The following is a 67,707-nucleotide window of genomic DNA, read 5'->3' as shown; positions in this document are numbered from 1 at the left end:
AGGAGGTACTTCTTACTGCTTGGTGATCACTGATGACCACTCGCGATATTCGTGGGTATATTTTCTGAAATCGAAAGATGAGACGGCTCAAATGGTGAAGAATCTAATTACAAAAGTTGAGAACGTCATGAGTAAATCAGTTAAATACATCAGAAGTGATAATGGAACAGAGTTCAAGAACTTTGAAATGGAAATCTTCTGTCTTCAGAAAGGAATTGAACATCAATACAGCGCTCCGTATACTCCGCAACAGAATGGAGTGGCTGAAAGGAAGAACCGAACTTTAATTGAAGGAGCCAGAACTATGCTGGCAGATTCAAAACTTCCTGTGATATTTTGGGCTGAAGCAGTTGCTACAGCCTGCTATGTTCTGAATAGGGTGTTAACCGTTAAGAGACTTGGTAAAACTTGCTACGAGCTTATGCATGGAAGGAAGCCCAACTTGAGTGGTCTTGAACCATTCGGGTCTCCTTGTTCGATCTTGAAGACAAACTCGAAATTTGGTGAAGTAGCCGATGAAGGAATCTTAGTCGGTTATGTTGTTGGGACTCCCAACAGACGGGTCTTCAATACGTCGACTTGCAAGGTGGAGGTGGTGTGTAACACCGACATTACTAGTTACCAATCGCCAAAACCAAGCAATGGACCTGCTGAGCTTTTCGACTATGTTAAGCTGTTTAAGTCATTTAACATCCCTAATTTGGAAATTTCTGAAGAAGAAGAAAGAATTGCGTCGAAGATGATACTTGATGAGGAAGAGAATCTATTGCAACGACAGCTTATTGAGAAAAGTCAACCTTCCACATCAAACACTATTGATACCCCTGCTGCCTTACCTGAAGATGAGTTTATCAATCCATTTCACTCTCAGCCAGAAACAACCATTGATGAGATCTCTTCAAATTTGGAAGATAATTTGCATGTCGGTGCTGTTCCGACCACGAGAATTCACAAAGATCACCCATTGGAGAATATTATAGGTGATGTGTCCTCCAGTGTACAAACCAGAAGTAGCTTGAATGAGCACACCTGTGTTTATACAAGCATTAAAGAAACGGGTATAATGAACGAATGTTTGTACTCCTGCTTTATTAGCCAGATTGAACCGAAAAATTATCAAATGGCTCTTAAGGACAGCTCGTGGGTCGAGGCCATGCAAGAAGAGTTGGCTCAATTCGAGAAGATGGAAGTCTGGACTTTGGTTGAAAAACCAAGGAATGTGCATGCTATAGGCACAAAATGGGTGTTTAAGTGCAAGAGGGATGAAAAGGGGATTATCATTAGAAACAAGGCAAGGCTGGTTGTTAAAGGTTTTAATCAGCAAGAGGGTATTGATTACAATGAGGTGTTCGCTCCTGTCGCCCGGTTGGAAGCGATAAGATTGTTTTTGGCGTTTGCTGCATGTAAGAGAATGAAGGTGTTTCAGCTAGATGTGAAGAGTGCGTTTTTAAATGGGAAAGTTGATGAGGTTGTGTATGTTGAGCAACCTCCGGGTTTTCCTGACCCAGACTTCCCAGATCACGTATACAAGTTGAGCAAGGCGCTGTATGGATTACATCAGGCACCTCGTGCCTGGTATTCAACGTTATCGGACTACTTGCTCGAGAATGGTTTTGAAAGGGGTTTAATTGACAGCACACTGTTCGTGAAGAGAGAAGGAAGCGACTTCCTACTAGTTCAAGTCTACGTGGATGACATCATATTTGCTGCATCAAGAGTCTCCATGTGTCAAGATTTTGAGGATGTCATGAAGAAAAGGTTCGAAATGAGTGCTATGGGTGAACTAACTTTCTTTCTAGGATTGCAGGTTGATCAGAAGAAGGACGGGATGTTCATTCATCAGACGAAGTAGGTTCATGATGTGCTCAAGCGATTCAAGATGGAGGACAGTTCTCCATATGACACTCCAATCTGCGTCAATCACAAATTGGGCGCTGAATCAGATGGTGACGCAGATGTGGACCCAACTCTGTATCGGGCGATAATAGGTTCATTAATGTATTTAACTGCTTCTAGGCCTGATATAATGTTTGCTGTTTGTCTTTGTGCACGTTTTCAGGCAAATCCGAAAGAATCTCATTTGAAAGGTGCAAAGAGGATACTACGGTATCTCAAGGGCAAGCCGAAGCTAGGGTTGTGGTACCCGAAGGGAGGAGACGTGGAACTGGTTGCTTATACTGATTCTGATTATGGAGGGTGCAATCAGAGTCGGAAGTCGACAACAGGAGGATGTCAGTTTCTCGGTGGAAGATTAGTTTCCTGGCAGTGCAAGAAACAGACGTCAGTTGCAATCTCAACATGTGAAGCTGAATATATGGCAGCATCCAACTGCTGTTCACATGTTTTGTGGATTCAGCAACAATTGCGCGACTATGGTCTGAATTTCTTACTCACTCCTATTTTAATTGATAACACTGCAGCCATCTCAGTAATTAACAATCCCGTGAAACATAGTAAAACCAAACATATTGACATTCGTCATCATTTCATACGGGATTGTGCTGAGAAGAAACTGATTAAGATCGAAAAAGTCGATACGCTCGAGAATTTCGCTGATTTATTTACAAAAGCGTTTGATAAATCCAGATTTCAAAACCTAATTGAGCTAAACGGGATGATCAATCCCGAGTAACCATGCCTTTCTTTTGTGTCCTAAAAAAAAAAAAAAAAAAAAAAAAAAAAACGTCACTAATCGCTTAAAATTATGTCGGTTATCTCAGTTGGAAGGACATGTCTTAGGATATGTTTTGGTCCTCATCTTCTACTTGTAGATTTTGAGGATAGCCATTAACCAGATGACTGAAAGTGACCGGGGCGATTTATGATGTGTTTTCTTTCTATCGCTGAAAATTAGTCGTTCATACTTAGTTAGAAGAACACATACCTGTATGTGGTCGGTCCAGTTGATCCATTGGATCTTCAGGATTGCCGTTTACCTGAAAACTTTGACGTGAACGGGGCGATTGAAGTCAAAATTTTTTCGGGAAATGAAATTACTTTTCAAGTCTATTACTTCGTATGAAGTAAATGTGCTATGTTTAACAGAAAGTTGATCCAACCTTGGAAAATGATATATATACTGATTGTGTGTGCTTAACTAGTGAAGTTATTAGGCTTAAAAGACTTTAGGACAGTCATTGTATGTCATGGTAATTTTTTATGGTGCGTAAAAGCGTATGTGATATTAACTTAAATTACTCGATTTTACGTGGAAACTCCTTAAGAGTTTTGAATGTCTTCATGCATTTCTTTCCGAATGATAGGCAGAAAAGCGACTACCAAGTCATACACGAGCCCGTAAGTGTTCTGATTCCCGTGAAGAAAGCATTTCAAGACACTGCAGTGATCCAGATTCGGGACTTGCAGTGGTTTAGTACTCCGAAGTCTATAAGTATGTGTGGATAAAAAAAAAAAAAAAAAATTTAAGTACTTATGAGTTATTGTAACAATCAAGACTTCTCAATTCTGGAGTAAGAAGAGAACGGGAAGCAGACAACGAGTATCTACAAGTTAATCAGACACTATGGGTCGAAGTCAATTCGGGGTGACTTGGGTATAGCCAAATACGCTTTGAGAATAGATAGAAGGCTTCATTATCTCTGAGTTGTTGCCCACTTAAATTTTGAGCTAAATTGAACCTTAATCCGTATCACAGAAACGATGAAAACCATTTAAGTTATTTACATGCTTACAACCTGTTTCTCTATGTCATAATACGGCTAAACACGGATCTATATGACAGTCACGTAGTGAGTATGATTCCTGTTAGGATCTTTTCTAAAAACATAGTGGTCCCTGACTAGACTGAAATTTGATCCCTTATTTCGTTAAATTTTTATAAGTTTTTTCTATTTTTGTAGTTGTATTATTTTATATCTGGTTACTTAGACTTGATCATTTTTGTTTAACTCTTTATGAAACTTTCAAATGTTAATTGCAAAATGTTCAAACTTAAAGGGTTGATTCTGAAAATATAGGCGAAGTTGTTGAATCAGGCGAACTTGTGCTTAACTTCGCCTAGGCGAAGTTATCCTTAACTTCGCCTGAACTACACTGACCCTATATAAGGCTTTTCAAACAGTAAATATCATTATTTTCAAAATTCTCAGCGAACTTGAGCTCCGATTTTCCGGCGAACTTGATTTCTTTTCGTTTTCGATCTTTGCTTCTAGTTTCTATTATCATTGAGGGTATGTGTTGTCGATATCTCTCACAAACTTGTTCGTTCTTGATCGTTTTTACCCGGTTCGAGACCTCGGGTCGTCGGACCTTCAAAACCGAAATCTTAAAAACTTGTGTTAACGTGTGCATGGACATCCTTTTCAACTTCACATCCTTAATATCATGTGTATTGATGTCCTTGATCGTCGAACTTAGCCGAAAACACCGGATTTCCGGTGTTGGAATCCTAACAGTCGCCGATTAAGTTCAGACGAAGTTAGGGTTTAGGCGAAGTTATCCACAACTTCGCCTGGGGCTTAATTTCGCCTAAGGCGAAGTTATCCACAACTTCGCTTGAAGCTTAATTTCGCCTAACACTTATCTTCGCCTGAGGCGATGTTGTGATAAGGCGAAGTTATCTTCAACTTCGCCTAAACCAATTTGTTTAACAGTTATTTAGACGAACTTACAGATGAAGCGAAGTTGTTCCCAACTTCGCCTCACCTTTAAGTTCGCCTATACAGTTTTAATCACAACTTCGCTCATGGTATAATGCGAACTTGTGAGTTGCTTAACAGTTATCTAACTTGGTTCGTTTAGTGCAGATATGGCTGCTGTTGGCGGTGCTGGTGGTGATGACGGTAATGATCAAAGACAGTTCTTTCCAGCGCATAACCAGTACATCATGTTAGACCCAGACGCAAGTGGCGTGGAGGACTACAGGGAAATAATCACATTTCTCCTGCGCTCAAGGATCTTCCATGCGATCACGAATACCCTGCCTATTTCACTACCTAACATTGAAGACTTTTGGAAGTCGGTAGAGTATGATTGTCGGGTTGAGCCCCCGGTGATGCGAGCAACCGTAAATGGTCATGTTGTGCAGTTCTCTTCAGAAGATATACGGTTGGCTTTGCAGTTTGGAGAAGAAACGAGGGATGACCCAACGGAGTTCGTCGCTCCTTTTCGTGATGGGGCATATCTCAGGATGGGTTATTCAGGTCCGTTGGGGGACACGCAGAGGAGAAAAGGATTTTTGTTAGATCAGTGGCGCTTCCTAATGCACGTCTTGATCGTGTGCATGTCTGGGAGGAAGGCAGGAACTGATGGAATGGGCGCGACGATGCAGTCTGCCATGACTGCCCTGACTTACAACAGAAGATATTCATTTAGTCAGCTGATATTTTACGAGATTGATCGTCAGAGGAGGGCTGTGGCGCGTGAGCGATTTATTATGTATCCTCGATTCTTACAAATGATTCTCAATCATGTGGCTCCGTTGCTACCTCAGAGACGCCCTATTAGATACGTTGAATGTGTGACGAAGCGTATCTTTGCTCAGTGTCGCACTTCTAGCGCACGAAGCAAGCCTGAGCTGCGTCCCAGGCATACTCCACTGTTCGGGTATCTTGTCAACCAGGAGTATGTTCCTGCTGGTGGGGACGAGTTCAGAGACCCAAGACCACAACAGGCGGCAGCACCTCATGCTGTATCAGCTGCGCCTGCTGTGCCTACTGCTGAAGACGTCGACCTTGATGCTGCTTTTAGCGGCCAAGGATTGTTTGATATGGATGTCTCGGGTTCTCAGGCCATGGATGTTACTAGAGCAGTTACTTCGGTAGCTGACTCCGATCTTGATGAGACATTTGCTGAAGCTAGACGATTGATGGTGTCTAGGGAGAGAACGATTGGGAAGAGGATGAGAACGGTTGACGACGATGACGAGGAAGATGATGAAGAAGAAGCAGTTCAGCTAGTGCTCAGACGTTCAAGAAGAGAACGGACAGGTATGGGTTCGGGAGCTGGAGAAACTTCAAGGCTGGTACGTTTTGCTCCACCTGCCTTGTCTGGTATGTCTCTTATTCCTTCTACAGCACAGGTTACTGCCGTCCAGACGTCGACTCCAACAATTGTGTCTCTACCACCTCAATCGCTTACTCCATCGGTGGTAGTAGCACGATTTGTTGAGTCTACAGTCACTACTACTGCAGGGTTACCAAGTGTACCACCTGCGGTCACTTCTGCTGCTGATGTCCCGCCAACTCCAACGCCTACTTCAGACTCCGAAAGGATAGCTTCACTAGAGCGGATCGTAGCTGAGCAGTCCAAGACTATTCAAAGCCTAGTGGAAGCAAACCAACTACAGGCCTCCCTCCTGGTCGAGCATGGGAAGATCATAGACGCTATGAAAGCGTTCTTGGCATCTCAGGGGGAGATGAGCTGTAGGGGAGATGAGTTGAGGACAAAACGGAGAGAAGATCATGACGATGATCCCAATGCACCGGAAGGTGCAGGTGGTGAGCTGCCAAGAACTTCTATAGCTCTTGGTACTTCCACAGCTGAGGGGGAGTCTACAAGCGCAGCTGGTGATGATGTGGTAGATATTGATGATGTTGATGATGTAATCGACGCGTTGAAAGAGCTAGATGATGATAATGATTTTATGCTTGAAGAAGATGTGCTGCCGAGTGATGAGATTGAGAAGATCGGTGAGCAAATTATTGTTGAAAATGTGATAGAAGAAGGGGAGATAGTAGATGAAGATATTGAACACGAGATTCCAGAGGTTGAGATGCCCGATATGGGTGATGAGACAGTTGTGGAAGATACTGAATGGGAAGAGCAGCCGAATTGGAAGGAAGGTTGTGCTCAATGGTTCGTAAAGACGAAGAAACCGGCGGTCCCTAAAATGTTCAAAAAGAGTTACAATATTAAGGGATACGCTGAAGCAAAGAAAGGTATTATCTGCTGGATATATGATGAGCAGCTGCGGCTCTTCGTGATCAAAAGATATGACGGGATTCAGTACTTCAGGAGAACTTTGAGATCATTAAACACACTGCCTGAATGTGAGGTTAAAGACTTAGCCAGATTGGGGTTGATAAATCGAAGTGACAATAACATGGCTAGAGTCATCGGAAAGATCGTATGGAAAGAGAGCATTAAGGAGAAGAAGTTTGAGCTGCTGAAACCACAAAAGGGGAAACTTGTCGAAGACAAGGATAGAGGTTTGAGAGCTGATGGAAAGCCTTGGATGGTTATGAAGTATAAACCGATCCGGTGCCTTAAAGAAGTACCGATGAAGCTTATGCCCAAGGACGTGCTCAAAGACCTAAAATGGTGGTTCGTGGATTGTGAAACAGCGGAGGCGGTAATGGAAGATGAGGATGAACAAGAAGTGCTTAGGGTTTACGACCCGATGCATCTTGTTAATCTATCGCAAGCTGATCTGAAGATGCTCAACGAAAAGAAGATCTTCTACATTCCTGCTTGGAAGGATCAAGCAAGGAAATATCAAAGGGTGGTGTCGGTATGTGTTAGAGAAGGAGCGCACGCGTAAAGATACAAGATTACAAGACTCAAGCTTTGAAGATCAAGATATGAAGCTACTGCCAAGGGGGAGTCTGTTGGTACATGTAACACCCCGACCAAAGGCGGATTATACATCGGGGCGCCACATATTGTTTCATTACTCGTGACACTATTGGTGTCAATATTTATTAATACACATTTTATCGCGCACGCGCAGCGGGGAAAATAAAGAACATAAATCAAACATAAATCAATATATTATAAATTATAACATTCAAACATCATTAACTTGTCCTGATACATTTTAATTCTAGGTCCAAAAGTAAAAACGTCCTACGTGTCCACAAGCTCCAAAACAGCTACTGCAAACCTGAACATGTGTTAAAATAAACGTCAAACACTTGCGTGTTGGTGAGAAATCAAGTTTAATACAATACATAGATAACAATAAATCTGCGCGCAACATGTGTATGTCTGGTTTTCAACAAGGGTGTAATCTGATCGGGACCAACTCTAAGAGACAAGACTGCCAGTGCTCACAATTGAGCTCACAAACAAGACTAACTGTGCATGTGTAAACAAAAGAGAAAATCATAAACGAATGTTCTCCCGTGTTCATCTAATGGTACCATGAAAACTGCGGAATAGACCGACAAGACGGTTAATGATCCACACATACAAATAAACAGCCAAGTCTACGTCCTCAACACATGGGATACTGCGCGACTAAAGTTCATAAACAGTTTAAGACTCTAAGTTTGTATGAACACACGAACATCCCAAAACATTAAAAGCAAAAAGGGATTAGATACGAGATTACTCACTTGATAAACGATGCGGTGTAAGATAAAGCAAGAACCAACTTTAAACAAGCACAAGTTAACCTATAAATAAGATTATTGTTTTAATGACCTGTTTTAAGTCTTGATTATAAGTTAGGATAATTAATAAGTAAATTATTATATATAATATATATATATACCGGAAAAGCAGGGAAGAACAGGGAGGAAGACGGAGGCAGGAGAGGAAGACGGCAGAGAGAGCAAGGAGCAAGAGAACAGGAGAGATTAAGTGTTTGTGTGTGATGTGTTATGAAAATATTATTATTATTTATAGGAAAACCCTAGGAGACACAAACCCTAGAAAAAGGGGAAAAGATCTCAAAAAGTAAAAGAAAAGATATCAACGGTAAAAAGTTCTGAAAAGTAAAGATATCAAAAGATATGGCAGCTGCAGGGGGCAAGATAAAGCTGTCAGGGAACAGTAAAAAGCATGGGCGGGTCAGATAAAGGTACTGGTCAAGCATGGCAAAAGCAGATCTCAAAAGATTATGTCAGTCACTTTATCTGTCAACCAATGGGGTTGGTGCGCATGCTGCGCCGAAAGTAACTATTCAGACATTAGATGGGTCAGGTCAACGGCTCAAAAGATAAGACAACACAAAAGCAAACGGCTAGATTTAAACAGAAGATACAAAGGTTAAGCGCGGGAAGGCTGAGTGCGCGAGCGCGAAGGCTGGCACAACAATCCTTAGCGCACTGCGGGAAGAATCACATCCTTAACGTGCTGCGTGAACTAGAATTCTAAGCGCATCGCGGGAAGAACATACATTCTTAGCGCATTGCGGGAAGAACATGCATTCTTAGCGTGCTGCGAGAAGAGTTCTCTTCACACATCGCAGGAACAAGATGTCTTCACGCAGGCTTCCATGTAAGGAGTCTGGCGCGTGGAGCTGCAGACATCCTTAGGCGGGAAGAACCAAAGGACAAGCAAAGAGTTGAGGGAAACAAGGCTTAAGGGCGGGACGGCGACAAGAGGGAAAAGAAGGCGGAATGAGAGAAGGAAGAGGGAGGGGACGGCGGAAAGAAAGAGAGAGAAAGAGGCGGGAAGGAAATTTATATTATTATTAAAAGTAAAATATAAGTATAAATAAATATTAAATCATAAAAGAAAGAGATCGGGTCAGAGAAACGGGTACCTGGGTCGGGTCGGATCAGGGCAGATGTCACAGTCTCCCCTACTTTAAGAAATTTCGTCCCGAAATTTATCTCGAAGTAGGTTGCGCAGAGAACAGGTGCGGGTACTTGATCTTCATTTGATCTTCCCTTTCCCATGTAAACTCGGCTCCGCGCTTGGACTCCCAACGAACTTTCACGATAGGGATACGACTGCGCTTGGTTTGCTTAACCTCGCGATCCATAATCTCAACAGGCTTCTCAACGAAATGCATAGATTCATCAACTTGAACTTCATCGAGTGAAATGTGAAGGTTCTCGTCAGCTAAACACTTCTTGAGATTGGATACATGGAACGTTGGATGCACATTACTGAGCGCGGGCGGCAGGTCAAGTCTGTAGGCAACTTTTCCCACACGCGCGAGAATCTTGAATGGACCAACATAACGAGGAGCAAGCTTACCCTTCTTCCCAAAGCGGACAACACCTTTCCAAGGCGACACTTTGAGGAGAACAAGATCACCAACTTGAAATTCGAGAGGCTTTCGCCTACGATCTGCGTAACTCTTCTGTCGGCTTCTGGCAGTCAGCAAATGATCACGGATCTTGGCGATTTTATCGGTTGTCTCTTGAACAAGTTCGGGTCCTGTGATTTGAGCTTCACCCACTTCGCTCCAACAAATCGGGGAGCGGCACTTACGACCGTAAAGTGCTTCAAATGGGGCCATACCGATACTGGAATGATAGCTGTTATTATAAGAGAACTCGATCAAAGGCAGGTGTGAATCCCAATTACCTCCAAAATCAAGAACACAAGATCGGAGCATATCCTCAAGAGTTTGAATAGTTCGCTCAGACTGTCCGTCAGTCTGAGGATGATATGCAGTACTCATGTCCAAGCGAGTTCCTAGCGCAGATTGGAGAGATTTCCAAAAGCGAGATATAAAACGGCCATCGCGATCGGATATGATGCTCAAAGGAGTACCATGGCGGCAGACAATTTCCTTGACATAAAGCTGCGCGAGATGCTCAACACGGTAGTTTTCACGAATGGGCAGAAAGTGAGCAGATTTAGTCAATCGATCCACTATTACCCAGATGCTATCATGTTTGCTTGCTGTCAAAGGTAACTTGGTAATAAAGTCCATCGCTATACCTTCCCATTTCCACGTAGGAATTTCTGGTTGTTCGAGCAAACCAGATGGGCGTTGGTGTTCAGCTTTAACTTTAGAACAAGTCAGGCACTTAGCTACGAACACAGCAATATCCTTTTTCATACCGGGCCACCAATAAGTTATGCGCAAATCCTTGTACATCTTATCAGCGCCGGGATGAATAGAATACCGAGATTTGTGCGCTTCACTCAGGATATCAGCGCGAAGATTCTCATCACAAAGGATCCAGATGCGACTGAGATAGCAGAGAATTCCACTCAGATTAGGGACAAAGAGTGCTTCCGAGCCACACGCTAACTCGGCGCGAAGGTTACCATTACTGATGGATGCGCGCTGCGCGTCACGAATACGCGATTCAAGGTTGCTTTGAATCGGCGCGAAGTGAAGCTGGGTGCGCGGCAAGATACAGTTAAGTTGGCAGGGTTTTCGGCTGAGCGCATCGGCTACCACATTAGCCTTACCAGGATGATACCGGATCTCACAATCGTAATCGCTGATGAGTTCGTTCCATCGGCGTTGCCTCATGTTAAGTTCCTTTTGATCAAAGATATGCTGAAGGCTTTTATGGTCAGTGTAAAGGATACACTTAGTACCATAAAGGTAGTGTCTCCAGATCTTCAAGGCAAAAACAACTGCACCAAGCTCGAGGTCGTGAGTTGTATAATTCTTTTCATGAACCTTAAGTTGCCTTGATGCGTAAGCGATAACCTTGCCTCGTTGCATAAGAACACAACCGAGACCTTGGTTGGATGCATCGCAATACACGACAAAATCATCATTACCCTCGGGTAGCGCAAGAACAGGAGCTTCACACAACAAACGCTTGAGCGTCAGAAAGGCTTCTTCTTGCTTCGAGCCCCAAATATACGGTTTACCTTTGTGCGTCAGAGCTGTTAAAGGCAAAGCGATCTTCGAGAAGTTCGAAATAAAGCGCCGGTAATAACCAGCTAAGCCTAGAAAGGAACGGATCTCAGAAGGAGAGGATGGCGTAATCCAGTTCTTGATTGCTTCAATCTTGGATGGGTCGACATGAATACCCATCTTGTTTACAACATGACCAAGAAACTGTACTTCATCAGACCAAAATTCACACTTGGAGAGCTTGGCAAAGAGCTGCTCGGCTCTAAGCTTTTGCAATACCAATCGGAGATGTTGCTCATGCTCGGCCTTGGTCTTAGAATACACCAGAACATCATCGATAAACACGATCATGAATTTATCCAAGAAAGGCCTACACACCCGATTCATAAGATCCATGAAAACGGCGGGTGCGTTGGTTAGACCGAAGGACATGACCAAGAATTCAAAATGGCCATAACGAGTTCGAAAAGCAGTTTTCGGAACATCTTCATCGCGGATGCGCAACTGGTGATAGCCAGAGCGGAGATCGATCTTCGAGAAACAAGAGGCACCTTGGAGTTGATCAAAGAGGTCGTCAATACGCGGTAAGGGATACCGGTTTTTAATGGTGAGTTTGTTCAACTCGCGGTAATCAATACACATGCGAAACGATCCATCTTTCTTTTTAACGAACAACACCGGAGCACCCCAGGGCGAAGAGCTAGGGCGAATGAATCCTTTAGCAGTCAACTCTTGAAGTTGGCTGGCCAATTCTTGCATCTCAGCGGGTGCAAGACGATAAGGAGATTTAGCTACGGGGGAAGCACCAGGGACAAGATCAATACGGAACTCGACTTCACGAGCGGGAGGGATACCAGGAAGATCATCAGGAAAAACTTCAGGGAAATCACGCACAACAGGGATATCGCGAAGCTTCTTCTCTTCAACAGGTTTAACCACATGGGCTAGAAATGCAATACACTTCTTCCGCATGAGTCTTTGGGCTTCGGCGCAAGACATAAGTTTAAGACCACTGGAGGGTTTTTCGCCGTAAATGTAAAGATCACCATTTTCTCGAGGTAGGCGAATCAATTTCTTGGCGCAAATAACTTCGGCGCGATTATGCGAGAGCCAGTCCATACCAATAATAACATCAAAGCTTCCAAGAGGCATAGGGATGAGGTCGATCAGAAAATCGTTTTCGTTAAGATTAAGCGTACAATCTTTAATCACTGAGTTAATTAAAATAATTTCACCATTAGCCAATTCAACTGAAAAATCTTCTTTTAAATCGTTGCGCGGTCGCGCAAGCTTCTGCTCGAAGGCGCGAGAGATAAAGCTTCGATCGGCGCCAGTATCAAAAAGTACAGAAGCATAAAATCCGTTAAGTAAAAATGTACCATTAACTACGTCATTATTCGCTTGCGCTTGGTGCGCGGTTATGTTAAAAGCTCGTCCACGCGTCACTTGGTTCGAAATCTGGTTCACCGGATTCGCTTGTGTGATTTGCACTTGCAGTCTCGGGCACGCGTTCCGGAAATGACTGGGATCACCGCAGTTAAAGCACGATCTGGGTCGTGGGTTTTGGTAGGTTGGTTGTGGATTCTGCGGGTAGACTGGTGGTGTTGGCGCAATTGGATTGGCGAGAAGGACTCTACAGTTCTCAGCAGTGTGACCAGTACGGCCACATCGGTTACAAAGTCGACATGGGGTTTGGGTTGGGTGGTGAAATCTACAGGTTGGGCAAAAGGGATGGTTTCCTGTGTAAGGTTTCTTAGTTGGCGGGGCAGGGAGTGCTGGATTGGTTAAGGCATAGTTATGGACTGCAGGAGGTGCTGGGTAGGTTGACAGTGGGTTAGGCGCGTAAACTGGGGGTTGGTAAACGGGTTGCTGGACAATGGGCGGGTTGGTAAGCGCATAGGCCTTGCGCCTGCGCTTGAGGTTGTTATGGTTTGAGGGTTCTGGTTTGGTTTCTGCGGGTTCAGGGACAGTTTTGGTGGTTTTGGTCTTCTCAGTTCCCCGCAGGAACAGGGTTCCTGCTCTGACATGGTTGTCGCTAAGCACAGCGGCCAACTCGATGGCGTCAGAGAGGGTAACTGGGTTTCTGGCCCATACAGAATCTTGAATTTCCATGGGGAGACCCCCAAGGAATTTCTCGATGGCTCGGCGTGAAGGGGTAACAAGGTGAGGGACCAGTAAGCTTAGCTCGTGGAAGCGCGTCGCGTACTCGCGCGCTTCACCGCTGTATTGCTTCAAGTTCCAGAATTCTTCCTCCAGGCGCTTAACTTCGTTGGGAGGGCAGAATTCTCGCGTAAGAATTTCCTTGAATTCCTCCCATGTCATGCTAGAAGCAGCCTCTGCGCCACGCGCATGAGCTACTCCATTCCACCATGTAAGCGCTCTGGATTCCAGGACACTGGAAGCATACAGGGTTCGTCTTTCTGAGGGGCATTGGGTGTGAAGGAAAGTGTTTTCTATCTTCTCGAGCCACTGGAGCATCACGGTGGCTCCTTCGAGACCTGTGAACTTTGGAGGGTTACCCGCATTAAAGGACTTAATGTTATAACTCGAGGTGTTGGTATTGTTTTGGCTCAAAGCTTGGGCTATTGCGGCGGCCATTTCCTGGGAACGTTGCTGTCTACGCATGCGCGAGGCTTCTCTTCTCTGAAATCGGCGAGATAGCGGAGGCATTCTATAAAAGTTTTAATTTTAGTTAATATCTTGGTTTTATCGCAAAGTATAACTTTATAAAGCTTGGTTTCACGGAGTTAGATGCTATCAAAAGTTAAAGTAAAATAAATGACCCAAAATGCAGACTTAATAAAGGTAACAAATTCGAATCAGAAATCGACAATTCATGTATCACCATGACTTTCCGAATTCCCAATTTAAAATATACGAGTAAACGAGTATTGGAGATTGACGATTCATGTATCACCATGACTTTCCAATCTTCAATATAAAATATACAAGAAAATGAGTATTGGAGGTTGACAATTCATGTATCACCATGACTTTTCAAGTCTCCAACCTCAGAACATAATCGTAAATGGAAATTGAAAATCAACTATTCATGTATCACCATGACTTTTCGGATTTTCAAATCCCACAAACGAATATGTAAGTAAAATCAATAAAAATCGAAATTCAACCAAAATCGAAATATCGCGAAATAAAACATAAAATCATATACTGCGCAAGTGCGAGCATATTCATAAATAACGAGTAATTAACAATAAGCGCGCAAACATGAGATTTCTCTCATGCGCGAGAAGGGACTCTTAGGTATTCTAGGCCGTTACGTCTAACCACCTATCCTAAAGTCAACGAGCTCTGATACCAATCTGTAACACCCCGACCAAAGGCGGATTATACATCGGGGCGCCACATATTGTTTCATTACTCGTGACACTATTGGTGTCAATATTTATTAATACACATTTTATCGCGCACGCGCAGCGGGGAAAATAAAGAACATAAATCAAACATAAATCAATATATTATAAATTATAACATTCAAACATCATTAACTTGTCCTGATACATTTTAATTCTAGGTCCAAAAGTAAAAACGTCCTACGTGTCCACAAGCTCCAAAACAGCTACTGCAAACCTGAACATGTGTTAAAATAAACGTCAAACACTTGCGTGTTGGTGAGAAATCAAGTTTAATACAATACATAGATAACAATAAATCTGCGCGCAACATGTGTATGTCTGGTTTTCAACAAGGGTGTAATCTGATCGGGACCAACTCTAAGAGACAAGACTGCCAGTGCTCACAATTGAGCTCACAAACAAGACTAACTGTGCATGTGTAAACAAAAGAGAAAATCATAAACGAATGTTCTCCCGTGTTCATCTAATGGTACCATGAAAACTGCGGAATAGACCGACAAGACGGTTAATGATCCACACATACAAATAAACAGCCAAGTCTACGTCCTCAACACATGGGATACTGCGCGACTAAAGTTCATAAACAGTTTAAGACTCTAAGTTTGTATGAACACATGAACATCCCAAAACATTAAAAGCAAAAAGGGATTAGATACGAGATTACTCACTTGATAAACGATGCGGTGTAAGATAAAGCAAGAACCAACTTTAAACAAGCACAAGTTAACCTATAAATAAGATTATTGTTTTAATGACCTGTTTTAAGTCTTGATTATAAGTTAGGATAATTAATAAGTAAATTATTATATATAATATATATATATACCGGAAAAGCAGGGAAGAACAGGGAGGAAGACGGAGGCAGGAGAGGAAGACGGCAGAGAGAGCAAGGAGCAAGAGAACAGGAGAGATTAAGTGTTTGTGTGTGATGTGTTATGAAAATATTATTATTATTTATAGGAAAACCCTAGGAGACACAAACCCTAGAAAAAGGGGAAAAGATCTCAAAAAGTAAAAGAAAAGATATCAACGGTAAAAAGTTCTGAAAAGTAAAGATATCAAAAGATATGGCAGCTGCAGGGGGCAAGATAAAGCTGTCAGGGAACAGTAAAAAGCATGGGCGGGTCAGATAAAGGTACTGGTCAAGCATGGCAAAAGCAGATCTCAAAAGATTATGTCAGTCACTTTATCTGTCAACCAATGGGGTTGGTGCGCATGCTGCGCCGAAAGTAACTATTCAGACATTAGATGGGTCAGGTCAACGGCTCAAAAGATAAGACAACACAAAAGCAAACGGCTAGATTTAAACAGAAGATACAAAGGTTAAGCGCGGGAAGGCTGAGTGCGCGAGCGCGAAGGCTGGCACAACAATCCTTAGCGCACTGCGGGAAGAATCACATCCTTAACGTGCTGCGTGAACTAGAATTCTAAGCGCATCGCGGGAAGAACATACATTCTTAGCGCATTGCGGGAAGAACATGCATTCTTAGCGTGCTGCGAGAAGAGTTCTCTTCACACATCGCAGGAACAAGATGTCTTCACGCAGGCTTCCATGTAAGGAGTCTGGCGCGTGGAGCTGCAGACATCCTTAGGCGGGAAGAACCAAAGGACAAGCAAAGAGTTGAGGGAAACAAGGCTTAAGGGCGGGACGGCGACAAGAGGGAAAAGAAGGCGGAATGAGAGAAGGAAGAGGGAGGGGACGGCGGAAAGAAAGAGAGAGAAAGAGGCGGGAAGGAAATTTATATTATTATTAAAAGTAAAATATAAGTATAAATAAATATTAAATCATAAAAGAAAGAGATCGGGTCAGAGAAACGGGTACCTGGGTCGGGTCGGATCAGGGCAGATGTCACAGTACATGTATGTCAGTAGTTCATAGTCTAACGTTTGTAATCGAGTCTGTAATGTAATTATGTTTTTGATTATGTTTATGTTTATGTAACGAGCGAAGTTGTCAACAAGTTCGCTTAGGCGAACTTGTTGAACAAGCGAAGTTGTTAACAAGTTCGCTCAGGCGAACTTGTTGAACAAGCGAAGTTGTTAACAAGTTCGCTCAGGCGATGCCAAGGGGGAGTCTGTTAGTACATGTATGTCAGTAGTTCATAGTCTAACGTTTGTAATCGAGTCTGTAATGTAATTATGTTTTTGATTATGTTTATGTTTATGTAACGAGCGAAGTTGTCAACAAGTTCGCTTAGGCGAACTTGTTGAACAAGCGAAGTTGTTAACAAGTTCGCTCAGGCGAACTTGTTGAACAAGCGAAGTTGTTAACAAGTTCGCTCAGGCGAACTTGTTGAACAAGCGAAGTTATGGACAACTTCGCCTGAGGCGAAGTTGTCGTGTTTATATATACTGTTCACCGTAACAGTTGTAGTGAGTTCGTGAGGTTGGTTAGGTTTCGTTTCAGTTGATTAGTTCGAGAGTTACGTGTTTACAAGTCAGAGTCTGTAATAGTGACCTCGTGTCACGTGTTCGGGTTATCAATATAACGTGTTTCGGTTATTGCTCGTGTGTTTGTTTTATACGTATTCTACGCTCGTATCTACCTACGCAGGGATTCCGCACCTGCGCAGATAGCGACATCCCGTGTACGATCTGTCCAGGAACCTACAAATGGTTTTACATAGGCTTGCTAGTATTGTAGGCCTTGGAATGTCATAGAATGTGTATGTATATATATATATATATATTTATATATATTTAGAATGGCCAATATTTGGCGAATGTTGTAGTCGTCTCGACTACTGAATGTTGCGTATGCTTACCTTGTGTTTGTATGCGCCGAATGTTACGTGTTTAGGTTGTACGTTTGCTCGACCCTGAATGTTTGTAGTCGTATCGACTACTGAATGTTGCGTATGCCTACTTTGTGTTCGCATGCGCTGAATGTTACGTGTTTGGGTTGTACGTTTTCTCGGCCCTGAATGTTATTATTGAATGTTATATATATATATATTGATATATATAGGAATACACGTATAGAGATGCTCATACGTAAGAATGACTATTTATCGAATGTGGTGACTTAATCGATGCATTTCCGTTTACCGTTTTGAAACCGTTGGAATGATTACTTAAGACTTTTGATACTTATTTAAAACTTGAACTCACTCAGCTTAAGCTAACTTTGTGTGCGTGTTAGTGTGAGTTTCAGGTTAGGAAGAAGATGCCTTATCGCTTGGACGTGCACGGAGCTACTTGGACGGTGAAGGGCATACTGGAATGAAGAATTACTTATGAACCTTTTATTTCAAAAGATTTTTAAAAGTATAATTAATTTTGATTTTGGGAACTTAATCATTTATTTTACGTTTTCCGCCAGAGTATACTCTGTAATGCTATTTTAATGCAAAGAATTGTTTTTAAGTTTATTTAATTTCTCAAGTGTTTCGTATGATTACCAACTGTGGGGTTTCCCGCCACGAGTAGCTGCACGCCAAAAGGTAACTTTAAATTATTTAGTCATTCCTTTACATTTAAGATTTCTCTTATGTGATTAACTGTTAAGTGTTAGATAGAGTGCTAATATGGTTAGGGGCCGGGGGTGATTAGGACGGGCGGGTAAAGTTACCGACTAATCACACTTGATCAATGTCATTAGCAGTTTACCCTTACCTTACATGTTCTAAATGCCACTTGTACTTAATCATATTAAAACTCTGTCTTTGTAGGGATAAGTCATGGTTAATACTCGAACAACTAGGAGAGGTGGTTCTAGCGGTCGTGGTCGTGGTCGTAGGCCATGTGCCGAAGCCGGTAACGAGATTCCTACTCCCCAGCAGGAAACTTCGATTCATGAGGAGGGGGGTAACCCCGCCTTAGATCCTGCTTTACGCGCGGCTATTGCGAATAAGGTTTACCAGGTGCTCCATAGTGCCATTCCAGAGATCGTTGCTGAGTCCGTCAGGGTCATGGAAGAATCTCTAGCTGGTAAGGGTTCGGATAGGGGAATGAAGAGTAAGGAGGTACAGGTCGAAGAGGAAGAGGAAGTGTATGTGCCGAGTGGGGATGAAGATGAGGTGCGGACCGTTAGTGTATCGACCCGGGGTTGCTCGTATGGTGACTTTAAGAAGTGCGACCCCCCTTCTTTCGATGGTACTAAAGATGCATTGGCAGCACATCAGTGGGTGAGAGAGATGGAGGCTGTTCTGAGGGTTAGTAAGTGCAAGGGGGATGATATGGTGACTTATTCTACTGCCTCGTTTCGTTCCGAGGCACTATGTTGGTGGGATAACTTGGCGCAAGCTATGGGTGATCGTGCGATTAGGAAGATGACGTGGGATGAGTTGAAGAAATTGGTTCTAGATCAGTTTTGTCCTCCGCATGAATTGGATAAGATAGAACATGAATTCTTGACTTTGGAGGCGGCAGTATGTCACATCAGGAATACACCACAAAGTTCAAAAAGATGGCTCGCTTATGTCCCGATCTGGTTACCCCTGAGGCAAAAAGGATTAAGAAGTATGTGAAGGGCCTCCCGGTGGATATTCGTAGGGGTGTGGTGACCACCGACATGAACTCCTTTCACTCGGTAGTTACCTTGGCAAGTACATTGTACGATCAGAGGGAGAAGTTACCGCCGCACGAAACTAGGAAGACTTGGAACACAAATTCGTATGGTAAGCGGCCTGGGGGAAACAACTTTAGTTCGTCTGGAAAAAGGGTGAAGACTGAAACTTCTGAGTTTAGGAGAGATGCGGCATTCGGTAATTGCAAGAAGTGCGGCAAACTTCACAAGGGGGAGTGTAAGAGTGGGTCCGACACCTGTTTCCGTTGCGATAAGGTTGGGCACCCCCATTATGAGTGCCCGACTCTGACTTGTTTTCGCTGTAGGGGTTTCAGTCACTTGTCATCAAACTGTCCTACCAGTAAGGTGGGGGGGTCTGTTCAGGGGACTTCATCAAGAGGAAAGATGGAAGAAAAGCCGAAGGCCAGGGCGAGGGCCTTTAACATCTCCAAGAAGGAAGCGAAAGAGGATGCGGATGTCGTTTCAGGTACTTGTTCCTTATTTAGTTTTCATTCCACCGTTATAATTTCTTGTTCCTTTGAAATCGTATGTGTTGACGTGTAGCTAAGCAGTAGTATAATAACGTCCCAGGTACTTTCCTACTTGATGAGTTACAAGCTTCAGTTTTATTTGATTCGGGCGCCAGTAGGAGTTTTGTGTCTACCGCTTTCTGTTCCTTTTTGAATAAATCACCCGAGCGCGTAGTCGATGGTTTGAGGTTGAGGTCGCCGTAGGAAAATCCGTGTCCGTGTCTAGGGCCATTCAGGGTTGTTCCATCGAATTGTCTGGTTATAGGTTTCCGGTGCGATTGTTTTTGATGTCGCTTGGTTGTTTCGATGTGGTGCTCGGGATGGATTGGCTCGCGAATGTCGATGCTCAGATCATTTGTGGTCAGAAACTCGTTCGTCTAAGGGCCCCGGATGGGACCCAAATTACGGTCTTCGGTGATCGGAATGTTGCGACGCCACATATTATATCCATGCTTAAGGCGGGAAAGTTGTTGCAGCGGGGGTGTGGGGCGTATCTGGCGTATGCTATGAATGTGAATACCGAGGTGGCTATCGTCGGAGATGTTCCTATTGTTCGGGATTTCCCGGATGTATTTCCAGATGATTTGTCAGATGTGCCGCCGGATCGCGAGGTCGAGTTCCAGATAGACCTTGTACCGGGCACAAAACCCGTTGCCCGAGCTCCCTACCGCCTAGCGCTGAATGAAATGAAGGAGCTTATGGCTCAGTTGGAAGACTTGCTCGATAAGGGCTTTATTCGACCGAGCATCTCACCTTGGGGTTCCCCGGTCCTATTCGTTAAAAAGAAGGACGGTAGCATGCGGATGTGCATAGACTATCGTGAATTAAACAAGCTCACTGTCAAAAATCGGTACCCTCTCCCAAGGATCGACGATTTATTTGATCAGCTCCAGGGAGCTAGTTGGTTCTCGAAGATCGACCTTAGGTCTGGGTATCATCAGCTGAAGATTCAGGAATAAGATATTCCTAAGACTGCCTTCCGCACTCGTTACGGACATTACGAATTTCTGGTGATGTCTTTCGGGTTGACCAACGCACCAGCTGCGTTCATGGATCTTATGAACCGGGTGTGTAGACCGATGCTCGATCGCTCGGTTATTGTGTTCATCGATGACATTCTTGTGTACTCTAAAAGTGAATCCGAACACGCCGGTCATCTCAGGGAAGTGTTGGAGGCTCTGCGAAAGAACAAACTATATGCGAAATTTTCTAAGTGTTCCTTCTGGTTACGTGAGGTTCAATTCTTGGGCAATGTCATTAACCCGAGTGGTATTCTGGTTGACCCTGCAAAGGTGGAAGCCGTGAATGAATGGGAGTCTCCTAAGTCTCCAACCGAAATCCGTAGTTTTCTGGGTTTGGCGGGGTATTACCGTCGCTTTATTCCCGATTTTTCAAAAATTGCTTCTTCACTGACCAAGCTGACTAAGAAGAGTGTTAAGTTCGTTTGGGGTACGGAACAGGAGGAGGCTTTTCTCGAGTTGAAGAACAGATTGACGCATGCCCCGATCTTAGCTTTACCTGATGGCACCGATGATTTGGTGGTGTATTCTGATGCCTCTTATCAGGGGCTTGGGTGTGTTTTGATGCAGCGAGGTCGAGTCAACGCTTATGCCTCACGGCAGTTGAAGCCTCACGAGGAGAATTATCCTACCCACGATTTAGAACTGGCAGCGGTTGTATTTGCGCTTAAGTTGTGGAGGCACTATTTGTACGGTGTTCCATGCGTTATTTATACCGATCATAAGAGCTTAAGGTATTTCTTCGAGCAAAAGGAACTGAATATGAGGCAGCGTCGATGGTTGGAGTTGATTAAGGACTACGACTTGGAGATCATGTACCATCCGGGTAAGGCTAACGTGGTGGCCGACGTGTTAAGCCGGAAGGAGAGACCAAAACCTATTTGTGTGAAATCCTACCAGCTTATTCTCAAACCCGACATTTTGAAACAAATAGCCAACGTACAGAATGAAGCGTTGCAGGTGGAATGGATTATGTCAGAGCGTATTTGGGGTCAGGAAAAGTTGTTGGAAGACGTAGGTGATGGGGTGAAATATAAGGATAGTCGTTTATGGGTACCGAGGTATGGAGGATTCAGAGATAAAATTTTGGATGAGGCACACAAGTCGCGCTATTCTATTCACCCGGGCGCGACCAAGATGTACCAAGACTTGAAGAAAAATTATTGGTGGTCTGCAATGAAATTTGAGGTGGCTCAGTACGTGAGTAAGTGTTTGACGTGTCTACAGGTTAAGGCCGAGCATCAGAAGCCATTTGGGAAACTTTAGGCGTTGGAAATACCTGAGTGGAAATGGGAACATCTTACTATGGATTTCGTGACTAAATTGCCTCGTACTCCTAGGTGTAATTATGACACCATTTGGGTAATTGTGGATAGATTGACCAAGAGCGCTCATTTATTGCCGATTCGAGAGGCTTTTAATTCTGAGCAGCTGGACGATGTGTTTATTCGTGAGATCGTCTCTAGGCACGGGGTGCCGGTATCTATTGTTTCGGATAGGGATACGCGTTTCACCTCCAGGTTTTGGAAAAGGTTTCACGAGGAGATGGGCACCAAACTCCTCATTAGTACTTCTTATCACCCGCAGACGGATGGTCAGTCCTAGAGGACCATTCAGACTCTCGAGGATATGTTGCGGGCTTGCGTTATCGACTTTGGTGGTAGTTGGGACCGTCACTTACCGTTGGTGGAGTTTTTGTATAATAACAGTTATCACGCTACGATTGGGATGCCACCGTTTGAGATGTTGTATAGTAGAAGGTGTAGAACTCCTGTCTGTTGGGGTTCCATTGGTCAAAAGCAATTAGGTAGTTTAGAGGTGGTCGAGGCTACGACTGAGAAACTCGACAAGATCAAAGCATTTATGAAGGCCGGGCAGGATCGTCAGAAGTCTTATGCAGATAAAAGGCGAAGGCCTATTGTGTTTGAGGTTGGGGATCGGGTTATGTTAAAATTTTCTCCCTGGAAGGGTATTATTCGTTTTCGTAATAGGGGGAAGCTCAGCCCGAGGTTTATAGGTCCGTTCCGTATTTTGGCCCGAGTTGGTGAGGTAGCTTATAGACTGGATTTACCCGAGGAGCTCGGTGGGATTCATCATACTTTTCATGTATCCCATCTGAGGAAATGCTTAGCGGATGAGGAGGCCCATGTGCCTCTTGACGACATTGAGCTCGATGGTAAGCTGAACTACGTCGAGCAACCGATTGCTATCCTTGACCGTCAGGAGAGACGACTGAGGAATAAGGTGGTTAGGCAGGTGAAGGTGCAGTGGAGACACCGTAGGGGTTCCGAGGCTACTTGGGAGTCCGAAGACGAGATGAGGAAGCATTATCCGCAGTTGTTCCTGTTACATCGGGATTCGGGGACGAATCCCATTGTAAGGGGGGTGGACTTGTAACGCCCGTTGATTCCGATTTCAAGAATTAAAGATTGTTGAGTATGTATAATTCTCGGGATTCATCCGACGTTTCTCCGAAGCCTTTACGTCGTCACGGTACGCCTAATCGCTTAACTTTTCTTCCAAGTTGCATTATTATTAAATTTTGGGGGCTAGAATGAAAATGTTTGATATTATAACATAAAAAAAAACCCTAGCTTCTGCTGCTGCCTGCGATCGGACTACTCCAGCCCCCCCTTCATTGCTTCGACTTTTTGATCGATTCCAAGTTCCTAGAGGTAGTTCAAGGTATGTACTACAATCCCCTACACTCTTTTTGCTCACCCCTAATCGTTTTGATGCTCAATTTTGCCGAAACTTTTCGTTGGGCAGATTTCGGCTAGAGTGCAATTGACCCACTTCCCGTGGATAAAAATTAGAGTTTCCGGTGTAGAAAGATCCCCAGGTATAGCATTTACATCATATTAAAATTTCGTGGTCATTGGAGGTGTTTAGGTCGGTCAATCGATTTTAGTTCGAAAACTAGGGTTTACCGGGTGTAGAATTGCAAATTGTTGAGAATGATGCGTTAGTTGATCGGATGACCGAACGATTCAGTTTGTGCAGCCCTAGGGAGGTTTAAGGGCTGTGGAAAAATTATTTTTTTGGTGCTCGGGGCTGTCGGGGTTAGTGCTTCGTCAATCGAGTCGGCGGTGCGTGAATTTTCGTTTAAATGTTAAAGTAAGTGTTGTAAAAAGGAACCGTCAACCCTATCAACTCGGGTGACATATTTATGATGAATGAAAAGGTTTAAGACGGAATTTGGTCCATTCGGGGCTGATTCGGTTAACAAATGGTTTTAAAGATTTTTTCACGCGCATTCGACCCGATTTGACTATCTTTGGGCCTTGGGCCAAGTTGTTGGGTCTTGGGCCAAGTTGTTGGGCCTTGGGCCAAGTGTTGGGCCTTGGGCCAAGTTGTTGGGCCCTGGGCCAAAGTGTTGGGCTTGTACGGCCCATTAGGCTAGAGTGTTCCTACAGTCTAGTTTAGTAACGCGTTATGTATAATTTACAGGCCCTTGCTTGTGATTGTGCCCTTAGGAACTTCCTAGCTCGTTGCAAGTATTCGATCGATCTCAGGTGAGTTCTTGAAGCCCCGTTTAACTCTTTTTAAATTTTGGGCTAGCATGCACACCTAAGTGTTTTTCTTACTTGATGAAATGTTTTGAATGGTTTTACATAGGCTTGCTAGTATTGTAGGCCTTGGAATGTCATAGAATGTGTATGTATATATATATATATATATATTTATATATATTTAGAATGGCCAATATTTGGCGAATGTTGTAGTCGTCTCGACTACTGAATGTTGCGTATGCTTACCTTGTGTTTGCATGCGCCGAATGTTACGTGTTTAGGTTGTACGTTTGCTCGACCCTGAATGTTTGTAGTCGTATCGACTACTGAATGTTGCGTATGCCTACTTTGTGTTCGCATGCGCTGAATGTTACGTGTTTGGGTTGTACGTTTTCTCGGCCCTGAATGTTATTATTGAATGTTATATATATATATATATATATTGATATATATAGGAATACACGTATAGAGATGCTCATACGTAAGAATGACTATTTATCGAATGTGGTGACTTAATCGATGCATTTCCGTTTACCGTTTTAAAACCGTTGGAATGATTACTTAAGACTTTTGATACTTATTTAAAACTTGAACTCACTCAGCTTAAGCTAACTTTGTGTGCGTGTTAGTGTGAGTTTCAGGTTAGGAAGAAGATGCCTTATCGCTTGGACGTGCACGGAGCTACTTGGACGGTGAAGGGCATACTGGAATGAAGAATTACTTATGAACCTTTTATTTCAAAAGACTTTTAAAAGTATAATTAATTTTGATTTTGAGAACTTAATCATTTATTTTACGTTTTCCGCCAAAGTATACTCTGTAATGCTATTTTAATGCAAAGAATTGTTTTTAAGTTTATTTAATTTCTCAAGTGTTTCGTATGATTACCAACTGTGGGGTTTCCCGGGCTTCGGGGCCTTAAGTCAATGGTTCCCATAAATCAATAAATAATTCATGCTATAAATTTAGTATATAAATTACAAATACAATAAAAACAGCATAGTAGGCTAAAGTAAATCAAAAGGTGTCAAAAACATATGATGGAATCCAATATCAAAACAATTCTTCGCATTAGGGTCCAAAAACCTATCATAACAATTCAAAAGAAATCAAAATCAAATTCGAAATCGGTAGTTCGTATCAGTAAATAAACGATTCATAATCAATAATTCATATCAGTCAATAAACAATCCATATAAATTAACGATACGATAAGAAAAATAACATTAATAGCTAATCGTACCTTAATCGTTGTACCACACTTAAGTATAACTATAATAATAAGAACTTGATCGAAAAGTTGAACAAAAGTAGTTTTGCTCATGGAGAGGATAAAGTGGAAGAAGATGATGGTGTGAGTACCCCATGACAATAGAAACGTAATTAGCATTGACTTCTTCCATTTTAAATTTTAAAGTTATTTAAAATCTTTGATAATTTTTCTTAATCATAATATTTATTGTAATTTTAATAATACAAAAGTTATCAAAATTTTCAATAACTAAAATAAAGCACAACCTCCATTAAATATTTAAAAGATTTGACCATCATTAAAATTATTGGAGTGTTACAATCATAATTATTATTATTAAGATTAATATATGAATTGAATTATTTACTTTTAATTTATATTATTTATATTTGAATTATTTAATTAACAAAAAAATTTGAGAGGCCTTTGTATCTATGGAAACTATAGTTATAGACCAATAGATAAATGACATGTGTATAAAAAGCCTATTGCTTTAATAGTATAAGTAGATAATAACCGATAAGATATTCTATTATTTAAAGCCAATAATAACTAATTATAAAAATTAAATGTCTATAAGTCAAGTACTTGATTATATGAACATCTTTTCTCATTAAGATTTCAAAGTTGCAAACATGACATCTGTTTAAAGGAAGAAACAAAGAGGGAAAAAAAGAGTACAAGTTCACTATTATGGGGAGTTTGGTGTAAATAATTCACCAACCCTCCAAGATTTTAAGTGGCCCTCAAACAATGAGGATGTTACACCCTCAACCATCAATGAAATCATGACACACAAATTGATAACAAAGTGAAACAAGAAGGAAGTTCTTATGCATAGTCTTCAGCGGCAGGAAGTGCCTCATATGATCCAATGAAAACATCACCGTAGATGAGCCCGGCTAGCCCACCACCGATCAACGGACCAACCCAGTAAATCCAGTTTTGAGAGAAGTCTCCAGCAACAACAGCAGGCCCAAATGATCGAGCTGGGTTCATTGATCCACCGCTAAAAGGTCCAGCGGCCAAAATGTTGGCTCCAACAATGAAACCAATTGCGATTGGTGCAATGATTCCGAGTGAGCTCTTTTTAGGATCAGCTGCAGTGGCATAAATTGTATAGACTAGAGCAAAAGTAATAATGATCTCAAAAACAACTCCTTGAACACCATTCATGCCATTTGCAACTCCATGTGTTGGGACGGCCTGTCAAATACCAAATATATAAGCACACATCCAAACTCAAGATTAGGTGTTGTTTTATCATACATATTTAAATGCAAAGTGGGTTAAATTTAAACCAGAATATTCTACTAGTGTAAAAGACATACCAAGCCAACAGTAACAAATTGAAGAAGAAAGCATGCAACGATGCCACCAATCGCCAATCCGAATGTGACAGCTGGATTCAAATGGCCACCTGAGATGTTTGCTGCCATTGATACCCCAACAAACAATGCAAGAGCATGGGCTGTTGCAATTGCGACTAATCCTGCTGGGTCCAATGCTGCATCGGATGTGAGTTTACCTGAAAATTTTATAAAAGGTTATTTTATATTAAATGTGTAGTAAAACATGTTATTGTAAACATTACATTCTTAAGTTCTTTTTTTATGGTATTAGAAAATTGCAAATGTATTATGAGTCCACTACATACTATGTATTAAACCGAGACAATATGCAAATATGCCAAGCTCAATTCAGAACCACCGAATCTAGTGTCAAACATAGTAGGTATATTAACATGAAACAGTATATTTAATTTAAATCATTTATAACGGTCTTTTTGGATTTTTAAGTGTGTATTAAATTCTTATGTAACATAAGCCTTTGAGCCATAAGCTTTTGTAATACCTAAAACCTGAAAGAATGTAAATGCATGTTTAAAGCAGAAACCAACATACCATAAGCAATCGCGGATCCAACACCAGCAAATACAAAAAAGAAGCGTGGCTATGAATTCAGCTAAGTAAGTCTTAATTGAACCAGTACTCAAAGAGTCACCAATGGTTCCAAAAGCCAGCTTCACCATTCTTAGGACTGGAAATAGATCACTAGAAGTGAGAATATGATATGGTTAACTTGCTAAATTTGTGATTTGCCAATGGGTTCATCAAGCTTAATATAGTGCATGAGTTCATAATTTTAAAATAACTCAATTATTTACTTTTTAAGTGAGGTGGATATAACATATATTAACATGTGGCTATGAAGGGCCCAATTTGTGCTGGCACCGACCAAGGGGCCAAGATGGATGGTTTCTGACCGTTGATTGGAGCCGCCCCACCGGCCTTAATTTGTATATATTACATGTTATAACTCGTTCATAATCATAATTACAAAAGTGCAAACTAATGCTATTAAAATACTTTCAATACCAATTTTCATTTTGTCACCAGTCCTTATCATAACATCATGGTTCTTAGTGATTTTGGTCCACAAATTTTGTTTATTTGTTTTTATTGAGAGCCGAAAGTGGGAGGAAAATGCAAAACTATGAAAAGAGAAACTTTAATAATAATAATAATAATAATAATAATAATAATAATTGAGTTTAGTATATGGTTTAAAGATGTGGTAATACGTTTTCCTTTGGTATAGCTTAAAAGGGTTTGTATATAAAACTTTATATATAGTTAGTTCATTTCATTTTAGGATCATTAATCATTAAATTATATTAAAGCATAGTTTTATTTTGAATCTCTTTTAAATATGTATATATATTAGTAGGGGTGGGTATTTGTATAATAATGACTTATCCTATATTACGTACGCGACCTTCCAGAGCGTTAGATTACAAATCACGTGATGATGGTTTCGTAAATAACCCAAAACTAGTTTCGTGATCAAATTCATCGATTACAAATCGAGTATAATCCAATCTCAATACTCTGCGCTCTATCTCATCCAATTTCCGAACCCTAATCAGAGCTTAAAGTATGAAATCTCAAAAGTCAAAATAGAACGTCGTAGAACGTCGTTGAACATCAAGAATCTTCAAATTGATCAAAAGTTGATGATTTAATCAATCGAATTGACGCGTATGAGGCTTTAGAATCATTAATCGATTATGAAAAATTGCATAATAATACACTCAATTGAGCTCTGATCATGGTTCAAGATATCGTTTAAACTCATGTATATTTAGACATTATCAACAAAAAACATAATATGCATTTAAACGTTTTGAACAAAACTGAAGACTCATGTACATTTTAAGGTTCTAACCAAAACAAGCACACTTTAAATGCAACCTTCCGCATTGGTTGGGGAGGAGAATGAAACCTTCTTTATAAGGAGGTGGATACATTCTCCATCATAACACGTTTTGGACATTTAGCGACAGTGGATGAGAGGAGAATTCCACAGTTAAGAGTGCTCTGGTGAAAGTAGTATCAGGATGGGAGACCTTTTGGGTGACGTTCTGGGAAGTCTTCACATGAACAAGCCAAAGCAAATCTGTGAGGCGATGTTGGTACGTCCCAGCCAAAACGGACAATATTATGGTGTGCGGCGGTAGCAGGGCTGTAATTAAACGTTCATGACAAAATTATGACAATAAGAACAAAAATGACCAAAATAAATCACACTTAAAACGTTTAGAACAAAAGTCTAAACACCCAAAACAAAAACTTTAAACATTCACAAGTTCATATATGAAATTAATCTTTCTATAACATGAAATTGAACACTGAAATCACTTTATATAACCTCATAATCATCAAATAATCATCAATCGATCATCAATTTCAATAAATGAACAAATTTGGAACGTATTTAGACTTTATCAATTGAAATCAATTTTCAATTTAACAGAAGTGGAGTCTGTAATGGCATGGGTGATGTTGGTTGAATGGTTGTAACGGTTAATTAGGATGAAAACAAATCGAAAGACAGGGTGTTGCTATTTAATATAGTTTTATAAGGGATTATTGTATTGGATCCTTTATCTATATTAGTATTTAGTACACTAAATAGCTTTGAAAGAGGTGTATTTAGAACAAAATTATTTTGAATTTAATTTTTTTTTGGAATACTTGAATTAAGTATAAATTTCTTTTTAATATGCATATTAAAAACATGTATAACACGATAAGCAGATTAAGTTTATTGTTATTAATAATGGAGTTTTAATCATTCTAAGTTTTAAAGATAAGTTTAGGTAGTTATATTTCAGAAAGAAAATTTAATACTTCATTCACTAATAACTTATAATATTCAACTGTCTTAAAGGTAAATGTATATTTTTGTTTACCTTTTTTACAAGATTCTAATAAATTTGGAATAGTTACACGGATAATCCTAGCTTATGGTTTGACTCGAATTATGGATTCCATCCTTGTGGTTTAAAAATCACGTATCCGCAACTACCTATTTTGCGTTCATAAATGGTCCAAATTAAAGTAAGAAAAGGGGAGAAATAAACATGAACTAGTAACATATGCATCACCCAATGATAAATACAATATGCCGTACACAAATTCAATCACAAAGTACATAAGATCCATAGCAATTTGACTGTTGAGGTCAAACTTGCCATTTTGTAGGTTCAACATAAACATAAATTTTAACTATATCTATCAGCTTTGCCACAAGAGGCATGAATTCCATTCCAACTTGCCCAGCATACATGGTCTCTTTTTAGCAGCCTCATGAGACGAAAAGACAAATTTGTGTTAGGCATGCATGGATGGAATCTAAAACCTGACATTCTGATCAAAATTAAAGCAGTGATAACAAAGTATGAATACAAGTTTTTAGCAAAGTTGAACCCTCCTCGTTTTACCCGGGCTTGGGACCGGCTGAGTTTAACATGAAACCCAGGCAGAGTTAAAACTTGTATTATAAATATAAAAAACGAAACATCAATCAAAGCATATGCAACAGAACACAGCAAACACAGGAAACCCAAGCAGAACTAAAACTTTTTTTTATAAATAAAACCAGCTCCAAATGAAATAGTATAAAGAAAACCAAGAGTATGGTCAAATAACTTGTATCCATAAAAAGAAACCAATCTTAAACGACCTGAATCTCAAGAACAGAAGTAAAATTTCCCTCTAAATATTAAAAAACCTTACTTAAAATATAAACTCTCTTTAACGTCAATTTTTAATAAAGAATCCTAATAGATGATTCACATTCTTGGATAAATGTGTTTATGATGTAGCGAAAAGCTAAGAAATTTGAAAAAAAATTTTTGGATAAGCAACTCAAAAATTCCAAAAATCAAATTTACTTAATGCTATCATGGGTTATATGTGAAAACGAATCAAGATTTTTACCACCCTAGTCTAAAAATTAGAAAATGCATATAAAAAAAAATCATAGACCAACTATTAGAAAGCTCAATGGTATGCCTAATAAGTCTTGTCATTCAAGCATACACACATAAGAAATTAAAAATTAATAATAAAGAATATAAAAAGAAGAAAATAGCAAAAGGATGCTCATCAAACCTATAAGGCTGTAATACCACAGAAGGTAACTGAATCATAAACAACCCAACAAATAAAACTAGGATAACCAGATGGAAGCACCAGTGATAACCGTTGCACCGCTTGAACTTTCGATAAACTATCAACAATAAAAACAAGATGGCCCTTTCCAGTGCCAGCACCAAAGAGTAATTAGCATAAGCTAGTTAATAATAGACACCCTAATGATCCTCCCAAAAGTCCACTAGAACACAAACTACACCCACCCAAAAACAAACCTCAAATGACCATCCACCCACGACAAATAAGTGAGCATGCCCCTAGAAACTGCATTTATTTACCAAAAAATAGATGAACTAAATGCTTCCATAATCAAATCAGATATAAGACAGTAACTAAGGTAACTAAAACCAAAGGAGATCAGATAGAACCAGAGGGAAGCAAAGATCTTACTCCACAACCTACCACCAAAACAAAGAACATAACACTTCCTCATACACAACATTAGAAGATAGCATAGTAACATAACAGCACAAATAATCTACAATTGTTGATGATTCGATCAGCATGTACAATTAGGCCCTAACTCCTAGGCATGAAAAACTAGAAACGGATAAATGACAGTCGAACTTCTTTCAGAGTCAACATCATCCAATCTTGCATTGCCTAACCTACAAATTAGACACCGCATATAACATCCACGACTTGCAAAAGAACCATGTGAAGGAAATCCAGCAAGTGAGAAGAGATCATACAAAACTGTCCAAGCCCAAGCGCCAATCTACAGTAACAGATCATGCAATTTTGAATCGCCTAGGCCACCTAGCATGTGAGAACAAAAAAGAACAAACTGGAACCATGGTTCAGTCGTTTAGACAGCATTCAATCTAATGCACAATAGACAACCCCAGGTAGAAGATACTACAAGAAAACCTGGAATCCACTATCGTCATGCGATGAACAGCTCGGATGATTGATGATACCTAAATATATTTTCTCGCTCCTTCCTAAAATCCCTACAAACCATTGAATCTGAAAACCTCTGGTCCAGCAACCAGAATTCAAAACGAAAGTAGCAATTAATGACACAGCAAAGATTCCAGAATTAAACACATCGTCGGCGCTGTTACGAACAGCTTTCTACTCCAAATCAGCAAACGCTGATGATACAAGAGAAAGAACCTGGTGTATGAATATTTGCCGTGACATCTTTCTACTTCAATCCAGCTATAAAATCAAAAGCATACCAAAAGCTCTACAGCATCAGCTACCAACACACCGCATGAGCCTTCTATCATCTATCAACAAAAAAAAACAAAATTCCCGTTTTCCCGTGCCAGCATCAAAAAGGTAAGCAGAATCTAAGCTATTGAAAGACATCATTATGATACCCCCAAAGGCCCCCCTGTCCAAACTTCACCCACCAAACTAACCTCAATTGACCATCCACCCACAACAAAAAGTCAACATGTCCATAGAGAATGCTGTTATTTGCCCAAAAAAACAGATGGAACCAAATAGCTTCTGAAACCAGACAGATAATAAGACTACCAGTAAGGTAAGAGGATACCAGATAGAACCAGAAGGATGCAATGATTGTTATTAAAAAAACAGATGGAACCAAATAGCTTCTGAAACCAGTCAGATAATAAGACTACCAGTAAGGTAAGAGGATACCAGATAGAACCAGGATGCAATGATCATACTCCACAACCTAACCCCGAAACAAAGAACATAATCCTCATACACAACATTGGAAGACTTGATCGGTATAACCAAAACGCAGATAATGCAAGAGAACGAACCTGGTGCATGAAGATCTGCCACATCTTTGAAACCAGACTATACATCAAACTAGGGGTGTGCACAATTAGGTTTTTAAAATATTTAAAAATTCAGTTCGCAATTAGGTTTTTAAAATTTTTAAAAAATTCAGTTCGTTTTGCATTTGAGTGTAAAAATTTTGAGCCGAATATTTTTTGCTGTCCAAAATAATAATAATTTTGGGCCTAAAATGGTTTTGTTAACGGTAATTAAAGATTTGGAGTTACATGTTTTTTAAATTTTTATGAACTACTTAAAATAAAAAAGATTAAAAAAACAAAATCTATAAATTCGATTCGTTTTTTTGGTTTTTATTACATGCAAAACCAAAGCCGAACCATAAGTTCGGTTTTTACAAAAATATAAAACCAAACCGTCAGTTTTTGTTCAATTCGATTTTTTCGATTTGGTTTTTCGGTTTTGGACCCTTTTTTGGTTTGGTTTTATGCAACCCCTAGAAGTTATACAGCATCAGCGATAACCAGTACACCACTTTAGCTTTCTATCATCTATCAACAACAAAAACAAGATGACCTGTTTCCCATGCCAGCATCAAAAAAGTAAGCAGAACCTAAGCTTAATAATAGCCATCTTTATGATGATACTCCCAAAGGCCCCCTGGCCAAACTTTACCCACCAAACCTCATATGGCAACAAAAAGTGTTTATCATAGAGAATGCTGTTATTTTCCTGAAAAAAAACAAATGAACACGGCCTAGCCAGAAAACATGATCCAATCCTGCATTGTCTAACCTATAAATTAGATAGCACATCTAATCATTGCATCAATAACCTCATGCACACAAAGTATAGGTGTTAGAAGGACGAACTCAAGAAAAGCGTGATACTAGATCCATAACTTGAAATAACACCATGCCAAGTGTTTCCAACAGTTATCGTTCAAAATTGTCCAAGTGCAAGTATGCCATCTACAGAAACTAATACCATTAGTCACTAAGCACATTAGGGCAAAAGAAAATTTGTTGGGAGGTCATGGTTTAAGATAGTGATCAATCTAATGCACAGCAAATGAGCCTAGTAAAAGATACTACAAGAAAACCTGGAATCTGCTAACATATTTTCTTGCCCCTTCTACCTAAAAACTTCATCAGTCTGCAAAGAGGACAGTAGTATCTGAGCCAAATAACCTGAAGAACAAACCTCACTCACCAAACTAACCTCGTATGATCATCCACACACGAAAAAAGGTGAACAAGTCTATGAACTGCAGTCATATAGCAGGAAACATAACAGATGAACCAAATGCCTCCAAGGGAGCATACTAAAACAACGACTAACATAATAAGATCAAACAAAGAAAGTTCTAGTAAATGGAATGATACTATCAAAATAGGGCTTCTGTTCCTCATTCTGCATAGCATCTACATGGCACCATAACACCGCATTCCTTCTGCAAGTTCCTCATGATGATGAAAGACAAAAATAACAATGGTAACCTAGAATAAATATAAAACTTGTAGAAAAACCAATGTTCAACACCACACCAGCTCACACACAAAGCATAACCTTGACAGAGATGTAAGAGAATATTGGGAAGGAATTTACAGATGTGGGCTGACGATCCACAAGCATGCATAACAATCCAATCATCTTCAGTTACACTGAGCAAACTGGAAGTCAATAATATTTGATGGACGATTGTGATTGAAGACAGAAAACCAACGATGCCATGCATAGAAAATAATCAGTAGAACCACTTCAATAAAAAAAATAAACGCATAAACTGATATAGTGCTCCTATTTTTCACTTTTTCAGAAGCAAGCCGTGGGTCAAGTAGAAATTAAATAACAGATGGCAACAAACCAAAAAACAGGTCCAAGCAGCGCACAAGATTTCCGAACCTATCAGCAAACAAGCAATATATGGATACTTGCACAAGGGTAAATAAAAATGAGAGGACAAATAAGGCACAAACGACACAATAATGTTCACCGAAAATCCCTCCTGATGTTCATAAGGTGATTGCTTGGCCACCCAACAACCCTGCAAACATAAGGTGATTGCTTGGCCACCCAACAACCCTGCAAACAAAATAGTTCTCATGTTTGATGAACCAAGGAAGAAGTCTGGTCTTTATTAAAAGAACAAAGAAAAAGGGTTCATGGAGAATGACACATAGGATAGCTCCAATCATAATCATCTGTCTTTTATTCTGCGAAACACATATATGTAACATTAAATCCATATCCTTCTGCAAATTAATCCATTAATAATCAAAAGACAGAAACCCGTTAACCGTATAATAAGAAAAAATCAAAAAAGCTACAGAATGACCGGTAGTTGGTTACAGTAACGTTCAATGCCACACTGACCTACACATAAAACATGATCTTGTCATGCATACACGAAAGGTAATAAAAGAAGAGAATAGTTGGAAAATGAGGGGTGGTAATGATCCATGAGCAAAATACAATTCTCTGGTTTCAAGGACCTAGAAAGAAAGTCGGCCATTATGGAATGAAGAACGAAGAACAAAAAAAAGAGTTTTTAGGGACATGAAATGATACTATGCATAGGTCCAACCATCTGTTGTTTTTCTGCAAAGCAAAGTCATGTTAACATTACGCTCTCTTTACAATTTCTTCATGATGGAAAAACGATAACAATAGCATAAGAAAAATCACGAAAACCATAGAAAAACCAGTAGCTTGTGATTGGAGAGCGATATTCGAAGCACACTAACCCTATACAGCATCAGCTATAACCATCACGCCACTTGAGCTTTCTATTATCCATCAACAATAAAAACACGATTACCCTTTCCCATGCACCAAAAAGTCAATCTTAACTAGTAATACACATCATTATGATCCTACCAAAGTCCCCCCGGCACAAACTTCACCCACTAAACTAAGCTCAAATGATCATCCACCAAACACAAGAAAAAGTAGGCATGCCCATAGACAGTTGCATTTAACTATCAAGAATATAAAGTTGAATCAAATGGCCTCCATATACAGTTGCATTTATTTATCAAGTTGAATCAAATGGCCTCCAAAGTCAGATAATAAGATAGTTACGTAAGAAGTTCAAAAGAGATCAGATAGAACCAGGTGGAAGCAATGATCATACTCCACAACCTACCACCAAAACAACAATGAACATAGCTACACAACAATGGAAAATGCCATAGTAATGTAACAGCAAAAAGTATCTACAATTGTTTCATGTTATGATCAGTATGTACAATTAGGGCCAAATAATTCAAACAGCATTAACACAAACCGATAACCATGTATCCTTCGAAGTCAACATGATTTTTGCAAAGAAACCAAGAGTTCCTTATATATCTAACTGTTGCACCATTAACCTTATGCACGCAAAGTAAGGGTGTTGAAGGACAAACTCAAGAAAAGAAAAGAGAAGGGTGCTACAAGATCCACAACTTGCAAATAAACCAATGGCAACGGCTAAGGAGAAATCATTCAATACTGTCCAAGTGCAAGCAACTGCCAATCTACAGAGACTAATGCAATTGTGTATCGTCCGAGTCACTGAGCATGTTAAGCCGAAAAAAACAAACTGGATGTCATGGTCTAAGATAGCGATCAACCTAATGCAGAGCAGGTGAGACTACTAAATAAAAAGATAGTACATAAAAAACCTGGAATACGCAGTCATCATTCCATAAATGGCTGTGGATGATAATATATGAACATATTTTCTTGCACCTTCCTAAGAACTTCATCAGTCTGCAAAAAGGTCAGTAGTATCTATGCCAGATATAAATATAGATACCGTTATGATGATCCCAAGGAACCCCAGTAACAAACCTCAACCAAACCGACCTCAAATGACCACCCACATACGAAAAAAAAAATGAACAAGCCTATAAACTGCAGTTACATAACAGGTAACAAAACTGATGAACCAAATGCCTCCAAAGGAGGGATGACTAGCAAACAAAGAAAGTTCTAGTAAACGAAATGATACTGATCAAATCAGGCTCTGTTTCTTATACAGCACCTTTCGATGCCACAATAACCTACACAGAAAACATGATCTCATCATGCAAGCATACATGAAAGAAAATAAGAAAAAAGACAAAAGTTGGAAGAAACTAATCAAGAGATGCTGATGATCCACAAGCGAGATACAAGTCTCTTGTTTTGAGGACCTAGAAAGAATGCTGGTCATTAAGGGGTAAAGAACAAAAGGAGAAAGTAAGGACAAGAAATGATACTATTTAAGTATAGATCCAATCAATTGCCTATCTGCAAAACAAATGCACATCGAATTTTAACTCCATGCTCCTCCTACAAGATCCTCATGAAGATAAGATAATGGTAGTGGACAGCAATATTAGTGGACAGCATTTGGCGCTACACTAACCCTATACAGCAGCATCAGCAATAACCATCACAAAGCTTGAGCTTTCTATTATTATCAACAATAAAAACAAAATTACCCTTTTTCTGTGCGAGCAACAAGTCAGCAGAATCTAAAGCTAACGTTGGATATCATTATGATCCTCCTGCATAAACTTTACCCACCAAACTAATCTCAATTGATCACCCACCCACAACGAAGAGTAAACATGCCCATAGACAACTGCAGTCATTTATCAATAAACTCCAAAGTCAGATAATAAGATAGTTATGTTAGAAGATCAAAGAAGATCAAATGAGATCAGATAGAACCAGGTGCAAGCCATGATCAAATGACCATACTAAATATAATCCATAAATGGGTGAGATTCACAAGCAAGCAAAGCAATCCAATCATCTTCAGTTACACTGAGCAAGTAGCTGGTCAATAATATAAATATTTGATGATAGAAGACAGAAACCCAACAATGCCATAACATAAATAGAATATAATCAGTTATAGTTCACTTTTCATAAGAAAGCCCTAGGTTGAGTGGCATTTATAACACAGGTGGCAAGAAACCAGAGGACAGGTCCAAGCAACGCGACCCTAACAGCAAATAAGCAAAGCTATAAATACTTCCACAATGGTAAAGAGGGAAAGCACAAATATTGCACAAAAATCACAAGATTAAAAGAAAATCCCCCTGATGGAGTGATGGTGATAAGGTTGATTGCTTGGTCACACAACAAACCTGCAAATAACATACAAAACTCTTGCTTGAAGAACCTAGAAAGAAGTTTGGTCGTTATTAAAAGAAAAGGATTTGTGGACACGAAATGATACTAATGGAGAAACATATGTCCAATCATTGTTGCTCTTTCTGCAAAACAGAGAGCAACATTAACCACAAATTTCTTCTGCAAAATTAGTGATGGCAGGATAGAAATACGATACAAATGGGAAAATCACTAAAACGACAGAATGACCCGGTAAGTGGGTAATTAGACAACAATGTTCAACGCCACACTAACCTACATTGAAAGCATGATCTCGTCATGCACGCGGCACACAAATGCACAGTTATGAAAGGAACTAATGGGGGGTGCAGGTCAAAGAGAGTTTAGGGACAAGAAATGATACTAATAGTAAAGCATAAATCCAATTCTATTGCTCTTTCTGCAAAACAAATACACAGCTATATTAACTCCGTGCTCCTTTTACAAGTTCTTCATGATGGTAACATAAACATTAATTGTAGCATGATGAAAAGAATCACAAGAACTATAGAAAAACCAGTAGCTAGAGACCGGAAAGCAACGTTAGATGCCACACCAAACCTATACAGCTTCAGCGATAATCATCACACCACTTGAGCTTTCTATTATCTATCAACAGCAAAAACAAGATAACCCTTTCCCGTGCCAATACCAAAAAAAGTCAGCTTAATACCAAAAAAAATTAGCTTAATCTAAGCTAATAACACACATCAATATGATCCTACCAAAGGCCCCCCAGGCCCTAGCACAAACTTCACTAACCAAACTAACCTCAAATAATCATCCACCCACAGCATAAAGTGAACATGTCCATAAGCAACTGCAGTTATTTTCCAAGAAAACAAAGAAGAACCAAATGACCTCCAAAGTTATATATTATAAGATAGCCATGTAAGGAGATCAAATGAGATCAGATAGAACCAGGAGAAAGCGATGATCATTCTCCACAACCTACGCAGACCCTGTGACCGCAGTGACATATAACAAACAAGCACACATCCAGCTGCAAGAAACTTGAGGCAAAGCTGACAGAATACATAACAAATAAACCATGACACAAACCGATAATGAAACATCTTTCGAAGTCAAAAGAACTTGCAAAGAGGCCTAGATTCCCCACTAGCCCAAGATTCTTGCATTGCCTAACCTACACATCATAAACCTAGACATCATATAGAACACATATCTGTTGCACCAGTAACCTCAAGAGCGCATAGTAAAGGTGTTAGAAAAACAAACTCATTAGAACCACGACTTGCAAAAAGAACCATGAGAAGAGCATTCAACAGATAAGAAAAAATCATCCAATTTGTCCAAGCATAAACACAATCTACAAAAACTGACCATGCAATTGTGTATCGTCAATCATGCGAGGATAAAAGGAGGCAGATAGTCATGGTTTAAATAGCAATCAACTTAATGAAGAACAGAAGAACCAAGGTAGAAGATACTACACAAAAAAAAAACCTGTAATCCCCTGTCATCATGCTATAAACAGCTCGGATGATAATACCTAATTATGTAAATCCCCTAGCGTTCTGTAATAACAAGAGGAATTAATTAATCACCTAAAAGGCTAAAACTATGCAGGAGGTAATAACAAGAAAGGACAAATAGTTGGAAGGAACTAATCAAGAGGAGCTGATGATCCACAAGCTTATCTTGTTTTGGGGCCTAGAAAGAAGGATGACCATTTAGGAATGACTTAAGGAATGAAGAACAAAAGGAAAATTTAAGGATAAGAAATGATACTAATAGAAAATCATAGATCCAATAATTTGTCGCTCTTTCTGCAAAACACATGCATGTTAACATTAACTTCATGCCCTTTTAAGTTCTTCATGACAATAAGATAGAAAAACAATAATGGTAGCATATGAACAATCACAAACAACTATAGAAAAACCAGTAGCTTGTGACTGGAAAAGGAATGTTAAGCCACACCAACCCTATACCACACCACTTGAGGTTTCTATTATCTATCAACAACAAAACCAAGATTACCCTTTCCCATGCCAATACCGAAAAAGCCAGCATAATCTATTAAGAACACAACTCTTATGATCCTACCAAAATCGCCCAGGCATAAATTTCACCCACCAAACTATGATCATCCACCCACAACTAACCTCAAATGATCATCCACCCACATCATGAAGTAAACATGTTCATAAACAACTGCAGCTATTTACCAAGAAACAAAGATGAATCAAATGGCCTCTAAAGTTAGATAATACGATAAGTTATGTAAGAAGATCAAGTGAGATCAGATAGAACCAGGTGAAAGCGATGATCATACTTCACAACCTACCACCAAAACAAAGAACATAACACATTCATACACCAAGAATTGTTTCATGTTATGATCAGTGTGTACAATTAGGGCCTATAAATGAGATTTGAGTTAAGAACCAATTAATAAGTAGCCTCAAAATCCGAAGTTAGTAGAAAGATTACTCATTGGAGATATCATCCAAGTTCAAGCCAAATCGTAAACCTAGCAGAAGCCTCTAACCATAGTGGCAATCAATTAGGGCCTATAAATGAGCATTAATAAGTAGTCTCATATTACAAACATAGAAAGCTATACTAATTGGAGATATCCAAGCTCAAGCCAAACCGTAAACCTAGCAGACGCCTCTAACCATGGTGACAAACAACAAACAAGAACATGTAAGCACAAAACACTGTAACAAAAACCATCCAGCTGCAAGGAAGTTAAGGCACATCTGACAGAAAACAGAACAGATAAACGATAGCACAAACCGATAACCGCCATCTTTTCCAAGTTAACACCAATTTGCAGAGAGCCAAAGAACTAGTCCGAGAGTCCCACTAGGTAGAGAACATGATCTTCCATTGTGTAATCCTACACATCAAATAACACATGTATTTGTTGCACTAGTAGCCTCAAGCACGTATAAAGGTGTTAGAATGATGAACTAAAGGCGAAAGAAATCCAACAGGAAGCGAAGTCTTTCATAATTATCCAAGCACAGGCGCCAATCTACAGAAACTAGTCATGCGATTGTGTATCACCTGAGCCACCAGCACATGAGGATAAAATCGAAATGGTAGTCATGGTTTAAATAGCATCAACCTAGCTAATAAACAACAGAAGAGCCAAGGTAGAAGATTCCACAAAAAAACCTGTAATCCGCAGTCATCAAGCTATAAACAGCTCAGAAGATGATACCTAATTATGTAAATCCTTTAGCTATCGGTAATAAAATATAGCCACCCAGTCAATATAAGATATCACCTCAAACTATGCTTATAAGATACCATACTTTTTATGTTGTCAAAAGCTCTTCAAGCATGCGCCTTGGCTCGGGAAGCGCCTTTCCGCCATCCAGGCAAGATCAGTCGAGTTTTAGGGGAGATTCCTAACAGTGATGGATAATGCTAAAAAAAAGGCATGGAACCATACTAAACTATCAAAAAACAAGCCTAAAATATGTCTTAAACCTCTCGTGTTTTAAGCACGCTGCGCCTAGGCCTCAGGCTCACCATTTGCGCCTTGAGTGCTCCTTGCACCGTGGACAACTGTGCTTTCTCGCACATCGAAGCACGACAAATTAACAATCCTACAGACAGTAACATATGCTTGCACAAAAATACTCACAAAAACGGAAGAAACTAGAGACTAGCATATAAGGACATAGACCTAGAAATCATTGATCCAGAAAACCAATAATAATATATGCAGATCTAGTCCAGCTACCAGATTTCAAACCAAAACTATCAATCAATTTCACGGCAAACATAAATCAAACTCAAAACACATCGTTCCAAATCACCGAATGCAGATAACAAGATAGAAAAAACTTGGACCTATAATCTAAGAAGATACCGGAAACTAAAGGACATCGTTGAATATGATGACTGATAATAATATTATGCAGATCAATTAGATACGTTAGAAACATCTAACAGATTTCATCAAACACGTCCTAATTCAATACCGTTACAAACAGCTTTTGTATCCAAATCCTCGATCGAACGCAGCTAATACGATAGAATAATAAAGATAACCGGATCTATGATATATCTATGAGGATATACAGAATATACCGGCAGCTAAACGACGTCGTTGAAGCTGATTACCGGTAATAATATTATGCAGGTAGATCTGAAACTATCGATCAATTACACAGCAAACAGATTTCAAAATCAAACGCATCGAAGCTTTTGAATCCAAATCAGCGAACGCAGACAATACGATAGAATACTAAACCTGATCTATATTATCTATAAGTCATGAAGAAGATATGCTGCAACATCAAAGTATAGAATACAGAAGAAGATACCGGAAGATAGCTAAACGACGTCGTTAAAGATGATTAGATGATGATGACCGGGTAATGGTAATGTAATAACACTACATAATGATAATAATGAATTATTGTGGAGGATATGATGGAAGGGTGGGATATATATATATATATATAAGGATGAATGTCGGTTGGTTATGACTTAACGCGTACTTCAAACGCGGTAAAGAGTCAAGTTGTTGAGGCGGTTGCTTATTATTTTTTCTTTATTATTATTAATTTTTTGGTAGTCGGTTTTGGGTAACCACTGAATGAATGGTCAAGGTTGATGTGCCCAGCAAGTTCTGACACGTGCTGACTTCGTCACGAAATATCATACATGATGATTTACTATTAGTAAACTTTCTTTTTTCGATCGAGTAATTGATTTATATGTTTAAATAAGAAAATAAATATTTATTAAATGTGTATCCAAATAAGCATTGTTATCTATATAAAGTAAGGAAGATACTTCGGTGCCACGAAATTCAATTTTAATTATTTCATTATTGTTTTTTTTGCCTTTTCAAAATATGTGTGTTTTTTTTGTTTGTTTTCTAAATTATGTTTATGCCCCAACGAACGTAGCCAACCATATTTGCGTCTACTTGTCGTCTAACGCTCGGGTTTTACCAATGTCTATGTTTCAAAGCTCAAGTTTTACCAACGCCCAGACTTCACCGACAACACTCTGATTAACACTAGGGTTTTACCAACGTCCAGGTTTTACCGACCGAATAAACGCCACTTTATATATTTTAATTTCTTTTATATGTATATGCTAATAGTCGTTTTATATGTTAATTTCATGAACTTATCTTTTGTTTATAGTTATGGTACCGTAAAACATAACTGATACCGGCTAAATACAAGTCGAGTTACTGTCGCAATGCTCAGATTTTACCACCCGAAAAACCGTTGTTTTAAATTAATTAATCTTTTATATAATAAGCTATATGAGTGCAACTACATTTTTTTGTTTTTCTTAAATATATTAATTTAAAGAATATGTGCTTTAGTTTTAATCCGGTAACGTAATGAACGTAGCTGGTACTGACAGAGTTCGCATTAGCTTGCCGCTGCAACGCTCAAGTTTTACCGATAGAATTCCGCGCAACGCGCACGAGAAATCACTAGTTTCTTATTATTGCTTGGTAGCCAAGTCATAATAAGACAACATTGAACTTGACATAATATTTGCGTTGACACAGTAATTACATGTATCGTGTGTTATTGATTGGTGTCAATGTCTAATCGTTGCGAATGTGACGATTTTGTATGCAAAAACTCTATGAATCTAGTTTGGTTTTGCTTTTATCTGTAAAATTAATAGCGGTTAAATTGATAAATTATAAAGGTCAACAATTTTGATGTTATACTGTGTAAATGTATCTATTCTATATCTTGAATAACAAGAAAAACTGATAAAATAGAAAATAAAATCAAATTTCGTAGGCTGGGTTTAGATTTTGGGCTACTTCAAATATAAGGGTAAGATTGCAGATTGCATAATGCCATGATTGTCATATAAAAATTTGGGCCGTTGAAGTTGGTAGGACCTTGTTTTTGTTTAAATCTATTTTATCAGTTTAAAACCTCTTAAGTCCGTCCAATTGTGTTTTGAAGACCCAAAACCTGTAGTAATAATCTATGACTGGATCACACCCTTTTCATAAGTTTCGACTTATTCTTGAGTACCTGTTTGCCATGGTCTCACGGAGTTATCCATTAGACTCCGTGTGGCGTCCGAAGGCCAGACAATCGGTCCGCTCAAAATCAAGGCCTGCTGGTTTCGTCATGCATTGGACTCGTCAGGCAAGCGGCAATAGCTCACTACCAGCGATGCGTTCGTCGTGCAAGCACGACTAGGCATGTACGCCTCCTTTCCCGCTGAGGCCGTGCCCGATGAAGTCTGGGACGAGCCAACAAACCCAAGCGTTTCAACACAAATTAAGCATCTTGATCTTAAAATATTCGGTCCATGACATGTAGCTGCCTATCAAATCCGTTATAGAGGTAGGGTAGTAAAACGACACGCAAGCCCAATAAAGACACCCGTGGGTCATTAGTAGCACTCGCGGGTCATCAACAGTACCCACGGAAGACATCCGCGGACCGCATAAACCTCTGCACAAGAAAGAAACAACAAGAGTTCTTACTTAGGAATGGAGAACTGTTGTAACAATATCCTTCTAGAAGATCGCTAAAATATTCCCTAACAAGGACGTTTGCCTCCTCCACGGAGAACACGAGGTGATACAGCCAATGAGAGAGAGAGAGACAGCTGGACACCTAGTAACAACCATGCACATGGCTAGCTATTGTCTCCAATCAGAGAGTGACATGCGTCTATTCAGGTAGAAAATGAATCTTTTGGATAGAGACAACTCCACCAATCACATTCCCTCCACCCCTGGCTATAAATACCTTCATCATAATCATAAGGTATTCATTCACACTCCTCACATTATATCAATCACTTTAGTACTTTCTTTCTCTACAGGACTGTACTTATTCACACGTCGTAGGGTTGTTACGGGAAGACCCCCCATCTTATCCTTCCCGTAACGAGCTCACGGTGGTTGTGTTTTGCAGGAGATCAATTGAATTCAGCTTACCTACTTGATAATCCGATTACCCTTACTCGATGGAAATATAGATCTGACCCTAATCGAATCAGATTTGTGTTTCTTTATTGACGCCATCCATGAGACTCGAACCCACGACCACATGGTAATTCTGAAACTCCTTTCAGTCTTACTTATGGTTCCGAAACTATGCTTCCGGCGGAAATTGGGTTTCCGTCTGCCAGAACACTTCTTATCATAGAGAATGTTAAAGGGTTGCGCCTTAATTTACACCTTTTGGAAGAAAGGCAGGAGTTGGCATTCATTAGAGAAAGTAATTACAAACACCAACTCCAGAAGTATTATGACTCGCGGGTCAAAATATGCAAGTTTAATACGGGTTCCGCAACAACGAAGCTTCGAATGCTGAATTAATAGGGAAGTTAGCCTCAACCTGGGAAGGACCTTAGAAGATAAAAATGGTTTTGGACAAGGGTGCGTACAAGTTAGAAAAACTTGATAGGACACCAATTCCGCGGACTTGGAACGTTGCATAACTCAAAAGATGTTATATGTAATGGCTTGCATACCATTGCAGTTTAAAGCCTACGTTCTATCTTTTATTTAATTATGTATTGGTCTACGTATCAGTTTATGTTTAATGGTGTGACTACCATTTTATGTTTAAAGATATTTCAAGGCCGGCCCGCGTTCCACCTATTCTTGCTTAAACATGCCAAGCTAGGGATGGGCAAATTCGGTACTGGTACTGGTTGGTACCGGTACCGTACCAGTACCGGTACCGAAATCGGTACCGATTTGGTACCGTCGGTACCAAATCGGTACCAAAGTTTTGAGTTTCGGTATCGAGACCGGGACCGGTACCGGTATTTCCCGATTTTTTTACCTTTGGTACCGGTACCAAAAATTGGTGATTTTCGGAACCGAGACTGGTCGGTACCGGTACGGTCCCGATCTTATCCCTATGCCAAACGACTTATCTCATATATTTATGACCTGCGTGCTAAGATATAATAGCTTATCCGCGTGTCATTTACAAATTTTATATATATTTTGGACGAAATACTATTTTAAGTAGCTGACCTGCGTGTCATCTACGATTTGTATGTATCTCTGGCCTGTGTGCTAGGATTTAGTCTAAATGATACGCGTACCAAATTTTTAAAGCAACATGTGTTATCTTTTATATACATTCTAAAAATATTGGCCCGCGTACCGTTTTTTAAATAATTTACGAACATCATAAGTGATTTACGCGTCATTTTTGATTTACATATTTGTGGCCTATATGTTCAATTTAGGCGTTTAATGGTTTGCGTGTCATGTTACGACAGCCCGTGTGATCATCCTTTATTTGAATATATGACAGGTTATATTCGACACATTTATATTGTTAAATCATAACAAAACTAAATATCAAATCTTGTCATACATCATCAAAAAGAGGATAAGGTTACATCATCAATTATATACAAAAGAAAAGGCAAGAACCTACTGCTAATTACAACATATGAAGTAGGAGGGCCTCAGTGAAACATGGGAAGATTATAAAGTATAGAGAAACTAATAAACAAACAAAAGTATCTAAATGAATTAGTGCACTCAATAAATGAGAAAAAGTAAATAATATGAGTACTTGAAAATATATGGACATTTCTTCCCATTAACATTTCAAAGTTGCAAACATAGATTTGTTTAAAGGAAAAAAAGTGCAAGTTCAATATTATTAGGGTTTGGTGTAAATAATTCACCAACCATCTAGAATAATTGAAATGGTCCTCACACAATGACAATGTTACACCCTCGACCATAACTGAAATAGAAAACGAAGTTTTTAAGCATAGTCTTCAGCAGCCGGAAGTGCCTCATATGATCCAATGAAAACATCTCCGTAGATGAGCCCAGCTAGCCCACCACCGATCAACGGACCAACCCAGTAAATCCAGTTTTGAGAAAAGTCTCCAGCAACAACAGCAGGTCCAAATGATCGAGCTGGGTTCATTGATCCACCGCTAAAAGGTCCAGCGGCCAAAATGTTGGCTCCAACAATGAACCCAATTGCGATAGGTGCAATGGTTCCGAGTGAGCCCTTTTTAGGATCAGCTGCGGTGGCATAAACTGTGTAGACTAGAGCAAAAGTAATAATGATCTCAAAAACAACTCCTTGAATACCACTTAAGCCATCTGCAACTCCGTGTATTGGGACGGCCTGCCAAATACAAATATATAAGCACACATCCAAATTCGTTGACCAAACTTTATTTTAGCATACATATTTTTTATTAGTAACCATCCATGTATGATGACTTAATATGTTTTTAGATGCAAAGCGGGTACAAACTACATACAAGTTTTTGAACTAAAATATTCTACGGATAAAAGTGTAAGAAAACTTACCAATCCACCAGTAACGAATTGAAGGAGAAAGCATGCAACGATGGAACCAAGACATTGGGCGATCCAGTAAAACAGACCTGATATGATGGTGATGTTACCGCCAATAGCTAATCCGAAAGTGACAGCTGGATTCAAATGGCCACCTGAAATGTTGGCTGCCATTGATACACCAACAAACAATGCAAGAGCATGGGCTATTGCTATTGCAACTAACCCTGCCGGGTCTAACGCTGCATCTGATGTGAGTTTGCCTGAAAATTTATAAAAAGTTAACTTCATTTTAAATTATTAATAAATTTGAGATTATAAATATTCAAATTTCTCAATTTCTTTGTTCTTAATATGGTACTATGAAATTACAAGTATATTATTATTGGTCTCTTCTATAAGCATAAATATTTTTTAATGCTTTACGATAAATTAAATTTATATTAGACATACGTATTGAGTCAACTTCTTGTAAAAGTACATTCAAACTGAAATGAGTGTTTATATCCTTGTGTAACATATAAGCCTAGTCATAGGGTTTTGTAAAACTCGAAACTCAACAACAGAATTTGAACACTTGTTTAAAACAACAACATACCATAAGCAATGGCTGATCCAACACCGGCAAATACGAAAAGGAGGGTTGCAATGAATTCGGCTAAATAAGTCTTAAATCAACCAGCACTCAAAGAGTCACCAATGGTACCAAGAGCCAACTTCACCATCTTTAGGATTGGAGATAGAACACTAGAAGTGAGAATATGATACGGTTGACTTGCTAAATGTGTGATTTGCAAATGGTTTCTGCACGCTTAATATAGTGCATGATTTCATAATTCTATAATAACTCAATTATTTACCTTTAAGTGGGGTTGATATAACTTGTGGCTATGAAGGGCCCAATGTATAGAGAATTTGTGCTGGCACCGACCGTGGGGCCAGGATGGCTAGTTTATGACCGTTGATTTCAGCCGATCCACCGGCCTTCATTTGAATATATTTGATGAATAAGACATTACAATTATAAGTTATAATTATATATTTTTTTGTTGTTAGTCCTTATCAGTTATCACAACATCATGGATTCATGGTACTAGTGATTTTGGTTTACAAATTTTGTTTTTGAGAGCCGAAAGTGAGAGCGTTGAAATATAAAGAGATATTCTAATATTAAACTTGTGTTTCATGACGGGTGTAAAACACGATTATATTACTCTAGGTTTTAGTATTCTACAATCTTATATTCTTACTTAAATCTATATGATTTTCAGTTATCATTTTACTTTAATTTGTTAAGTATTAGGTTAAATTATTAATCTTTTTATGATCACAACATTAACTAATGTTGTACTTTCATCTTGTGAAGCTATTGTTAACTTCATATGAGCATTTGATGTTGAATCATCATTCTTGATCTTCATGGGAATACTAAGCTTGAGCTTTAACAATTTGATGCATGCTTACTTTTGTTGTTATTACTTAAGATGATTATTAAGTGCTTATAGACATGAATGTGACTGGCATATATGTAATCATCAATAATGAACACGTAACATTATACGTCATACTAATCAAGATCATTATTAAATGCAAAGGATTAATTTAAAGTTTAGGTCTCACAACGATTAGGTTATGCACCAGGTTGCAAGTCATTCAAATTATTATTCATTGACAAGTAACAATTTTTATTCATGTAGTTTGATCAGCATAACAGTTTCAATCCATATCTTTATTCAAATTTATTCAAATGACATAAATGTTAACGGAACTAATGATGTTAATCATCTGAACTGAAATGACAAAAATTTGAAACTGCATTCCGTATTTTATTCAAATCACATAAATTTTAACAGGACCAATGGATGACGTTAATCAACTAAACAAATATGACAAAAAAATTGAAATCCCCAAAAAAAAAGGTTGAAACTGTCATTTTGGTCCAACCACAAGGACAGAGACCTTATCAAACTCAAAATAGTAATGGCATTCATGTTATATTATTTTGTTTGCTTTAAGATGTATCGTAAAGATATTATTAACAATAACTGAAAATTTAAACTATTTTCAATCAATAGATAATAAGACAACATATTTGGTATAATTTTGCTCATAACATAGCTATTTGTAGGTTCTTGTAAGGAAGTGATGAAGACAAACCTTTCTATTCTTATGGCTAGAGAGGTTGTTTCCGTTGAGACCTCTCAAACTCAAAGAAACCCAGAGTATCTAAATGAATCGGTGCATACAATATATGAAGTAGAAAAAAAAATAAACAAACAAATAAAGTATCTAAATGAATCAATGCAACAAATAAACAATGATAACAGTAAATAATAAGAGTACTTGATTATATGGACACTTCTCGTTAACATTTCAAAGTTGCAAACATGACATCTGTTTAAAGGAAAAAACAAGAATAAAATGAGTACAAGTTCAATATTATGGGGGAATTTGGTGTAAATAATTCACCGGCCCTCAAGAATATTTGAAATGGTCCTCAAACAATGAGGATGTTACACCTTCAACCATAAATAAAATCATGAAACACAAATTGATGACAGTGAAACAAGAAGGAAGTTTTTAAGCATAGTCACAGGCAGCTGGAAGTGCCTCATAGGATCCAATGAACACATCACCGTAGATGAGCCCAGCAAGCCCACCCCCGATCAATGGACCGACCCAGTAAATCCAGTTTTGAGAAAAGTCTCCAGCAACAACAGCAGGCCCGAATGATCGAGCTGGGTTCATTGATCCACCGCTGAAAGGTCCAGCGGCCAAAATGTTGGCTCCAACAATGAACCCAATTGCGATTGGTGCAATGGTTCCAAGTGAGCCCTTTTTAGGGTCAGCTGCGGTGGCATAAACTGTGTAGACCAGAGCAAAAGTAATAATGATCTCAAAAACAACTCCTTGAATACCACTCAAGCCACCTGCAACTCCGTGTGTTGGGACGGCCTGTCAAACACCAAATATATAAGCACACATCTAAATTCGTTGACCAAACATTATTTTAGCATACATATTTTTTGTTAGTAACCATGCATGTATGATGACTTAATATGTTTATAGATGCAAAGTGGGTACAAACTACATACAAGTTTGAACTAAAATATTCTACGAAGAAAAGTGTAGGTAAACTTACCAATCCACCGGTAACGAATTGAAGGAGAAAGCATGCAACGATGGAACCAAGACATTGGGCGATCCAGTAAAACAGACCTGTTATGATGGTGATGTTACCGCCAATAGCCAATCCGAAGGTGACAGCTGGATTCAAATGACCACCTGAAATATTGGCTGCCATTGATACACCAACAAACAATGCAAGAGCATGGGCTATTGCTATTGCAACTAACCCTGCCGGGTCTAATGGTGCATTTGATGTGAGTTTGCCTGCAAATTTATAAAAGTCAACGTTATATTAAATTCATAATAAATATGAGATTACGATCATTAAATTTCTTGTGCCATATTGGAAAATTGCAAATACATTATCTTTGGTCCCATATATGTTTATAAAGCAAACACAAATGATTTATCACATTTCACAATAAATTAAATTTATATAAGACATGCGTATTGAATCAACTGCATGTGTAAGTACATTCACTAACAAAGAGTCAAAACTTTCATATGTCGAGCTCAAAACAATTTTGTAAAACTCAAAACCCAACAAGAAGATTTGTATATGTGTATAAAATTTCAACATACCGTAAGCGATGGCTGATCCAACACCGGCAAAAACAAAAAGGAGGGTCGCAATGAATTCGGCTAAATAAGTCTTAAGGGAACCAGCACTCAAAGAGTCACCAATGGAACCAAAAGCCAACTTCACCATTTTTAGAAATTGGAGATAGAGCACTAGAAGTGAGAATATGTTATAGTTGACTTGCTATTTGCTAAGTGTGTGATTTGTGAATGGTTTCTGCAAGCTTAATATAGTGCATGATTTCATAATTTTATAATAACTCAATTATTTACCTTTAAGTGGGGTTGATATAACTTGTGGCTATGAAGGGCCCAATGCATAGCGAATTTGTGCTGCCACCGACCGTGGGGCCAAGATGGCTAGTTTCTGACCGTTGATTGGAACCGATCCACCGGCCTTCATTTGAATATATTTGTTGAATAAGACATTGTTATAGCTGATTCATTTAGGAAAGTGTAAACCAACTAATTTGAAAACAATCAATAACACTTACATATATGTTTTTATCGTTAGTCCTTATCAGTTATCACAACATCATGGATTCATGGTACTAGTGATTTTGGTCCACAATTTTGTTTGTTAATTTTTATTGAGAGCCGAAAGTGAGAGGGTTGAAATTTGGGGTGACCTTTAATCGGGCAAGACCCGTGAAACCCCGTAACTTCTGAACACTTGAAACCTATTTATAGTTTAATAGGGTTTGTTCCCGGGCATAGCAAATGGAGATAATCGGGTCCCGGTTCAACAACAGGTTTGAAGGAAGACCCGCCAAGCACTAACTTGTTTGTATTTTAAATCAATTATACAACCTAGTTGTGACATTTTCCCTCAACATTTGTTGTTTGATTTTGTATGGCTGCTTGCGATTCTCTTGAGTTCGTAAAGAAGGTAGGAAATGATGGAAAAAAGTTTGCAATCCCGCTAAGGCCTAAGACTAATGAGTTGAGTGAAATCCTATCATTTTCTTTACAACTTAATTTGTTTTTCTACTTTGAATTTGTTTTTTTAAGACAAGTTTAAGATGAAAAGAAGCTTTGATTCGCACAAAATATATGTTGGTTGATAATTAGCAAGGTATATAATTCTTGTATTGTTAGTTATGTTTGCATTATTGTATTAAGCAAATTGAAAAGTAGTCCAATAATTTCCCAATTAAAAATCATCTCCATATCAAACAAACGCGTCCAACACTAACAAACAAACGCGTCCAACACTAACAATTGATTCTAGGACCTGAGAAACCCGTCTAGGACCCTAACCAATTATAACATTAGGGTTGGTTTTGGAGTCTCATTTTTGCTACTAGCCGGGTCCGTGTCGGGTCTGACAGGTAAGAACCGTTTGATCACACCTAGTTGAAATGTAAAGAGATATTTTAATATCATGTAATTTTTTAATGGTTATTTTAAGTTTCAATTCTTTATTTATGAGACTTAAACGCTCACCACTAAAAACACAAACTTTATCCGACACTTCAGTTTATGAAAGCTATGCAAAATTGCAAATATCTTTTTTAAATATTTTATTTTTATTATTATTTCTTTTAGGATAAATAATGTAATTTTTTATTAAACTCAAAACGATTACAATAAAGTGGCAGACAAATGAGTAACAAGTTGCTCGCAACCCTCTTTTGAATAGCAAAACCAATCATACTAAAACCGAAGCTTTGGAACTTAGGAGCCGAACCTAGAAAATGCTGATTAATAAGACATGACACTTTAATGAACCATTGTTTGTATTAATCAATTTTCATTGAATAAATCAATAAGTATGTGGAGCTTTAATTGACTGGATAAGCGATGTTCATTTATAAATTAGCACAAAGGATAGCTTAATTATGTTATTTAATTTGATTAGTGACGATCATGGTGCATTTTAAATGAAAAATGTGGAATTAATAATTGGGGATTAGTTGTCATGTTTTTAATAAAGTGCATGCAAAGAAGATTGCAAAGTTCAATGATCGGATTGGATTGGATTACCAACAAGATCAGTTGTCCAGAAGCATCTTTTTCCATTGAATACGATATGCCGTGAAAATAATCAAGTTTTAGAATATCACATCTAGCCCATTTAATAAATGTGTTGTATGTAGGTTGATATGTTTAACTAAACGAGTTATGTTTGACTAGATTTATTTAACATGTTTAATTAAACATGTTGATCTGCAATATGTTTAATTAAGCCGTCCTTTTAACTAGCTTAACCTACTGTATAACTCATCAACCGATTAACACGTTTGCAACTTGATTATTACCCACTGACTCATTTGACGTGTTTAGATAAACGAGTTAAATGTGTTGTATTTATGGTTTATGATTCTAAATGTGTGTAGGTTAGTTAAGGATGATGTTTTTAATAGAAAAAAATATGGACCATGTTAGGGTGGAATAATTCAACATGCCAACCCAAAACCCGTCATCCTGACATAATTAATAACCCTACACATAACGCTTTTTTGTAGGGATTGCATACACCATAACAGTTGTTTGCCATGTGCGCCTCGTTATGGGTTGTCTGTGATCATTCATGGCAAACATATTTGTTAGGATGGACGTCAACGAACAAATCTGTGTTCTCATCTAATCATCACGCTAATCTCCTTACCTACTCTTAGTTTTGTTTTCTTTTTTTTCCCCTTTTTTGCTTTTCGGGTTTCTATTTTCCTGTCATGTATCTAATCTATTAGTCATTATGCGTTTCTATTGTGTGGTTCAAATGAAACTAAGGAGAGAAAAACACGAAATTATGGCAAATGGAAGAGAAATTCACAAAACTATAACAAAGAGAGGACTAGAACGATTCAACGGATTCACGAGGGTACAAATGATAAAACTGAGAGAACATAAACATGGATTAGGGTAAAACGAGGATTTCATATGTATTAGCTTAATTGAATTTATATGAGTTATGCAGTATTCTTTAGTATGGTAAAAATGAGTATCAACATTTTATCCCATTTTTCTTTATCATAAACTAGCATATGAGTTGTATTGAGGTAGTGCAAGGATGTTATGCCCTTAATTATTAGTGATTACCAAAACAAGTAAAGTTTTCTGAAAAACGCATGCTCATCTTATTATTCATTATTGTTCCAGATTTAAATTTAAATATTAGCATAAAATAGCATGCTAATAAGTTTCTTTAATATAATAAATGACCACTACGTTGCATTTATATTTCAAAACGGAGTAGGTAATAGAGGAAAGTGAATGACAACAAAGCGTTTAGTATTTTATAGGTAAAGAACATGATGGCATCCACAATTAGTAAATGTGGTAAAATGAGTATACGGATTATAATATTTGATGTCATTTAAAAGTGGCTTTAAATGCTATCATAACCTATGGATATCAATTATCAAGTTAAGTGATGACTTTTTTCTTGTAAAATTGTTCAAATAGTTCGTGACTAGAAACTCATTTGAAAAACAACTTGATCTAGATTGGTCCAGTTGCAAATGAACCAAGCTTGAGCCATGACCAGCTCGCTGGTTAGCTAGCTAAATAATTGTATAAGTATTTTGTTTTTGGATTGTGTACACCAACGCGCTCTTAAAGGAGTTTGATAAAACTTATTTTTTGTAATGATTAGTAACTTTAACTAATTTAAAATATACAAATTAGAAGAAAATACTGCATGGAGCTTTGACACCCTCTTCAAGTAATAAGGTGGGGGATGAACCCGTAGCAAGCCCTGAAATTGTTCGAAAGCGGCCGACGAAGAATCTTCGTGAAGAATGAAGATGTGGGCCATATGGAGCTTGGTTGGAAAGAATATAGTGTATAGTTGACGAGATGTCAGATGATACAAGTTTTCAAATGAAATGGTAGTCAATATCCATGCGTTTGGCCCATTTATGTAAAACAAGATTTTGACCAAGGAACAAAGAACTCTTCACATAGAAGCGTACCAATGGAAAAACATGAAGTTTCGTAAAAGGTGAGTAAGCCATATTATCTTCGCAACCGTGTCAGCCATAACTTGGTATATGGATTCACAGCTTGTATGAGAAACCCTTGGTTGCCTTTTAGAACTTCATGAAACAAGGTTTCCACTCAAATAAATCAAGTAGCCATATTAGGCACGTCAAGTCACAATACACATGGACCAATTCGCATTTGAGTTTTAGTCGGTCTGCTAGTCTATCAAACATAAGACCATATGAAATGGTTCCCAGAAATATCATAGAATACATTTAACCGATTAAAAATGAAATGTAGCGGGCACATGGAGAAAATGGCTTGCTTGATTCACATCATACGACAGATCAGGTCTAGTAATGGTGAGGTATTGAAAGGCACCGGCCAAGGACACTAGGATATATAAAGAGTTTGATCATGAAAAAGCGATCTTTGCAAAGTGAAAGAATCAATGGTAGCTAGTGGAGTGCTCACAAGTTTTGCATTAACAATAAGAGAACGAATTATGAACGAACGAATTTAAAACAAATTTAAACATATATTTGTGCCATTGGTTTAACTAAACGAACAAAGAGAAATTGTTCATGTCCGTTCCTTTATTGAAAAAGCTAATAGAAACGGATTTTCAGTCAAACATTCACTTCATTTACATGTCTATAACCAATGAATGAGATTAGAGGTGTACAAAGCGTGTATTTTCAGGAATTTCCGGATATGGTCAACAAAAGTCAAGAACTGGGTCGGATAGAAACCGGTTCCGGGCATGATTGGATTTTTGACTGGTTTTCTGGGTTTTAGCCGGGCCGGGTCCGGGTTTTGACCGGATATAGGTGGAGCCGGTTAGTCTGGGTACGAGTACGACTTTTCTAGAGGAACTGAAACCTGGTTCGTACCCGAGGGCCGGGCAAGACGTGGTCCCGTTCCTGGTTGGGTACACCGGCTGGTAGGCCTGTAAACGAACTGAATGTTCGGGAACTATTCGTGAACCGTTCAGCTGGAAGTTCGTTTATGTTCGTTTATTTAATAAACGAACGAACATGAATAAAAAATTTGTGTTCGTTTAATTAAACAAACGAACATGAACACATGTTCCGTTCGTTCATTTATGTTCATGAACGTTCGTTTATGTTCGTTTATTTATGTATTAATAGAACATAATTAAATATTATCTAGATAGGTAATCTGATTAATAGTTTTTATATTTGTTAATTTGAGTTCATTTAAGTGTTTTCATTTAAGTTCATTTATGTTCATTTATCTTTGTTTAGTTATGTTCGTTTAGATTTTAAACAAACGAACACAATGTCCCTTTGTATATAAACGAACATGAACATAAATATTTGTTCGATTAAGAGTCCGTGTTCTTTTAAAGTTAAATGAACGAACACGAGCATGCCTTTGTTCATGTTCATTCGATTCATTTACAGGCTTTCATTATTCACATTGATGAATACATTGGTCTCAACCTATAGGCTCTGCCGATTTTATTTGTGTTCGTGAACACATTAATTTCGTTAATGAACGAACACGAACATAAAATCTCGTTAGGTAAGTGTTCGTGAACCTTTCATGAGCACATTATTTTCTTAACGAACAAACATAAACAAGGCCTTATTTATGTTCGTTCGGTTCGTTTACAGCCCTACCGGCTGGAACCGGGTTTTTTTTTCCACCTCTAAATTGTTGGGCCCATACGGCCCAACAATTATGATCAACAATGGGTTGGTGGCCCTCGGCTCATTAACTCAAAACCGAAACACAATCTCTCACTTTCTCCACTCTCAGTTTTCTTCATCTCACTTTCATTTGCTCAGATTGACTGCTCTCAAAGTCTCAACATACGAGTTCTGTTATCTTTTTACTGGTAATCTCTTTTTCATTTCTTAGTTAGGGTTTACAAAATTTAGGTTAAATTTGATTCTATCAATATTATCTAATATTTGTAATTTGTTGCTATGCAGTTTTTTAATTTGACTGTTTTATGCCGAGCGTTTTAATTTGTTGCTATCGTGTCAAATAAAGCTCGTTTGTTATTGAACCCAGCCTTATATGAGAAGATTGTTCAGGCTTGTTGTGCCTTAATGAGCCTTATACATTTTTAAATTTAACTGTTTTGGACTTCTATTTATTAATTTCACACTGCACTGCTGTGCTCGAGCCCAACTTTGGCTCATTTAAGTAACTGCACACTAGTTTGAGCTGAGCTTAGGATCGTCTAAGGCTTCTTTTCAACATATAATAATAAAAATACATATATAATAATTAATAAATAATAAATAATAAATGAGCCGAGCTCGAGGCTGAAAAAAGACTGCCGAGCTCGAGCTTTTAAAAAAGACCTCGAAACGAGCCAAGCTCTCGTAATTCAAAACGAGCTGTTGAGCTTGGACGTGGCTTGGCTCGTTTACACTTTAAACCATAGCTTGTTATTGCTTCATATACGCTTGTTTGTTGTTTATTGCTGTAGAGAAGTTTTTTTATACATGTTTTGCTGCTGCTTTGTATAATGTATGTGTGATCTGTTGTACATAATTTCCGCTACTGGAGCTTAGTTAATGTTCTGTCTGTGTAGCCTCGTTCATTTATCTGCACTCCAAGTGTTTGATTGTTTGTTTCAATGAATCAAACTTTCTGCTAGCCTAATAATGCTTAGTTTGTTATCTGTATTTCGGTTTGTAATCCCTAAAAACCTTAATATTAAATAAACACATTCAGTCTTATGTTGAATGCCCTGAATTAGGGTATCATGTGGTCATGCTTAATAATGGCAGTTCATCTGGATTCAATAGAACTTGATGTTTTAACTGTTTCTGTTACAACAATATAGGTAAGGTAAGAGTAAAGAAAGATGAACAAGAAGGAAGTATTTAAGCTAGCCAAAGGTTTTCGGGGAAGAGCGAAGAACTGCATCAGGATAGCTAGAGAAAGGGTGGAAAAGGCGCTTCAGTATTCATACAGAGACAGACGTAACAAGAAACGTGACATGCGTTCCCTTTGGATAGAACGCATTAATGCTGGCACTCGCGTACATGGTGTATGCTATGCTTTCTATCTTATCACACACACACACACATATAGGGTAAGGATCCTAAGAGAACCTTTGGCAAATTGAGAACTTTGAGAACCATTTTGGACCACTAAAAAAATCTCTATAAAAATATTTAAAATATTATAAAACAAAAAAAAAAAAACGAAAATTTTAAAAAAGTAAAAATCCAAAATTCTTATATTTCATTCCGGTTTCATTAAAAAAAAATCGAAGTTTTTTTATTCATATTATACCTATACACATATGTATACTTTCATTTAATCTCTAGTTTACGTAATGTACACATATGTACATTATCATTTACCTTAAATTATACATATGTGTATAAAAAAACATATGTGTACATATATATACATATAATTATAATTTAGCTAAACCGAGAATTTTTTTTTTCGTTTTTTTTAATTCATACTATACCTATATACATATGTATACTTTTATTTAATCTCTAGTTTACGTAATGTACATATATGTACATTATCATTTACCTTAAATTATACATATGTGTGTAAAAAAACATATGTGTACATATATACACATATTATACATATATGTATAATTTAGCTAAACCGAGAATTTTTTTTTTCGTTTTTTTTAATTCATACTATACCTATACACATATGTATACTTTCATTTAATCTCTAATTTACGTAACGTACATTATCATTTACCTTAAATTATACATATGTGTATAAAAAAACACATGTGTACATATATGTACACTAGCTGAGTGCCCGCGCGATGCGGCGAGTTATCTACACAAACATGACATCGAATGTGTAGCCGGTGTTACAGTTTCAGTATATGCGTGACTTCACAACATTGTGCGCGTAACCCGACGATAGTATGCTCGTAATGTGACATTGAAAGCTTAATCGGTATTACTAAGCACGCCACACAACGATTGTAGGCGTGCAATCAGGTGTCGGTGTGCACGTAAAACTAAATTGATCGCGTCTTGACCCGCAACCCATTCCACCTGACACTGTTATAACCTGAAATCTGTTTTGACTTAGACCTCTTTCGACCCGAACCCGTCCCAACCCGACCCAAACCAAATTAACCTTTTTTGTATCGACCCATTCCGACCTTAACCTTTTCGACCCATGACCCAAACGGCCGAACCCACCCAACCCGTTTGACGGTCCTTAATGGTAATCACGCAACACATTAAGTTTTTAAAATGAGAAAAGTATAGCAATACCATACTCAAATTAAAGAGAACAATATACTCGTTTTTATGGTATAATGTTTTTTAAAAAATATTAACGTTTGAAAAAGTTATAAGCGTTTAAATGTCGTGTGGATAGTTGGTTTAAAATTAGGGGTATATATGTAACTATTTAATAAATTAACAAAATGCAATAAAGGTAAAGACCCAACTTATAATTATTTTTTAATAAATCAAAATCAATGTATATGATTTTGCTAAAAGACAAAATTGTTAAAAGACAAAATTGTCCCTAAAATGTCTTAATCTTATGCATTATGGTTTGTACTTAAAGCAATAATTTTGATATCTCTTAAAATTTAAGAAGTCCCTCACTCATGCTTTATATATAGTATAGATATTATACATATATGTATAATTTAGCTAAACCGAGAATTTTTTTTTCGTTTTTTTAATAGAAATCGGGATGATAAATAAGAATTTTGGTTTTTTTACTTTTTTTATTTTTGTGTTTTTTTTTGTTTTATGATTTTTTTTTATTTTTTGGGTTTTTTGTGGTCCAAAATGGTTCTTGTAGTTCTCAATTCCCAAAAAGTTCACACATGATCCTGATCCTATATATATATATATATACTAGATTTTATCCCCCGTATTACGGGAGTTGTTTTACATTATTCGTTTTTAATATTTATATATGTATATTTGGATTTTAATTTTATTTATTGTAAGAAAGTTAATAATTAATATACTTGAGGTTTGATAATGAAATGGTTTCACAAATAAATGATATGTTATAATCCGGTTTAAAAGCTATCCGGGTTTGGTGATACCCATTACCCGTTTATTTTCTTTATTATAAAATTGTTTCTTAATTATAAATAATATCTTTTTTTAAAATAAAATAGGATATTAATTTTTAGTATATTCCTATTTTATAGGATTTTCATATCAAATATTTGATGGGATTATTTTTTAATATAATGAGATGTTATAACCCGTTTAAGAGCTATCTGGGTTTGGTGAGACCTTTACTCATGAATTCGGGTCAAATGCGTGAGAAACCTTCATTTACAAATAAAGTAATCTGATGGCTTGAGAGAATGGTTGTTTTACATTTTTTGTTTTTTAATATTTATTTTTTGGATTTTAATTTTCTTTGTTGTAAAAAAGTTAATAATATACTTAGGGTTTGATGATGAAAGGGTTTCATAAATAAATGATATGTTATAACCCGTTTAAAAGCTATCTGGATTTGGTGACCCATTAACCGCTTATGTTTTTTACTATAAAATTTTTTATTAATTATAAATAATATCTTTTTCTTTTTAAATTGGATATTAAATTTTAGTATATTCCTATTTTGTAGGATTTTCATATCAAATAATTGGTAAGATTAATTTTTAATTTAATGAGATGTTATAACCCGTTTAAAAGCTATCTGGTTTTGGTAAGACCCATACCCATCAATTTGGGTTAAATCAATGAGAGGTCTCCATTTAAAAATCAAGAAATCTGGTGGCTTTCATAAAAGGGGGGAGCGACCACATCGCGACACATAGGATTTTTGTGTTTTCGTTTATATATATTATAGATAGATATAGATATATATAGGGAGAGGATATATATATGGGTCATGGTTGATTAATTGTGGTTAATGATATTAGGTGAATTACGGTAACTTTATGCACGGGCTTGTGAAGGAAAACATCCAGCTAAACAGGAAGGTTCTGTCTGAGCTGTCAATGCATGAACCCTATAGCTTCAAGGCTCTTGTTGATGTTTCGCACACTGCTTTTCCTGGAAACAAGAACATGGTATCGGCTCCAAAGAAGGAAGGCCTTAAGATTTTGGTTTGATTACAACTCTTGTTATTTTTACTTTTAAAAACTTTGTGTTAGACATGCTCAAGAGTATCAACCACAATTCTTGCCATGATATTCTAGTTAAATCTCTTAATACATCTTCTATCCGTTTTATTATGTGATCCACGTTGTACCTTTTGGATTGATGCCAAACTGGCTGTGTAACTTGAATTAATACAACCACAAGTTTGACCTTTTCAAGTTTGATTTCTGTCATCTATACTTTGAGCAACCAATTTGAGGTATTAATTTACTGTATAATAATGGTGGTTTGTTCCATAGAAGACATCCAAATAATATCCAGATTCCAGATCATAAATCAAATACTAAACAGCCCACTTAACCAAATTTGATGGCCCGGCAATGGAATGCGTTGGCTTGTTGAATAACCCGAAGTAATGGCTTGTTGAGTAGGGATCATTTTGTTGTGGACGAGTCCCACGGATAACGCCAATAAAGAAACACCAAACCAAATAGATATATGGCTAGACTATTTGAACCTAGTTCTCCTACTAATAAAGAGCTTTGGACATACAAAACTAGCCATTGTTAGTCTCGTCATAGAAAAGGGGTTTTCCCTATGATCAACCTCTTGTGAAAATAAGTAAAGTGATATGAAAGACGTGATGTAAGTGAAAGCGAATAGTTGAGTTTAAGATGATCGTACCTTGATCATAGACCTATTTATTTGTAGTTTAGGTGGGTAGGCATCGCTTTCATTGAGTGAGGACCATTTTGTTTAGAATTATTGTCTTCTATAGTGAGTTCTCACATTTGATTGGTTTAATATCTATAGCACGGATTGGACTGTACATTTGATGACGTGTGAAATAGAAACCTTTGGTGAGATTTAAATACCAGGTTGACCCATATCTTGACGTATATAGCATATGAGACTCATAAGTAGGCTTGTAACTGAACCAAACCGAACGAAGCTTTGTTCATGTTCACTTATTTAGCATTAAACTTGTTGACAAACGGTTCATGAACGCTAATCGAACATAAAATCTTGTTTGTTAAGGAATTGAATTGATTACGAACGCATAACGAACATTTGCTATTTAAGAAGAAAAAGAAAGACCCTAATTAAATATATAAAGTTAAGTAGTTAGAGATAATAATAATAATAATCATAATAATAATAATAATAAACATAATTAAACTATATATTAAAAAGAAACTTACACATGTGAGAGTAATTTATCTTTCCTCTATGTTTGGTGTTTTTATGGATGCAGTACAACAACCAAATGCGTATTTAACATTTTTCATTTGCCATGCTTTCTTTCTTCACTTATTAACACGTGTTGTATCCTTTCCTAGTACAACAATCTATTTATTAAGCAAAAGCAAGCCAACCATCGGATGAACGAATGGAACAATTAGCAGCCCTAGAAAGTCGACAAACCCAAATCCTTGACAGAATAACACAACTGGAGCTCTCAATCCATCAACCAATTCTGAACAGCAACAATCCACCACCGGAACCGAAGCTCGCCTCTCCGCCGTACTTGTCGCCATTTAAACGCGTTCCGTCCGATTACTACGACTGGTCGCTAGAAGCTCGTAGAGATGTTCTGGCCGCTGCTTCTATTCATCATCTATGCAAAAGCATTGTCCTGGTATTATTACTAATTTAACTCATTGTTTCTGTTTTTGAGGTTTATATTGGTGTACGTTTTAGGACTTATAGAGGTAACTGCTAATTTAGATGAACTTACCACTGACTAGAATAGTATTGTATTGCATTGCTGTTTGAACAAAATTCATCAAATTGTTTAGGGTTGTCGGCTAGTATTGACTTACTAGACCTTGAGCTTGAGCTCGAAACAACTTGTGAGTTGTTTTTCAAGCTCAGGCTCGGCTTGGCTCATTCATTGTTTATTAATTTATTCGTATACGTTTTTTTTTAATTATTATAATATATTCTGTGAAAAACCTAGTGTGAAGTTAATTAGTACATGTCCAAATGAGGCAAATAGGGGTGTAAACGAGCTGGCCCGAGCCCGAGCTTGTTTCAATTCAAGAAGGCTCAAGATCAAGCTCGGCTTGTTTATTTTTTGTCAATTATTTAATGATTTTATTTATCAATTTTTATACTTATTTACATATATATTTATATGTAAATATGTGTGAACCCTCGGGTGGGCTAAAGTTAAATTGCACTAATTTTGACGTTATTTTACTAATCTTGTGAAAATAACGTTAAAAGTGGCGGAAGGTTAATCAGGCATCATGTGGTGGCGTTGATAGCCGAAAGACAAGGGTACATGCACCAATCGGCTAGTGTGCCGATGGTTGAATGTTATGTGCCTTATGTCCAAGGCTTGATGCAAACCACTATCGAGCCGGGGGTCTCACCGGGAGCAGCCTCTCTATTCCTACGGGGTAGAGGTAAGGCTGTCTACATCTTACCCTCCTCAAACCCTACCATAGCTTTGTTATTGGTGAGATATACTGAGTACGATGATGAATATATTTATACTTTATAGTTATAGTTATAATTTTTCTATACAGTATAATGTATATAATTTTATTTTTTTGACATTTGTTTATATATAACAATCATTATTATTATATAAATGTATTAAATAAAAGTTACAAAAATAAATAGCTTGTTTAGGCTCGCAACCTGGCCGAGCTCGATATGTGAAGCTCAGGATCAAGCTTGTTTATGAGATGATTAATAAAAGTTCGAGCTCGGGCTCTTTTATGCTTGGCTCGATTTGAGTTTTGAACAAGCGATCTTTAGTAGCTCACAAGTGGCTTGGCTCGTTTACTCTCCCTGAGGCAAAACTTTAAAATACACAAGGCTTGATGAGCCTAAACTAGCTTCCCATTCGAGGTTCGAGCTCGGGCTCAATGACTAAACAAGCTTTGTTTGAGGCTTGGGCTTGGCTCGAGCTCGAAAAAGCTCCGCCTGATTCAAGCTTTTTATCGACCCGATTTCGAGTAGCTCGTGAACAGCTAGGCTCGCCTGCACCTCTAATTAGTTACTGAGGATCGTTAGATTGACACCAAATATCAAATTGCATTTCATAGTGAAATAAGGTGTTTATCAAATAGGTTTTCAGAGCTTCCTTTGCATCATAACTTTGTATATTAATACTTTCGTTACTTGCAGGTAAATACTCAAGCTCCATCTGACATTACAGATTGCAGTGACCGACAGAATTCAAAATACTACATTGTTGTCGTTCAGGTACTTTTTTATTCCAGTTTTTCATGTCTTTGTTGGCTATAATGCAACCCACACTGCTCTTAACTTATCTTTTCAATCTTTTTTTACTGCAGTATACTGCTCGGTTTAGTGCTGATACCGTAAAAAATTTTCTTTATACACTCAACAATGGCAAGATACCCAAAAAGAGATTCAACTGTAAGTAACATCTCTGGTTAATAGTTAACTTTCATGTTATAAACTTATAAAAACATCCTTTAAATGAGCATATCGGGATATTTGGTTTGAGAGTTGTTTGTGATTTTGGGCCACAACTCATGATCATTAATTTCATTTTAATTTGGCCTTACAGTAAGACTTGCTCCCGAAGACATATCACACAAATTGACTGGTTTTGAACACAATGGAGTTACATGCGTTGGCATGAAAACAGACATCCCGGTAATCAGCTAATAGTTTAGTAATTTTTTAGTTTGAAAATTTGTAAAACGATTATTGTTGTAATTTTCAGGGTACATAAAAATATGTGTTTTATGATACATAGTTATTTTTTGGGGTAAAAATGGCAGGTTATTTTGGATGAAGCAATTGTGAAGCTTCAACCTTACTACTTTTGGCTGGGTGGCGGAGAGATCGATCTAAAACTAGGAATTAGGACATCTGAATTCATCAACTTCGCAAAACCTTTCATCGTGAATTGTAGCGGTTCTTGATAATTTGTCTCAGATGTTAGCAAAAGATAGTATTATCACTTTTGGATGTGGTTGCAATGGTCTTCCTATTTTTATTTTTGATATCCATTTTTAATTGTAATCAACTCCTTTGAAAGAGTGTATGATTAATCTTCCTATTTTGAAAATGCACCATAATCTCCTGTTATCTTCTTCTCGAATCACTAAGGACCTGCCTGCACGTAAGATTGCATATTACTGGTTTCCTCTTGTCATGAACTTGTGAGGGAGCGACTTCAACTTATGACCGGTGATGTAAATTAGATTGTTACTGTCCTCAATGGGACATCTAGGTGGTGTTAACGTGTCTGTCTCACAACCAAAAGGTTGAGAGTTCAAATTTTGCAGAATACAGGTTACGATGTTTTTATCCTGAAAAATTTAGGAAATAAATTGATGTTAAAAGAAAATTACATTTTATTGTGCAAAGACAACCAACAGTATATTCTGTAGGGACAAAATAGGATAAAAGATTAAAGTTCATGTGGGAAATCTACATGCACCCCCACCGTTCAACACCGCTACTGATGGCAGTTGCCACGCCTCAGAACCACCGCTTTTTATTGTAGCGTCCTATCAGCGCAATACAGATTTTTTAAAAGCTCATCACGTACAATTAGTGATGTTGTAGAAGCTGCATACCTGCAATTTGGGCTGCAGTTAGGAATGGATGACTTCATTTTTTATACTTGATTTAAGTATTTTAAAAAAAACCTTCTCTACCGACATTGAGGACCAGAGGTATTGTGCATGTTTTACAAATGAATAATGAGAGGATCGATTTTAGGTACCCTACCAATAATCTTACATTTAAAGTGGAGTCCACAGTTGATTTTTTTAATGTTAGTATGTCACATTTGTGTTGGTTGTAACTTGTAAGTTGAAAATCTGAAATGAGGATTTTATGGATATCAGGTCATTTTGATTAATTGTGATTTACTTAAAAACAAAGTAAAGTACACCCTACACGTTTGTACGGTACTATTATAATTTCAGGAACTGACACACATGAAGGTTTAAGGGAGCGAGACACCCATGGTTTGAATTGGCATGACTGATGGAAACTTGCAAGTAAACTAATAAACAACCGTAATTGATTATCAATAATGACAATCCGTAATTGACTATTAAGTGATAATCAACAATAGTGAGTTACCACCGAACGGTGCCAATTTGGTTTGTGGCAAATAGGCGTCAATAACAAGTTAATACTAATCAAAGGTAACTGGTCATCGGTAGCAACTAAGCGTTGAAGAGGTTTCTACTAATAAATTTTGACTGAGTTACCTATCTATCTACAGTGTCTATGTTGGGAATAACTACAATGTGAGCGTTTATGTTCTATCGAATGCCATTTGATACGACTAATGAACAAGCAAAAAACAAACTAAGCAACCGAAGTCTTCAAAACATGAAATACATGTCCTTTTTGCATCCATTCACTTGGAATTTATGATGTTTTCCAAGAACATCAACAAGGTCTTTATCATTGCACATGCAATGTTCCACATGATATTTAATTTTAAGACAACACAGGGTCGATGAACTTCAGTTGCCTGGGACAGGTCTAATCTCTATGGCCTATGCTCACATCAAGTTTTATCTGATTGGCTCAAATGGGGGCTAGAGTTAATGGAAATCAACACAATGCCAGCCCTTTGAATTCTCATGCATGATGCATGTGTCATAGACATTGTAATAGTCAATATCCTAGAGCAAAAATTCCTACTTTTGGTCTATGTTCATGGCTACTGAACTCTTGGTCCACTAGTTGTTGCTCTCCTTTTCTTTTAACAGATGAGAAGTTGCTATTAGATGAACTTGGTTAAATAAATCGGTTATAATGACGCAGATGAACTTCAAGAAGTTACGGTAGGAAACCAATGGAAGCAAGATTCAAACCTCATACATCTGCTAGAGTGGCATCATGTGCTTATCACTATATATATTACCTCTTCAAAGGTTACTAAGAGCATGTACAAACGGTTTTATTATTCAGCCGTCTGGATGATGTGGAACCAAGCGGACAAGCAACATTTCGGACTTGCTTGATGTGGGCCAGACGTCAAGCAGTGGTGCCAGGAAATCAGATGAGGGTGGACGACCAATGTGGGGCCATATAATCTCACAAGATTATTTAGTTAAAGAAGTGATCGATCAATGATCATAAAGATTGCCTGCTCCTAGTTCACTCATATAATAAACTTCTTCATTTACTGTGTAGTGACAAGTGATGATCCCTGAAACAAAATACAGTTTATTATTTCGGAAGACTGAATCTTGCAGAAGCACATTGATGGTTAAGATCAGCTTGATGACTCCTCTGAACGCATTGCCATTATCGATCCGATCTCCTCTTTGTTTCCTTGGCATGTTTTGATTAAATTTGACGCGCTTTTGATTTACCTTGGTGAAAATTTGTACTTGAATTAAGCATATTGATAGTCTTTTTATTATTAACTTGTGTGTGAGTGATTCATTATTTATGGAACAAATTAGTTCTTGAAACTAATTTTTGATGAAAAAAAGAGTCAATTAATCATAGTGGCCAGTCTATTCTTTATTGTACATATAACAATTTTTATAACTAGGATTTAAATATTTCATAGTAAAAAAAGAGGAATGTGAGCATGACATGTATATTAATTCATAAACTTTTTGTGCCTGTGTGCATTATTTTTGAAACACATATCATGATTCATGTGTGTGTGCGCATTATTTTTAAAGCCCACATCTGGAACAATTTTATAAAAGTGGTAA

At 38.1% G+C, this 67,707-nt stretch overlaps 4 protein-coding genes and 1 pseudogene across 4 annotated transcripts; 2 read left to right on the top strand and 3 right to left on the bottom strand.

Moving 5' to 3' along the window:
- Positions 1-26,402: 26,402 nt before the first annotated feature.
- LOC143578865 (putative aquaporin TIP-type RB7-5A) lies at positions 26,403-27,693 on the bottom strand (annotated as a pseudogene).
- A 19,070-nt stretch (positions 27,694-46,763) lies between these two features.
- LOC143578866 (putative aquaporin TIP-type RB7-5A) lies at positions 46,764-48,092 on the bottom strand. The gene is made up of 3 exons (XM_077062331.1): positions 47,917-48,092; positions 47,331-47,581; positions 46,764-47,142 (listed from the first exon to the last, which is right to left on the bottom strand). Exons 2-3 carry the CDS (start codon positions 47,490-47,492, stop codon positions 46,768-46,770), a joined length of 537 nt encoding a protein of 178 aa, XP_076918446.1. The 5' UTR covers positions 47,493-47,581; positions 47,917-48,092; the 3' UTR covers positions 46,764-46,767.
- A 1,632-nt stretch (positions 48,093-49,724) lies between these two features.
- LOC143578864 (putative aquaporin TIP-type RB7-5A) lies at positions 49,725-51,203 on the bottom strand. Its single transcript, XM_077062330.1, has 3 exons — positions 51,030-51,203; positions 50,461-50,711; positions 49,725-50,273 (listed from the first exon to the last, which is right to left on the bottom strand). Exons 1-3 carry the CDS (start codon positions 51,154-51,156, stop codon positions 49,899-49,901), a joined length of 753 nt encoding a protein of 250 aa, XP_076918445.1. The 5' UTR covers positions 51,157-51,203; the 3' UTR covers positions 49,725-49,898.
- Positions 51,204-57,716: 6,513 nt separating this feature from the next.
- LOC143578870 (uncharacterized) lies at positions 57,717-61,030 on the top strand. Its single transcript, XM_077062334.1, has 2 exons — positions 57,717-57,987; positions 60,838-61,030. The coding sequence occupies exons 1-2, from the start codon at positions 57,802-57,804 to the stop codon at positions 61,027-61,029; spliced, it is 378 nt and encodes a 125-aa protein (XP_076918449.1). The 5' UTR covers positions 57,717-57,801; the 3' UTR covers position 61,030.
- A 1,378-nt stretch (positions 61,031-62,408) lies between these two features.
- LOC143578869 (uncharacterized) lies at positions 62,409-65,075 on the top strand. Its single transcript, XM_077062333.1, has 5 exons — positions 62,409-62,657; positions 64,160-64,237; positions 64,330-64,414; positions 64,569-64,657; positions 64,786-65,075. The coding sequence occupies exons 1-5, from the start codon at positions 62,409-62,411 to the stop codon at positions 64,927-64,929; spliced, it is 645 nt and encodes a 214-aa protein (XP_076918448.1). The 3' UTR covers positions 64,930-65,075.
- Positions 65,076-67,707: the final 2,632 nt, after the last annotated feature.

The sequence above is a fragment of the Bidens hawaiensis genome, unplaced genomic scaffold (assembly GCF_021521415.1).
Source record: "Bidens hawaiensis isolate Kalapana, Puna unplaced genomic scaffold, B.hawaiensis_p1.1 tig00029381_1, whole genome shotgun sequence".
Taxonomy (NCBI): Eukaryota; Viridiplantae; Streptophyta; class Magnoliopsida; order Asterales; family Asteraceae; genus Bidens; species Bidens hawaiensis.
The sequence above is the reverse complement of the archived record's forward strand: the minus strand, read 5'-3'. Positions and strand labels throughout refer to the sequence as shown.

Excerpts from the sequence above, each read along its gene's own strand:
- LOC143578869 (XM_077062333.1), top strand. The coding sequence starts at position 62,409 with ATGGAACAATTAGCAGCCCTAGAAAGTCGACAAACCCAAATCCTTGAC. Across the intron at positions 62,658-64,159 it reads TATGCAAAAGCATTGTCCTG|GTAAATACTCAAGCTCCATC; the intron begins GTATTATTACTA and ends CGTTACTTGCAG. Across the intron at positions 64,415-64,568 it reads ACCCAAAAAGAGATTCAACT|TAAGACTTGCTCCCGAAGAC; the intron begins GTAAGTAACATC and ends TTGGCCTTACAG.
- LOC143578864 (XM_077062330.1), bottom strand. The coding sequence starts at position 51,156 with ATGGTGAAGTTGGCTTTTGGTTCCATTGGTGACTCTTTGAGTGCTGGT. Across the intron at positions 50,712-51,029 it reads TGGATCAGCCATCGCTTACG|GCAAACTCACATCAAATGCA; the intron begins GTATGTTGAAAT and ends ATAAATTTGCAG. Across the intron at positions 50,274-50,460 it reads AATTCGTTACCGGTGGATTG|GCCGTCCCAACACACGGAGT; the intron begins GTAAGTTTACCT and ends GGTGTTTGACAG.
- LOC143578866 (XM_077062331.1), bottom strand. The coding sequence starts at position 47,492 with ATGGCAGCCAACATTTCAGGTGGCCATTTGAATCCAGCTGTCACTTTC. Across the intron at positions 47,143-47,330 it reads AATTCGTTACTGGTGGATTG|GCCGTCCCAATACACGGAGT; the intron begins GTAAGTTTTCTT and ends TGTATTTGGCAG.
- LOC143578870 (XM_077062334.1), top strand. The coding sequence starts at position 57,802 with ATGAACAAGAAGGAAGTATTTAAGCTAGCCAAAGGTTTTCGGGGAAGA. Across the intron at positions 57,988-60,837 it reads CTGGCACTCGCGTACATGGT|GTGAATTACGGTAACTTTAT; the intron begins GTATGCTATGCT and ends TAATGATATTAG.